This window comes from Cherax quadricarinatus, chromosome 29 (genome assembly GCF_038502225.1).
Source record: "Cherax quadricarinatus isolate ZL_2023a chromosome 29, ASM3850222v1, whole genome shotgun sequence".
Lineage (NCBI taxonomy): Eukaryota > Metazoa > Arthropoda > Malacostraca > Decapoda > Parastacidae > Cherax > Cherax quadricarinatus.
The window spans coordinates 28,680,984-28,753,072 of NC_091320.1; the positions used below are offsets into that span (position 1 = coordinate 28,680,984).

A 72,089-nucleotide genomic window follows, 5' to 3' on the forward strand; every position below is an offset into this window, starting at 1 on the left:
TTACTTAGCATTTAATGTTGATAATAAAAATTTATAATCTTATGATCCATGGCTTGTGATTCGCTTGATAGCGTCCTCAGCTCACACGCTGAAGGACCGTGAATGACTCTTCTGCTCGGGTGAAGCGTTGGGCTTGTTGCCTTACACCTGTTGCTCCTGTTCACCTGGCAGTACAAAGGGACAGTGCCTGGTTAATAGTCGACTGTTGTGGGTCGCATCCTGGAGAAGATTGACGGGCTCCAGTGGAAATAAGATAGAGAGTACACGATGACGCACTGACTGTATTAGGTTATCCTGAGATGCTAACCCTCCTGATTAAAAATCCTAGCAAAATCATTTTGTATATTGTCAAACAAAAACAAAAAAGTTAGAACTCTACTTTTGCAGCAGTGTACCCTAATCCATTTTCTATTTAAATCGCAAATATTTTGCAAAATAAGAAAACGACGTCAGTATGGGATACTAATTCAGACTGACTTAGAGGCGCGCATATAACATAAATCTTGTTTGGAAAGGAAGTCTATCGTTTTGCTTTTTCTCTAGCGAAATACGGCAACACGGTCACCCATTCAGCTATTGGTCAGACCCAGGAGTACGTAACCTAACCGAGTAACTGTCTTTATAGGCAGTCTCATTTTTTCCCTACCAATTTGCGAAAGACCCTTTGAAAGAATAAACCGTAATAATGGTAGAATTACCGGCAGTATGTTAGGTAAAAGGACACAAGTGCAACTAAGAAGAAAACTATAGTCGGATTATTAACGTAGAGGGTTATTAACCCAGGATAATACACTAGTCTACCTTGTAAATCTTCAATGGGGGTTCTTTGATCTTCATCAGGATGAGACCCATTACCGACTGCTAGCACTCAGATAAATAGATAAGTTTATTCAGGTACGATTACACAATCTTTGGGAAATTACATCTGTTTTACATAATAACCCATGCGTAAATTACCGAGGATAACCTAAAAGAAAGTTACTTGTTTCCACTACTGGGTCTTTGTAATGTCTAACTATTAAATATAGTAAAAAATCAGTCTGGTCAAAGACATCTAAAGCAAAATAAACTGAGTAAATCATTTAAAAGACAAAAATTCATGAGAATTAAAAAAAATGTTGAATTTAAAATTTTATGTACTGATAGCTGCCTCAGCTAACAGACCGAGGAACCGGATGAAACGATGTGCATGTTTCCTTACACCTGCTGCACCTGTTCATCTAGCAGTAAGTACTGTATGTACCTAGGTGTTAGCCGACTGTTCTGGGTCACATCCTGGGGGAGGAGAATATTAAAGGACCGCGATGGAAATAAACACAGTCTTCAATGACACACTGACACTTTTGGGTTATTCTGGGTGGCTAATCCTCAAGGTTAAAAATCCCAACAAAATCTTATCTTAAGAAATTCTGTAGCTTCATAGCTTTTGATACTTCACTGAAACTACGGAGAGGAGAGTGATTTCTTGTATAGGTTTAAGGAAATGTGCCTAACTTTTCCACTTGTGATGGGTTCATCTCCTAATAGGCAGCGATCTTCTTTTTTAAATGGAGGTTTAAAACTCTAGCTCAGGTAAGCCAGCGGATGTTTAACCAGTTACAGGTCATCATTTGACAAAGACTAGTGTCAGGAAACACTAGTGTTTCCTGACACTGATCATTCGTCAGGAAAACACTAGTGTTTCCTTGACGAATGAACCATCACTACCCCTTTGTGTTTACGGGAGTTGATTCATGCATCTCCTCACTCAGCCTCTTTACTCCTATCCACCGGTAGTACCTGTTACTGGCTTCTTGAGCTCGACTGTACCCTCTGAAGCGCTTCATTTTAGGGTATAGACTCCTAGTCTAATGGCAATTGCACTGCCCAGCGTGGCATATACTAGCTTCACCCTCTGGTTAATGTGCATAAAAAGCCACTTTGCGCCCCCAAAGTTACAAACGCTTGTTTTATTTTTATTTAAACTTTCCTCACTACTAGTTGGATATGCTGAATGTTGAAGACAGAGTAAAACAACTGAAGCTAAATCATGTTTATAAAATTGCTCACGAACAGTGTCCAGAATATCTTGCTGTCAATTTTGTCAAGGTTGGGAACCAAAGCAATCATAGTACTAGGGGGAGAGAGCACAACTTTGTAGTACCCACAGTCAGTGGCCAGGCGTCAAACACCTTTTATTGTACAGCAATAAAGGAATGGAACAGACTACCCGCACATGCCAAAGCCAGTCATAGCATGAACCAGTTCAAGAAGACTGCCAAAAAGTGTCTGATGAATGAAGCTACAGAAAGGGAGGGGAATGATTTTCTATTTTTTAGCTAAAATACGTGTAAATTTTACCTTATCCCTAGTAATGACCCTCGTATTGTAGATAGTCTTAATGACCCTCGTGTAGTAGATAGTCTTTTTAGTATGATAATAAGATGTTATCTTCATTGTAGAATAATAAGAAAATATTATAACCTTTATATTATAATAATAAGGTAAAAGGACCCCAATGGAAATAAGTCACTCTGCCTGACTTTTTTGGGTTATCCTAGGTTCTCTACACATATGCTGCTATGTATGATAATTCTATATAACTGTATTTGTGTATACCTGAATAAATTTACTTACTTACTTACTTATTTACTAAGTGAACCAGAACCTGTTGCCAGTGTTACTCTTCATACCATAGCAATGACATGGTTATAGTGTTGTCGTAGTATTTCTATACCTACCATAAAACTAAGTGTTATCATCATATTATTCTACCTACCGTAACTGTTATCATAATATTACTCTACCTATCATAACTAACTGCTATCATAGTATTACTTTACCTATCATAAGTAATTGTTGTCATACTGTTACTCTACTTATTTGAATAACAAACTTGTCATAATATTACTCTATTTACCATGACTAACTGTTGTCATAGTATTACCATAACGCAATAACTAAGATAGTACTTCTCTGATGTGGTAGAAAATTATATAGTTACTTAGGTTATTAAATGGAATGTATTAGACTTAAGATGCAGAGCGAAATCATATTTGGGAAGTGACAGTCGTAGGAAAATGCGAGGCGAGGGTAGACGGGAGAGTCAGCCTGGCTGCAGAGTTAACACCCAGTAAAGCCCAGCCATTCCGAGCAAGCTAGAGTCCTGAATGTGTTGAGCGTTGGATTTGTTATAAAAGGCATGCCCTCTAGGAAAAAGTTAAAATGTATTTTCATGAGACAGTCTGTTGTGTTGAAACCTGCACTAGTGAACGGTGGTCAGCTTCATGGGATGCAAACCATAACACGGGCGGGGATAGAGAGTCTCAAAACTCCAGACCGTCGCGTTAGCCACTAGACCAGCTAGCCACAATAAGATTCGTCCAACTAGGTATATTTCTACACCATAGGAAGGTTAGCATAGGCACCACTGTGACCACAAATGCAAGTTTTTACATTATTATAATTATTATAATTATGGGGGAGAACTAAACCCGTAGGATTATACAGAGCATGTGGGGGGGGGGGATGGAAGGTATTCAGGCTCAATTCAGGGAACTGGAGCACAGATCCAATTCCCTAGATCAAGAGCCCCTCACCACCGTCAAGGAAACTCCCTTGAGGGGGAAAGTTTTTGCAGACGAATCTCCAGCTAGCGTGGCCGTGACGAACTCTAGCTCAAGTCCCCTCAAAGCCGTTAACATGACTCACGAAATCGTAATGACACGATTGCAAACAAACCATACAACGGGCGGGGATAGAACCCGCGATCAGAGAGTCTATGGTGTAGAAATATACCTGGTTGGACGTATCTTATTGTGGCTAGCTGGTCCAGTGGCTAACGCGACGGTCTGTAGTTTTGAGACTCTCTGATCGCGGGTTCTATTCCCGCCCGTGGTATGGTTTGTTTGCAATCGTGTCATTACGATTTCGTGGTTCATGGGATGCCTTTAGGCCCTTCATGAAATGAGGAATATTGTGTGTATTGTTGGTTATAATACTCTGTTTTTCTGGGTTGATATGATTTAATTAAATGTTGATTAGGACCTATCGGATATTAAAATTAACCTTAAATGCTTATGAATTATTTTGAATTCGGTTTCTCATTTATTTTAATTAAGAGTAAGATCATTTTTAAATCGTTTGTTTAAAATAATTTTTAAACCTTTTATATTTAATTCTTCAGTATTAACATTTATGCTTTGTGAAGGTAAAATCTGTTTACACACACACACACACACACACACACACACACACACACACACACACACACGCGCACACACACACACACACACACACACACACACACACACACACACACACACACACACACACACACACACACACACGCACACGCACACGCACACACAAACTACAAACAGCGGGCCAGATGTCTATCGACAAGTGACTATGACAACTGGTAACTAACACACACACTCACATTTTAGACTGGTTTAAACTACAGTCACATTGTACCGCCTTCATGGGAGGTGCCTTGATGTTGGTGTAGAATTTTTGATCGAAGGAAGTTATCTACCATTTCCTTGGATCAAGCCTATTGTCATCTGTTTCCAGGATGCAGTAGGACCACTAATAATGATAATAATAACATACATTAATTATATCGTTATTTTTAAAGGGGTGGACCGGTAAGCCAGCGGAAGGCCTCGGTCAGATGACCAAAGCTCCAAAGGCGGGTTATCATCTGACTTAGACCCGCGTCAGGAAACATTTGTCCTGTTTCCTGACGAACCTTTCCTAGTCTAACCTAACATACATTGTAGAGCAGAGGAACATACTTATGCATGTATAAATTTGAATGATTCCCTAATATTTACTTTGTGAAATTCACTTTCATTACACGACCATACCTTGCATATTACTACCTTACCTGCCAAGAAATACACATCTGGAGAATGTGGATAACATTTTCGCGGTGCCCATAAATTCAAACACCTAAATTGTTGGGAATGGCTGAACCCGAACAAAATTTACTCCCTGGAATGAAGGCTAGAAAGATGTACGATAATTTACACCTGAAAGACACTGAAAGGACTAATTCCAAATCTGCACACTGGAATAATCTTTTGTAAGAGCGGCAAGTACGACAGTAAAAAATATCCTATTGAAATACAATGGTGCAGTAAGTATTACAGAGAAGCCTAAGTAATCCTGAAGTGTAGTAGTACTAGCAAAGAAGTTATCCCTTGGTTATATTAAAATAATATGGTAGTCTTTGCACTCTGGCGATGAGAACTGTTTATGTACCTGAAGTGTTTGTGGATGATTCACAACAGTTACAGAGAAATATGAACAAGCAGCGTTTAATGTACATTTTATTTTATAAGACTTATACAAAAATTCACACTTCACAGCGATTACACGAGTGGAGGTGGGAGACTGTGGAGAGACTACCTGCAAAGGTCTCTCACCACCTCCATTCCCACAACCACTTGCCTTCTTGTCATTCTTTCTGCACTCAGTTTCGACAGTTAGGATTTGACGACACCGTAGGTGATAGCGGGAGCAGCACCGTAAGCCACAGCAGTGTGGGCGAAAGCAGGTGCAGTAGCTATGTGATGCACGGGGTGAGCAATAGGTAGGGCATAGGGCTGGGGAACAACGTAGGGATGAGGCACAGCATAGGGCTCAGCCACGTACTTGTGGTGGATCGGAGTAATTTCCTGGGTTTTGTAGACAGCCTTGGGCACGGGGACGTCGAAGGACTTGTCAGTGATCTTGAGTTGGGGACGAACCTCAGTAATCTGGGGAGTGAAAGAGAAGACTGGACGACCGATCGCTTGAACAGGGATGTGCTGAACCACTTGATCAGAGGCAGGTGCTTCGCCAGCCGGCACGGGTGATGGGATGTTGAGGTTAAGGTTGGAGTAGAGCACAGGTGAGGGGACGTGATGCAGCGTGACTGCCCCCATGACGGTGGCTACCATGAATGGTAACAGGATCTAGGGTAGAGAGAACAATAACAAACATTAATATGTGGAGAGAGAGAGCTTGCTCGGGCCTCAGACTAGTGACCTTACAGGTTTGAAGCGTACATACTGAAACTCATACAATTCTTTCTTAGTGTTACCCTAATAATAATGTGAAGTTACAGTTTACGCTAGTAGCAAAATTATATAACAAGAGTTTCGCTGAAAAAATCAGTTGACAACTAGCACAGAAGTTGTAAAAAAAATATGGACAACATTTTGGTTCATCCTGGACCATTGACAAGTCGTGGCTGGATAATGGTCCTGGACGAACTAAAAGTCGTTCAATTTTCGCTTGTAATTTGTACGTTTGTCGTAATTGTTTCAGTCATAATATCGTGACTTAATCTGTAGATATTACGTCACTAATGAAAATTTCTCCAAGAATGCACAAAGTGGGAAGTGTACGTACTGTGGACTGCATGGTGGCGGGCGTGCGAGTGTGTTCTACGAGGGTGAGCCCCTTTCTTATATACCCATGGACCTTGAACCACGCCCACGTCCTTCTCAACAACACCAAATAGGACAACACCCTTGCTCCACGCCCCCATAGTTTTACTTCCTATCTTTTTCAGTGTCGTTAGTTTTGTTTCTGACGAAAGTGTATCTCAGTGTGTAACATAAATTATCGCTTATCCTTTGTCTGCTAGAATCCAAAGCTAGTATGGAACTTGTGTTGCAACTCGTGGAGCGCGCTCAGTCCTTTACCTGTAGGACACTCAAGTCTTCCAGGACTTACAAAAAAAAAAAAAAGTTTTTTCCTCCTACTACTAAATTTAGCACCACAACTTCGGTAAATATATTCTCATTGGATATTCGTTTGATTTACTTTGTTGGCCTCATTGGCTGTGAAGTACAAACTGTAGGGAAGTGAAGCAGGAGGCATCCTCATTATTACTGTAACACTTTTAGCTTAAAAAAAAAAATTGCCATTCAGTTCCCGGACCTGTTGTGCACCTCTAGTCTTTCGACTGCAACCCACAGAATGAATTTTTTTTAGCAATATTTGCAGCATCAGCAACACACTATTACATTTTATACAATAGTTCCAAAGCTAAATATGTTTCGCTGTCATATTCCATCACAAAGAATGGGTTACATTCATAATATTAAGTGTATCCTGATTTGGTAGGCTACAGACGGGCAGTGAGGTATTGTCAAGCATTCCATGAAACAAAGGTTCATCAGTTACGGCAGCTTAATGTCATTTAAGGATACATACAGTTACAATTACTTAGATGGATGGCTTATCCCATACACAAGAAAAATGGAATTTTAAGATTTTTCTTTTGTCATCGAACATGTGGGACAAACTGGAAAGTCATTGGAGGTGAGAATGTCCAAGCACCGTTATTCGATACGTATAGCACAGGAGTCGAACGCGATTTTCAACCATATTAGAGCCTGTAATAACCCTGCAAATTAGCTGGAAACAAGTCATCTTTCCTTGTTCCTCCTGGCTTGAAAGGAATATTGTAGAATCGGCAATTATTAAGCATGATAGGCAGTCATTATACAATATCAGTGATGGGCTGTTCAAATTAGATGCGTTTTTAGTTGAGGCAATAGTACACAGTTTAAAATTGGGCTCTTATACGTATACATCAGACTGTCTTAAATGTGCCACACCGAGGAATTAAGGCGTTTTTTCCTGCAGTTTCTAAAGGTTGAACCAGAGTTTGCCTCAGGATTATGTGGGATGAATATCGGTGGCCATCTTGTCATTGCAGATGCCTCCCCTCCCTTTAAACGAGTTTATGTTAATGTGCCCTGTTTCCTTTACATAACTTTTAGAAGTCTCCCCTCTATACGTTAGGGTTTTCTCTCGTCATTTAAAGGACACCTTGTCCTATGGAGGATAAATAATTGCCAGTGACCCCTATGTCGCAGACAGTATTTATATACGTATTTAAAGTTATTGTTGTCATAGCGGAATATGACTGAATTTATTGTTATTGCTACGTTAATTTCGTTTAGTTATTATTGCTACGTTAATTTCGTTTAGTTATTATTGTTACGTTAATTTCGTTTAGGTTACAATATCAATGCTTGTGGGATTTTTTTAATGCTATAATATTCATCCTTCTGGCTGTTGTGCCCGTGGGCACTTCTGGTTCCTTCTCCTCTTCCCCTCTCTCACTCCAGTGAACGCGGTCCCCTGGGAACATATTCGCGTGGAAACCCTCCTATTTTCTGCAATTTTGCAAGCTCCTGATGATGTGTTGATTGCAACACGAAAGGCCTAGAGCTATCATTCTACTCCCCCCGTGGTTGTTTTGCATATATTAGTATATCAGTGCAGAGTCATTATATGGTTGAGAATACATATTGACGCTAGCCTCACTACATCCAGCCTGAACATTATAGCAAACTTCTTGTACTACAACTCACCCACCAAGTGTAAGCAGGCCCAACATTAGTTGGGCAGGGCTAACCTGCATTATATTACGTTAATTTACTAGAGGCCACATATGCACACGTATATACACAATATTACAGATGTACGTGTACAGGCGCGCACACACACGCACACGCACACACACACACACACACACACACACACACACACACACACACACACACACACACACACACACACACACACAGGGGCCAGAAGCTTTAAGAAGAGGTATGATAAAGCTCATGGAGCAGGGAGAGAGAGTGAACCTAGTAGCGACCAGTGAAGAGGCGGGGCCAGGAGCTATGAATCGACCCCTGCAACTACAGTCAGGTGAGTATACGTGCACGCACACACAAATATATACACTGCATAGCCACTTTATTAGGCACACTTGTACACCTGCTTGTTAATGCAAATATCTAGTCAACCAATCACGTGGCAGCACTTCATTGCCTAAAAGCATGCAGATATGGTTAGGAGGCTCATTTGTTGTTCAGACCAAACATTGACCGTGGAATGATCGTAGGTGCCAGACGGGGTAGTTTGTGAATCGCAGAAATTACTGATCTAGAATTTTTAAACACAACAGTCTCTGGAGTTTACATAGAATGATATGAAAAATTCAAAAGAGCATCTCTGAGCGTACAACACGTCGAGCATATAAGTGGATGGGTAACCGTACCATAATACCATACTGGGTTCCAGTCATGTCAGCTAAAAACAGGAAACTGATGCTATACTGAGCACAGGTTCACCTAAACTGTAGAACTGAAGATTGGAAAAACGTCGCTTTGCCCGAAGAATCGCGATTTCTGCTGCAACATGCAGATAGTAGGGCCAGAATTTGGCGTAATTTTTTTGGTTGTGGTAGATAGAATGGGGGACTCACAGCATGAATGTGTAGCTGACTAATCTGCAATAACTGCATGATGCTATCATAGACCAGAATCCAGGCCACGAAGAATTCAGTCTGTTTTGGAGGTAAAACTTCATTAGGTACATCCTTCTAGTATGGAGCCCTTCCCAGTACTAGAAGGGTGTACGAGTATATATATAAAACAACACTGCGTTAGCGCAGTGTATATATACATGTATATATACATACACATACATACATTTGTACATTTGTTCCGTCCCTTTACCCCAGTTCTTAAAAGATGGTGCCCTCTAAGGACGGTGCCATTAGGGAATGCTGCCACTAAATTCCAAAGTCTCTCCAAGACAGAATATTCATCTTGATATTTGTAGACATTCGGGTAAATTCATTGTCACATTAGAATAAATTACTAAGTCCTGCTCAAGTATTTTGTCACTGATGTTTCTTGGGCACTAAGTTCACATTCATTGCATAGTTGCCTTTGAAAGCTTCATAACTTAGGCAGTAGCTAGCGTTAAGTAAGCGTTCAGCAGGTATCCAACTTTTGTGTGACAACGATAAGTGTGACAATTTCTGCTGTTGTATATTGTGTTGTCTTGTGTAATTTTATTGTAAGATGTTTATTCTGAAATTTACGAACTGGTTAGCTATTTTTTTTACGTGCATTCATTAATAAGGTTAATATATTTTTATTCTTGGTTGGGAGTAGAGCTCGTGGTCGTCTACCTGGCCCTGCCACAAGTCTTGTGGGCGGACAACACCAGTCTGTGCTGTCAGGGGGCAACTTTTTATCCCTTGCTCCCTCCCTCTCTTGGACTCCTGCGTCAGCCTTCCTCGAGTGCAGACGCCTTGCTCGGCCCCTGCCTTGGCATCAGCCAAGAATTTCCCTTGTTTTCTTGCCGGGACGCTCGTCATCACAGGTTTGGGAAAGCCTGTTGTTATTGACTCTTGGAGTGGTCTGAGTCTGCTGGAGTTTTAAAAACTCGTTCCACCTGACCTAACTGGGAACAATTTGTTTCCAATTCGGTCAGGTGGAACAATTTGTTCCCAGTTAGGTGAAGCTTCTTTCCTTTCCATTGCCCGCCCAGATTTTGGAAAATTCTTCACTAGAATTCTGGGAGCAGAGTTCAGATAGCATATACCTTCGTAGCCCTTAAAAAGAAACAACCTTACCTCCCTCTCTCCATTTCTCCATCCCTCCCTCCCTCATTTTCTTCCTCTCTCCATCGTCCTCCTCCCCTCCGTAGTTGAACACAACTTGTGTTCAAGCTTTATCCACACCTACACATCTTTCTGGTTTTTTTTTCCTTCACATCTGAACTATTATTCATTCTGCTCACTTGTACACTTCTCTCCAGTCTTCATCAACATTTTTACCACAGTCTTCTTAATTTCATATTCATCGACAATGAGTATTTTTCTTTTAATGTTCCCTACCCTAATAAGAAGGACACTCCACATTCACCATTCTCGCGCGCAGGCACACACACACACGCGCACACGATCATTGAAATAGGTAGATTCATTTCAGAGGTCTAGAGCTTGCCGTAATGACTCCGCTCTGAGGGTGAACTCCGCTGCAAAATAACTCTAGCATATTATATGAAATTGACAAACAAGTTAAAAAATCTAGTTAGGGTTTAACATCAGATGCTCGATTTCAAATCTGAAGCCTTTGATGTATATCTTCAGTTTCTGCTGTATTTGTTGAGCTGAAGTATTCATTGCTTGATGTATTTGTTCTCTTACTAATGTTTGTTCAGTTCCTGTTGCACATGTTCATTTTATAATGTAATTGCTCAGTTTACGATTTGTGTGCAGTTTCTGATGTATATGTAAATTATCGGGTGTATTTTATCAGTTCCTGAGATATATATATATATATATATATATATATATATATATATATATATATATATATATATATATATATATATATATATATATATATATATATATGTATATTATATATATATATATATATATATATATATATATATATATATATATATATATGGAGAGATATGTTGTGTATTTTTATACATATATACTTCTAAACTGTTGTATTCTGGGCACTTCTGCAAAAACAGTGATTATGTGTGAGTGAGGTGAAAGTGTTGAATGATGAAAATATTTTCTTTTTGGGGATTTTCTCTCTTTTTTGGGTCACCCTGCCTCGGTGGGAGACGGCCGACTTGTTGAAAAAATATATAGATATATATATTACTGTAAAAAATACTTAAGGAAATAGACGCATGTGCAACGCCTTTGTATCTTTATATGAAGAAGATTCACCAAGCAGTCCCTCAGCATTCCAGAACTCTCCACAGAAGATAGTGGAAGATGATGTAATCAGGGAACAAGAGCATCAGAAGTGATGTGGAATTTTATGGCAAGACACGTGTGCAACACCTGGGCATCTTTATGTAAGACAAGTTTCGCCCAACAAGGGCCTTGTAACTAATGAAGAGACATGAGAAAGGAAATTTATATACAAACCAGAGGCATAGTGGTGAGAGGGGATAGTAGTAGCAGCAGCGGCGACAGTAGTAATAGTAGTAGCAGTAGTATTAATAGTAGTAGTCGTGGTGGTGGTGGCGCCACATAAGCGTGGGCAGGGCTTACTAGTGGAGATGTAATTTAAATAACGATATCTTGTCGATATATGTCATTGAAATAGCAGAATTTCATCTGCTGCTTCTACTAAAGATTCTTACCTGCTTAGTCTGTCATAAATGTTGGGTCTTTCACTGCAGCTGTACGAGGACCTAGGAGAGGTTATCCTATGGTGGAGTGTTTAAGGCACACACTGCATCAACTCGTGACATGCACACTCATTTTATAGTCTGTCATGTCTAAAGTAACTTTTTTCTTTTGTTAGTTCTTCTTCTCATGTTCGTTATCTTGTTCGTTATCTGTGTCTTTAACTTCTAGCTGTGCCCCTGAGTTACCGTTTCCCGCCTCTCAAACATCCTGTCCCCCATCTGCCCTATCAATTCATCTTAAGTATTTTGTATGCTGTTATCGTGTCTCCCCTGATCCTTCTATCTTTCAGTATCTTTCGATTCAGTTGCGTTAACCTGTCTTTGTAGTTCATATCCCTTAGCTCTGGAACTAGTCTCGTTGAATACTTATTCACTTTCTCCATTTAATAAGCATGCTTCCTTAGGTGTGGGTACCATACTGGTGCTGGGTCCTCCAAGATGGGCCAGAATGGCCCATCTTGGAGGACCCAGATTTGGAGGACTCAGATTTGCCAGGCAAGTAGTGGCTGCAGAAGTTATTCGGTTGGTGTGAGACTCTGACCATATAGTAGACACAATCCTTACTCCTGTGTCTTTCTCTTTCGATGAGGTCAGCAACCTTTGTCCCTCGAGTTTTACTCCGTGTACAGTCTTCAAAACCTTGTATTAGCTAGGGTTGAATTCAAACAACCACTTATCTGACCATCTCTTCAGTTTATCCGGATTAATTTGCTATCTTTCCCCGCCCTCATCTGTTTGTACTCTCCCCCTAGTAGTTTTACATCAGAGAACAGTGATATATCTGGCTCAGTCCCATCTGGAACGTCGTACATAATTCCCCTAAGGTACTCTTTGACCCACTGGAGTACGTTCCCTTTTATTCCTTCCTGCTCCTCAAGTTTATACCGCTCTCTCATGTGGGGGTACGGTATCAGTCTACCTATCCCTCTCTCCTGTCTCATTTCGTCATAGAATTCTAAATTATTGGTAAGACGAGAGCTATCGTCTCTAAACCCGTGTTGGTTATTTTTCCTTTTTTACGAAACAGCTTCTCTCCAAGTATTTTACCACTCTCCTGACTATCTTCATTACCTTGAATGGTGTATGTGTATGTGTGTGTGTGTGTGTGTGTGTGTGTGTGGGTTTGTGGTTTGTGTGTGCATGCTATTGCCCTGCGTGTGGAAGTTCAAGGTCCAGGTGCAGGATTCTCTGAGACTTAACAAACCGATCACTAGATCATGTTTGATGTTCAGATTTTACTTAGAGGGGCGAGTTTATTGAATAGCGAGTGAACCAAGAAATCAAGATAGGTTAATAGTTACACAGACAGATAGGTAGGTGGACAGGCAGGCAAGGAAGCAAGCAAACAAGAAAGTTTTCCTTATTCACAGAACATACACTACATGATACACTACCTCCCGCCTCGGTCACCAAACACGGGTCTCGTTTCTTCTCGTCACCAGTCAAACAGCGCCAGAAAGGAGAAACTCCCGAAAGTGCCTGAGCAAATATCAAACCAACGTGAATTGTGTGTCAAATATATTCCACTTGAGTCGATGTGAAGCTCCATGCGGTGGGAGGGACCTTGTTCCCCGAGCCTGGCTGGGCAGCAGTGGGAGTTTCTTTGAGGGGACGAATTGAACCTCAGTTTTACATAAGCGGGTTACTTTGCCTTTTCAGTTTGTCTGCGATATATATTACTTAGCAGATATTAACAGTGAAATTCATTTGCCGCTCTTAGTTCATTTTACTAAATTCTGTGAGATAGTTTGCGATGTTTTATACTCTTGCGGTTTTATGACCTGGCTTCCTAGTTTGTTATTTGCAAATTTTGATATTGTAAACCCTAACCCATCTGTTTTTAAGATTATTAGTTAAAAAAAACATTCTAGTTAAGAAGTGCCTACTTCAAGTGATCTAAATAATAATATAGTTTCACTGTTTTATTTTTTATTTATTTTAATAGTTTTGGATGAAGTTCGTCAGAGTTGGCTAGTGTGTCTTTGTGTACATTTTGGCTCTGTACATATTGATCACCGTTATTAAAGTATTAACATAGACAAGTACCTTTTCTGGCAAAAGAATAAAATTTGTTGTCTACAATAAATTCACAAGCGCATATAATGCAAATATTAAACCAAAAACACTGAGAACATTGTTGTATAAAATTCTCTTGAATAAGCTTCACCGTTTTTGGGAACATGATTCTTCAGCCTGTGTGTCTTCGGGCTCTCCATGAAGTCTGGGGGTGAGCCTTGACTACACATGCCAGTAAAACTAGTGACATATTATTGCTTTTATTTTTTAACTGCTCACCGATTTATCTAAACGTTCCTTTATCATATAACGTACTGGTAAAAAGTTGGCCCTCCTCCTACATGGCATACCTCTGCCCAGCTAGGTTCCAGTGAAACTACTCGGCTGAAGTTTGCTTATTCACTGACTGAGAAGGGTCAGCAGACCAGTTGTAGAGTGGACTACATCTCTCTCTCTCTCTCTCTCTCTCTCTCTCTCTCTCTCTCTCTCTCTCTCTCTCTCTCTCTCTCTCTCTCTCTCTCTCTCTCTCTCTCTCTCTCTCTCGCCCACTATTCTTTACCTGACTTCTTGCCTGTCTGTGAAGCCTGTCAGTGACTCATGTTGGGGCATGGAGTGCGGGCGTACCTGTCTAGTTATATACCTGTTACCAATTTTAAAAGTCTTTCTATCCTTGCAGCCTGGCCATGGAGCCTAGGCAATTTTTGTAGATTGCTTGTTCATCCAGTTTGTTGCTGTTGATATGCTACTTGGCAGAGGTATTGATTTTTTTATCAAGTGTTTTTTGTAAGTTAAGAGTTCCTACCTTTATTTACAAGCTAAGAGCTGTTACATACCTTGGTTCATTTGAAAACCTTACATTGCATTATCTTTATTAAATTTTTGTATATATGAAATGTACAAATAGGGAAAATGAAGTTGCAGCAAGCTGTTGGCCAGAGATTTCATTTAGTAAATTGACTTTATTTCATTAACGTTGTTATGCACTACGAATATGTTCCAAACCCGAGTTATTTTAGGGGGGGGAGGGAAACGATTTCAGATCAAGTGATGTTCTTATGAAGGGTACAGCTCATTTTGTGCTGCCCGTCTTGCGATATACAAGTTGTCTTCTCGCTGTCCACAAATTGGCGCCATGTGTTGTGCCTTAACAATATTGACCTTGTATATAACAGTAAGGCCATTCCCATATCTCCTGTGTTGAAATCTCTGCTGAAATGACAGATCCAGCCAGGCTGGATCCAGGCGAAAAAGAAGTCATGCACGGTTTTCTTTTCTGTCCAGAAGTCCTAGATAAGATAGGGACCAGGCAGTCAAAAAAAAAAAAAAAAGTCGTGAATACACAAGGTGTGAGCCCGCTTTACAGAGTTCTTCAGCCTTTCCTGTCGAGCAGGAGCAAATACACCAAGGATATCCACTTCATCCCAAGCTTCTAACCTTTCCATTCATTCTTACCAGTGTTTTCTCAGAAGCAAATGCAACCTGCTATCATTTTCTCCTGGTTGATATAACTCTAGGCCTGTGGTAGATTTGCTTGTCTAGTTACCACATGAAACTTTTACAGTTCTTCTGGGATTGTTTCTGATGACTGCTGGTAGCAGGTTAGTCTTACTCTACGGATGTTGACACCGTGTTCTCTGATTGTGCCCATAGTACTGCTGCCATTCAGTAGGTCTGTTATACTCTTCCTCTAATATCTCTGTTAGTATATCATGGTAGTGTATAGATTTGGAACTAGCTCTCAAACGTTTTCCATGTATATATTAATTATTAGTTGTCTCTCTCCATTTTGCTCCAGAGACAACATTCCAAATGCTTGAAGGCATTCCCAGCAATTAAAATGTGTATTGCCTCTATGCAGACTCAAAAGGAACCATCATTGAATGATATTTAAATGAGAGCACAAGTAATTTGAATAGTATCACCATTAGCATTATTTCTCTTGTTTGACAGATTCCATTATTCACATTCATTTTTTTCTGGCCTTCATGGCATTTTCCCTGTTGTGTTTTCTAAATATTACTTCATCCGATTCCACCCAAGTATTTCACATGTTCCTTTCGTTTTATGAGAGGGGGGCTCTGTGTTTTCTGCCCAGTTCTTTCGAGTTCTTCATTGTCTTCTAGCACTTTTCATGCTTACAGTATTTTGGTACCTTTCCGAAAGGACGATACTTAGCTGTGGCTGGTGTTTTCGTCCTTGTCTTTTATGAGGAAAAGAAACAGTAATGGCACTAGGACTGTGCCTGGGAGGTAATGAGCATTTTTACTAAAGCTAAAGTTTGAAATGTTTGCTACTACTCCTCTGTTCTATTCTAAAGAAAATTTAATTTCCACACATCATTCAGTGTTTTCTAGGTTTATTTCTCTTCTTTATTTATTCGTATTAGTTAAGCACCTTGTTTATTCTGTTTCGAAATTAAAAATGTATCATTAATTTATCATAAAACAGTAATGTTGAAAAATCTTATTTTAATATTCTATTGAATTAGATTTTTTTTTTGAAAGCCTGGTGTGTTAGTGTCAGAAGGATTTACCTAATATAGGCCAGTAGGCCTTCCTCAGTGCTATATATTCTCATATTCATATGAGAATATAATCTAATTATACTCCATCCTCTGGTGAATATCTTTCTTAAATCTGATAAACCATTTAAAGACACGAGCAGCTAAGAGTAAGCTTGCGGGTTCTGTAAACTGATCATCTGCTCTTTATTGGTCAGTAGGTGTGTTGCAGTGTTTTTTTTTTTTTACCTGTGTATCTGTCTTGTCTACGTATACGAGATCAACACAGGTAAGCAAACACCCCGCCATAGAATGAATGAGTCGTCTCGAGTGACTAACCGCTGTCAGGTGATTTTTTCCCTGATGAAAATAATAACGGGCACTTTAAAACTTGACATTGTGATTGATAATGCTGACAAGTTATACAAATATGCCACACTCATACATGAATTAAAGGAATTAATATTTAAATTCCTTATAAAAGGTAAACGGTAATAGGGTAACAGAAGCCAAGGAGTGTGGCAACGTGCACTACATACATATAACAGAGCAGTGGTGTAATTTCACACGGGTTGAGCTGTGTGAAAGAGAAGTGCGAGAGGTGACGTATGTCGGAGAGTGAAAGAGAAAGGCTTTCGATTTGTGGCGTGAGGGGTGGAGTGTATTGTGCAGAATTGTTTGCGTAGTTGGGGGCTGTGGCAATGGGGCACAAAGTGAATACCTGAATTATATGACTCGCCTATTCTTTATTAGAATAAAAGCTGTTTCTTATTTCATCCCACAGGATGGATTACACACATGAAGTAATGATATCTTTCACCTGTGAGACGATGAGGATATCGTCTTTGAATTCAGTAACTAGAATCTTAAAAAGTTTCCTTCCAGCAGAATTACTGTTAGTTGAGCATTACCAACTAGCCCAAGACACGTGTGAAATATGAGAATATCATCACACACACACACAAACACACTGTGTATATATATATATATATATATATATATATATATATATATATATATATATATATATATATATATATATATATATATATATTATGTATATATATGCAATAAGATCACAGTAAACAGGTGATTTCAAAATATGCAAAAACAAACCACTCTGAAAGAATAGAGAAATTCCAAGCGCTTTCGTGACTACTTGATAATGTGAGTAGTCACGAAAGCGCTTGGAATTTCTCTATTCTTTCAGAGTGGTTGTTTTGCATATATATATATATATATATGTATATATATATATGTATATATATATATATATATATATATATATATATATATATATATATATATATATATATAAATTATATATATATATATATATATATATATATTACTATTATTAGCGTGCACTAACCAGAGGCAATACCATACCCTTGGGGAGTGATCCATACCACATCGTCTTCCTCTCACAGATCGGCCTCTTAAGTTCTAATTAGATCTTCAACATGTGTAATCACCTGTAGCTACAGGGGTTGAGTTATGCTGCTTACCCGTATTCTGTAATTATTTTTTATATATAATTGTTTGTTTCCAGTACACACTATCTCATGGGAGTGGGAACAATATTGTTGAAGAGGAATGTGGATAGGGTTATGATAACACCGGACAAATGGAGTTTTTGTGACGTTATCGCTATTATCAGAGAGTGGGGCATCATGAAGTATATATGAGAGAGAAATAGAGGAAAGGGGGAGGTTGAAATTTGGAGTTCATTATATAACTAAGTGTACAAACGTCATACAAAGATAATACAAATTTATTGTTGCAGTAGCATCTGGACACTTAAAAATGGCTAGATGCACTTCGGTCGCTGCAAGATTCGAGAAAGATATCCCCTTATTTCATCAGCCGAGCCTCCTCTACATTAGTGCATGCAAGACGAAGATTGGAGGGAGGCCATAAAATTCCTGTGCAACGAAACGTAAAAATGTGTATACGTGTGTGTGTGTTTGTGCGTATGAATTTTTGTGCGTACGTGCACTTTCATACATGTACAGTACATATGTGTATGTCTTGGTGTTCGCATGTATACATGTATTTGTGTACGTATATGCACAGCAACCACGAGGGGCTCGTTTGCGATTGTTTTTTTACATATGTAAGTTTTTTGTATGTATGGATGTACAGATGTATACTTATGCATGTATGTGTATAAGCATGTGTGTATATGTATATTTACATATACATGCATATATTTTTGAGGGATGTATGAATGTTCATATTTATGCATGCATGCATTTTTTTACACTTACGTATGCATGTGCATATGTATGTGTGTGTATTTCTTGTGTGTTTTATGCATGGGTCTTTTTATGGTTGTGTATATTTTTACATTCATTTGTGTATATATACATATGTATGTGTATTCTATGTATAAAAGCGTGAATGTATGCATGCAAAATTCATATACGCATACCTGGGCATTATATATGTACCTCACCACCATCATCACCACTGCCACCACCGCTACCACCATCACTTTCACCGCTACCACCACTGCTACCACCACCACCACTACTGCCACCACCACCACTACTGCCACCACCACCACTACTGCCACCACCGCTACCACCACCATCATCATCGTTGCCACCACAACTACCACCATCATCATCGTTGCCACCACCACTACCATCGTCATTACCACCACCAACACTACAACCCTCACCACCACCATCTCAGCCACTACGTCCAAACTACCATCATCATCACACCACAGTTATCACTGCTATCCTCAAAAATCATCACCTACCCTACGACCGTTATATGCATGTATATATATATATATATATATATATATATATATATATATATATATATATATATATATATATATATATATATATATATATATATATATATGAATTTATAACCTATAACAACAGTCAGTGTTTCAGCGAAATCAGAAATTGTGAAGTCGAAGTTCTATACAGCTATCTCGTGGAAATCAATTTCGTGAATGGTGTATATAAAATCGAGAAGAGAAGCATGTCAAGCGCTCTGTAAATCATCACCTAGTAATAATTGACTAGGGTTTAAAATGTGAAGCCTACTGGACATTTTGTATTGGTTTCACGGAAGTCAATTTTAATAATAAAATTAGCGTATCGTAACTTATACAATTTAAAAAATAAAAAGGCACAATACCATGACTGCAATAATACACAGATAACTCGAAAGGTTAGTTGTGTATTTTACAGCCTAACATCAAGAGATCGTTTACTTGGAGGAAAACACGTCAGCACTAAAAGTTTGAAGCTGACCAGAAGATGCATTTTCCAGTTATTGCACAGAATTCGACAAAATTTGTGTCTACACATCCTAAACTCATGAAACTTTTCATACATTTCATGCGATGCATCACCCATTGAAGATTGATGCCGTTCACATTTGTTATATTTTAGTTAGAGGAAGATGCTAAATCCGTAGGGATCGTGAAGCGCCTGTGGAGTGGGAAGCATCCAGATTCTATCTAATCAAGGGGGGAGAATCACGAGCCCCTCACCAGCATCATAACAAAATGGCACCTACACACCCAATTATATGTACCAACAATCAACTAAGTAGAATACATGTGTTGAAATTTTGAAGATCAGAGGAGCTTGTCTCCAGTTATCACACGGAAAACAAATGTGAGATTAGCCAATGTAACTGTGCATAGATCACCCAAGCATGCATATAGTCACATGAATCTTGTCCAAGTTGTTTAAGGTGATCGAATAAGCCGTTCTCGAGTAATAGTTTTTTTATTATTTTTTTTTATAGAAAGTAAGCTTTTTAAAAATGTTGCTGAAAATGTTTCGGAAAATAGGAAAGTCTCTCATCGTTAAATTTTAAAACGCGAATTTAGATTTTTTTCCAGTTTTTTTCTCATTTACATTTTATTTAAAATTATCTACAGTCCTTTGACAAAAATACTTGATTTTGATTGAAAAAAATCCAGTTTGATAAAACTGGCAAAAAATGACAAATTGACAGCCACACAGCCAACAATTAATACAAAAATACTTCCAGTTAAGATGTTCAACATTTACAATTTGAAGCCGATCGGAAGAATCATTCTTCAGTTGTTACATTGGAAACGGTTTACTTTTAAAAATTGGCATATTAAAATTTACAAAGTTCAGAGTGGCAAGCTTTGTTTTACTCAGTCTAAACTTATGGGTTATCATTCTTCTTGTAGAATGCATCATCAAAAATATTTTGAAGCCAATCAGAGAAAGCATTCTTTAGTTATTGAATAAAAAGAGGAATATCGCTACGTATTCAATAAAATTTGTAAGTAGGATTTACACCATCTAGTACAAGCGTTTACTTGTGTTCAGAAAAATCACACCAGTGGTGAAAATTTAAAGTCGATCAGATGAGTCATTGTTCAGTTATGGCACGGATTCCAAGTTTGTTACTAGTTTACTACAACAAATTTACTTGCACGCAAACGAAATTTAATAGTTATTACTACTGAAACCATTCAAAAGAGGTAAACTGAAATATACTTAACGCGATTTAACGGGAATAAAATTTCACACTATTTTACATAAAAAATGGCCAGATCCTCACCTATACATCTGAATTTCACACCTGACGTCAACTATTTTTTAGCACCTTCTTAGAATGTTTGAAGCTCCGCCACTGAGGATTTTGAAAGTTATCCGAGCCATTCCAGCATGCTGGGAATGTGTTAAACAAATTTGGTCGTGGGGCACGTGAACATGCCAGTTGTTCTAAGTATCTGGTCTTAGTTACCGTACACAAGCTTTGAAAATTTGAAACCGATTGGACGAGACTTTCTCGTGTTATGAGCGAAATAAAGTCGAAACGTTCATGGAAGAAAAAAAATTCAAGCAACCTCATATAGGTCCCTTTTCGGTGATACGCAATTACAATATATTCCTAAAAATACATACTTGTAGTATCCTTGTGACACCCAGCCGGAGGGTTTAAGGAAGGTATGGAGGAGGTGGTGGAAGGGTGGAGGCAGGTAGATGAAGGAGGTGGTGGGAGGGTGGAGGCAGGTAGATGGAGGAGGTGGTGGGAGGGTGGAGGCAGGTAGATGGAGGAGGTTGTGGGAGGGTGGAGGCAGGTAGATGGAGGAGGTGGTGGGAGGGTGGAGGCAGGTAGATGGAGGAGGTGGTGGGAGGGTGGAGGCAGGTAGATGGAGGAGGTGGTGGGAGGGTGGAGGCAGTTAGATGGAGGAGGTTGTGGGAGGGTGGAGGCAGGTAGATGGAGGAGGTGGTGGGAGGGTGGGAGGCAGGTAGATGGAGGAGGTGGTGGGAGGGTGGAGGCAGGTAGATGGAGGAGGTGGTGGAAGGGTGGAGGCAGGTAGATGGAGGAGGTGGTGGAAGGGTGGAGGCAGGTAGATGGAGGAGGTGGTGGAAGGGTGGAGGCAGGTAGATGGAGGAGGTGGTGGAAGGGTGGAGGCAGGTAGATGGAGGAGGTGGTGGGAGGGTGGAGGCAGGTAGATGGAGGAGGTGGTGGGAGGGTGGAGGCAGGTAGATGGAGCAGGTGGTGGGAGGGTGGAGGCAGGTAGATGGAGGAGGTGGTGGGAGGGTGGAGGCAGGTAGATGGAGGAGGTGGTGGGAGGGTGGAGGCAGGTAGATGGAGGAGGTGGTGGGAGGGTGGAGGCAGGTAGATGGAGGAGGTGGTGGGAGGGTGGAGGCAGTTAGATGGAGGAGGTGGTGGGGAGGGTGGAGGCAGGTAGATGGAGGAGGAGGGAGGATGGGGAGAAACACATTACTGTCGTGCATAACGAAGGTATGCGAGGCCTTGACAGGTATTCACCACTTGAATTAAAGATTATCTCAGTGAAGTAGTGTACTGGGTGACATGTACATCCCCAGTTGTTTGTTAACTTTGTTAGAAAAATTGCTAAGAAAAGCTGCTAACATGCACATTGATGAGTTAACACTGGTAGTTGTTATTTTGATATCTTGGTATTTTACTAATTTTACATTTTTTCCTCTGCTTTATTTTTATGTACTAACTCGTTTATGTCTTATTACCTCTTTAACTGTTTCATTATCAATGGAATTTTTCTGCATTTTCTTTATCCTTTATGGGGAGGTTCTCTGACGTCAGGTTAGAGAGAGGGAGAGAAAATGGGAAAAGAGGAAAGTGAAAAAATGCAAGAGGGAAAACTTAGATCTAGGTGAAATTCCATGGACCTTAAAAAAGTGTTTATATATCTTTTCGTCACAAAGGAGGCAGCAGTGCCAAAAAATTAGAGCAATAACACTAACCTCAAATGTAATAAGTCTTTGAGAAAGTAGTGAGATCCCAGATGTACCTCTGTACATGTACCGTCCACGGGATGGGTATGGGGTGCATTATAAAGAGGTAAAAGATCCCAAATTACTGATTTTATGGAAAAGAATGAGCTACACAACTCAGGTCAAGATGGATTTAGGAGCGGGAAGATCATACCTCTCGCACTTGCTAGATTATCATGACAAAACCACTGAGATTTTGGAAGATCACAAACATAAGTGGTCTACACCAATTTCATATAGGTATTTTGACAGATCCGACCATGGCGTGAGTGTCCATAAAATGAAGTCAAGAATTAATACAGGAAAATTAGGAAAACGGATATTCACTTTTCTAATAGCAGTAGTTCAAGGTTCATTAACCAGAGGTTTGGTAAGTTAAGGGAGGAAGAAGGATAGGTAAGGATGTAATGTGGAAAAAGGGTGGGTGGGGGTGATCACAGCAATAATAGTAGTAAATAAAACAAAAAATGTCGGTTTAGCAAAATGTAGAGACACGGTCCCGACACCTCGTTCGTTTCTCATCCTCATAACAGACATAGTTATAAACACTAGCCACAGCTTCCTGTCTTCCTTAAAGGAAACGTTTCGCCACTAGCGGCGAAACGTTTCCTTTAATAAATGTCCTGAACTGTACACAAGTGTCCTTTTCCACCGTTTGTCAGTATCATACTGTTTACAATCACACATACCAAAATAGTTCTGAAAGTCGCCTCGGTAGAAGAAATGGAAAACTAAAAGCCGATATTAACAAAATCTTCTAGTGAGCAATGGAAATGGTGATGAACTGCAGCTGTTTAGATATGGAAATAATGAAGAAATCAAAGCAAGCATAGGATACAAAACACAGGAGAAACGTTTTATAGAACGAAAGGAACAAGTATAAGATTTAAAAAAATAATGTTGAGATTGATGTTCTTTGCTCACAGCTCCGATCAAGACAAGAAAGATATCAGAGTTAGAAAATGTAGAGTATTCGTTTATTGCCCACGTGAAGTCAGTAATGCTTAAACTACTGGGAACACCTTAGAGTACTTGGAATATGCTCTCTAGAGTGGATAAGAGATACTTGATATACGTATGAAAGATAATAGAAGGCCGTTCCCTAACCTACATACTACCATAACAGCTTCCTGGAGTAAGAGATACGAAAGGAGATGTAAATAAACGCAGTGAGAAGCGGGGCACCTTAGGCACATTATATAAGCACTCTGTCAGTATAAGAGTGCTTAAATCGCCAATAAAAATATTACCAGAACACATGTAAAAACTTTTAAGAGGAACCCGAACCACTACTTCTGCAAGGTGCCAGATCAACGTGGCTATGTGGTCCAGCACGCGCGTTAACAGCAACAGTCTGGTTGAACAGGTAATCAGTAAAGAAGCTTAATTTCATACCTGCCTGCGAAGGCAGAAGACACGAAGAGAGATTGGGTTTGGAAGGGAGGAGGAGGAGGGAGGAAAGGAAGGATATGGAGGTAGTGGAGGCAAGGTAAAGGTGTGGTCCGAGGACACCCGGATCTTAGCGGCCCTGAAGATCCTTCTTTACACTCGTAGGATCCCCACGCCTGGAAGGGGAAGGTTGGGAGGGTATCCTTCCTTCCCCAGGCAGGTTGATGTACTCTCTTGACACGTATCATGGCTGCCACCTGGCTCAAGGCAGGGTTATCACACTCACCAGAGTATTTGTTTTTGCATTATTTATGTGTGTAAATTATACCAGGATGAAAAATACCCATGTGATGGTTATGCACATGAAGATATCTATAGGTGTGGTAAGATGGATGTTAAGATGTCTATAGATGTGGTAAGGTGGATGTTAAGATATCTGTAGGTGTGGTAAAATGGATGTTAAGATGTTTTCAGGTGTGGTAAGACAGATGTGAAGAAGTCAGTAGGTGTAGAATGAACATGAATATCTTTTTTAGGTGTGGAAGAATGAGAGAAAATACGTCTACATGAGATTAACGCGAAGACGTCTACAGGTTTAAGATGAGCATGAAGACGTCTATGGGTGTGGTAAGAGTGACGAGGCATGCAAGAACATGAGAGTGAGGTGTACAAGAAGTGGTCCACATTGACCATGATGCCCCACCTTCCCCACGCTACCTACTGCTTTCATATATCTTGTTTATTTTTACTTGAGGAAATCTTAAGTGAAAAATAATGCGTGTGTGTAACCAAAAGTATAATTTGTTGGTGTTTGGCCTTGTTTTCCCGTTGTTTTCTTTTATTTCCAGGTCAGTATTTCTGGTTAGTATTGTAAGAATATCTCAAGCAAATATCTTTTGTGCCAGGAAACTCGTCATTGGAGATACGTATCAGTGCCCACACATTCATGAAATGCATTATCATTTGTGGTGCTGTTCAGAGTAATAAATTGCACAGTGGTTGTATTACCTGATGATTTAAAAAGGTTTACCCAGCCTGAATAACAGAATACTCGAAATTATTTTCATAATAGGAATGGCGCTTATACGTGATGATCGAGATAAAGGTTTAGTCTAAAGAACTGTTGGAAAACATATCATGACACGAGTGAAGGATAACATGTCATGACACGAGTAAAGGATAACATATCATGGCACGAGTGAAGGTAAATATGTTATAACATGAGTGATGATGAATGGAATCAGATAACAGGCACACACAGCACCATTTTCCCCCCTTCCCTTCCTAACTTCCCCTTCCCCTCCCTCATCTTCAAAAGTTCCTAAATTTAATGTTGTTGAAAACATACACAGGGTTGAAAACATCGCACACAATACTGATATCTATCTCAACTCCAGGAGTAGGAGGGTGGTAAGTGCTGTCATTGCTCCATGGCACTTCAAAACAAAGAAATATTAGAATTAATTACTGGATATTTACGTAACAAACTGGACTGTTTTCCATGCTCATTGACCTCAAGCTTGTTCAAGGTAAAACTGTAGTTTCATTATCTGTGACTCCCTGACCTCATGACTTGATCTAAATAGCCTAAGATGTGACTGTAAGAACCTAGATTCTGAAGTCAGACATGCACCAATTGTTTATTATTATTATTATTATTATTTATGAATTATTATTATTATTATTATTATTATTATTATTATTATCATTCACGTTAAACGCTAAACCCATGTGGGTCATTCAGCGCAAAACGTAGTGGAGGCTTGATATTCCGTCTACCGAGCGCAAGACAGACGCGCTCTCTCTTTGTCTATTTGAAGTTTATGTCTTGGCTAAACTAACATAAAATAAAAAGTGTTGAATATTTTTGGGGAGCTGCCAAACCCAAATAATTTTTTAGATAAACTTGTAGAGTACAAACTGCTGTCACTGCAAGACGAAGATCAGGTTATAAGAGTCATTGACAATTCAGTTTGTATACAGATCTCACTCATATGAAATGTAAAATGAGGGGGCAGAGGTAATGCTGCATACTAGAATACCATTTTAGATTATCCAGAAAATGGGGAACCACATTGTTAATGACAAGGAATCTGATAACCTGGGATTGTTTTCACACTTTATATTAATTTAAAAAATAATCACTGTATGAAGATATTTTAATCTGTAAAAAGAATCGTTAATGATAAAGTATTTGGAATTTTGAGATTTTATCCATATCCTGCTTAATCTGATAGCAACAGTATGATGAGATGTGAAGCAATAAACGGATAGTTGTAATGTACGAAGATAAAAATATTCCTTTGAAGGGTGTGATGAAGATCATTGTGACCCCTGCAATCCTCATTTTTGTGCTTCTGTTTACAGGTTAAGCTGCGGGTACATAATAAACGAGTCGCTAAGGCGAAAGTTTAATTAAGCGATTTTCCTCAGAGTTTGCTAGTAATAAAAGAAATTAGCAGGAAGAAATTTAGATTTATTCCTAAAGAGATATAGCACGAGAATATTGTATTGATGTGTATATTTACATCGGGACTGCGGCGTCAATCTTCCAGTAAAACTGGTTCGTGGCAGCTAACGCCGCCTCCCGAAGGAGACTCAGGGCTTAGCGGCAACGTCACCTGTTTCAGCTGCTGTGACAGTACCATAGGCCACTACAGGGGCAGCAGCATTGTAGGCGAGGCTTGGTACACCAGCAGCGAATGGCACTGCGTATGGTTGAGGCACGGCATAGGGTTGGGGCACGGCATACGGTTGCGGCACAGCATAGGGCTGGGGCACAGCATAGGGCTCAGCTACGTACTTGTATTGTAGTGGAGTGACTTCTTTAGTTTCGTAGACAGGTTTGAATACTGGAACGTCGAAATTCGTCTCAGTGATCTTTAGTTCTGGACGGAACTCGGTGATCTGGGGAGTGTAGGAGACAACTGGGCGGCTGTATGCCTGAACAGGTATGTTTTGGACCACTTGTTCAGGGGGAGGGGCATCACCAGTTGGCGTAGGTGCTGGAATGTTGAGGTTTGCGTTGGAGTAGACCAAAGGTGTTGGTGCGACAGCCACAGGTGCTGGGACTTTGAGATCTGCGTTGTAGACTAAAGGTGCTGGTGCAACCGCCACAGGTGCGCTCACAGGCAGAGGTGCAGCAAGGGTGTTGAGAGTAACTTTAGGTTCCTCGAAGGTTTGTGTCAGTTGATGAACCGAGCCCTGTACAGCGTATCCTGGCACGGCGGCAGCCACAGCAGGAGCGACTGCTACTGCCTCGCCCAAGTTCTTCAGTGTCACCCCGGCAGGTACCTGCGCTGTCAACTGCGGTACGGCGACGGGGGCACCATAGATGCTAGGCCAAGGTAATGCCTGAATGGCCACAGTGTCGCCAGTGGGAGCCCCCAAACACCCAGCAACCAACAATGACAGCAACAGCTATGGAAAAAAAGTTACACACGTTCACAAATCTTGCATAAATGCTTTGCAGATATTACACAAGTGCTACACAAATGTTCAGAATTTACGAAAAAAAAGAATCGGCTTGACAGCAACGAGGCACATGGAGATAGGATGAGTTTTTACATCGCCAGTAATGAGCTTATATTTTTAATGAAAAGGATGTATATAACATACATTGTTGATTAGTCCTAACACTAGCCAGTAAATGTTATAAAATTATTATATACGTTAAAAGTCTATTTCAAAGTGCAAGTACATAGTCAAACGATCCAATTAATTCAATTTCGCCAGTATTTTTACATTAAAAGCCAAAGTGATGGAAAGGCAGGTAGGTGGTGATCCTTTGAGAAATAACATGCTGGTTCTAAAGAACTAATGTAGAAAGTAGTTAGACAGTTAGGAGAGCTAGGACTCACCACAGGAGTCATGTCGTCAGGAACGTAGGGTAGTTCTGGCCTGTTAGACAAATCCAGACCACGACTTATATACAAAGATTGTTGCCTCGTCCTTGTGTGGAGGTCCTAACCACGCCCAGATCCCTGCCCCAGGGCAGCCATGCCCACCCCCTGTCACCACTTCCCCAGAATCCTGCCACTGAGCATCCCTTCCCACGTCTGCCACGCCCAAATCTCTCTTTGTTGACTCTTTGTTATCCCTCATTGTGTGTGTCCTATCTCTTCTGTCACCTGTACGTATCCTCCTTTGGCTCCTCTTCTTTGTCTCTTTCCCCTTCTCCTTACATATTCATCTTCGCACTCTATCTGCCTCTTTTCCAACTCTTCTCACGGGAATTTCTCTTCTGGAATAAAGCAGACAAATACAGCTTTGAATTTGCCTGTTTAAACTGAACATAAAAAAAGGTCCGATTAAATTATTTCTATTAAACTTAGGAGGAATCAGGTGTCAAGATAAAAAAATAGGAATAAGAGCATAGGATGATGATCCAAGATAAAAACACTCGACAAGGGCGCAGGATAAGGTAATTACTTTTATCCAAAAGTGGTAATACAACTTGAAATATTTTTGACATTAGACATCAGCTTAGTCTACGAAATACATCTTCATTATACAGGCAGTTAAAGGGTGAAGCTTCACATTGCGAGCGTGAGTTTAGTATTGAGGAGACCGGAGTATTGTGTGCACTAACAGCCTCATTTAAGGCAGGTGAAACCGCAGACCTGGATTATTACAATTATGTGGAGAATCTGGAGCGCAGTGGGAGATGGTAGGATGTCGCTAATGTATTTGACTGTAATAATTATAATTATGTTGATAATAATAGTAATTGATTAGATTTTGCGATTTACACATAACTCTGCATTTGTTTTATGATTTTGTAATATACTTAGACGTTATTTAGGAGACATTGGATCAAGTCGTAGCTTAAGATAAAAACAATAATTATTTTAATATTAGTAATAATTTTCATAATAATAATAATAATGAACATCTAATATTGAGCAGTTATATATTAAGAGCAGTAAGAGAAACAGATAGTCTGTGAATTAAGAATAATTAACTTAGTTATCATATTATTAAGACTCGTGTCATGAAGACAAGCATTGCAGAAAATTTTATTGTAGAGGTTTATCAAGCTTGATAAAGCTCTATACAGACTGAAACGTTGTACAAATGAAAGCTTGTTTTGCATCCTGAACTTTTTCTTCACTATTGTTGACAGTACATCGTTTGGAGCCAAGACTTTTGTCAGCTGACTTCAACAAATTAGCCACAGATATGGTACGTTATAACACATCACTTTGAACGGGGCGTGGAGGCTACTTATACCTGGCAAACAACAGTTACACACCTGTGTGTCATCACTCATTAACTCTTTGATCAAGCCACCTGAGCTCAGGGATGTGGCGGCTCGGCTCACCAATTAATCCTAGTGAATACCTGTGTTCGTGTGTATGCACGTCTCTTTGTGCTCTCCTTGTTGTACTTTGCAACCAGGCGAGTACATCTCCTGGCTCCACATCTCCACTCTTGTCGACTGGCTTTACTGATTCATGGCCTTCAGGACCCAGTTACATCTGTATACAAATTGTGTGTGTGTGTGTGTGTGTGTGTGTGTGTGTGTGTGTGTGTGTGTGTGTGTGTGTGTGCTCGTGCGTGCTTGAGTTTAGTGTTTGTAAGTATGTGTTTGCGTTTGTGTGTGTCTGGGCGCGTCAACTTATATTAAACTTCATATATTTGTGTACTTATTAGTAGTTACTGGAGTAGTTATTCTTGTCGTGTCCCATCTTCAGCATTAGCATATGACCTTCCCTAAGGATGCAACCCACACTACACAAGCTACACCCAGTTTTTTATTTACTGTTAGGTGAGAAGGAGAAGCAGTTGTAGAGACTTACCCGGGAATCGAACGCAAGTTTATTTGATTATTTACCTACTGCTCTATATTCTTGCCTCAGTGCAGTAATGTTTTAAAATATATATTACATAATTCTGTATAACATCATCAGAATATACTCTACAAAAGACCTGTGAGACAGCACAGCTCCAACGTCACAAAAATATCATCACCCTTGTCGTGCAGCCACCTCACCTGCATAATAACAGATGGTAGCAGAGGGCGTGGCTGATGTGACCCGCGCTTCAGTTCCGTCTCTAGGTGTAGGTGTGTGTGCGTGCGTGTGTGTGTGTGTGTTTGTTTGTATGTGTATTTGTATGTGTATTGTTGCTGGAATGAAAGCTTTTCTAGCTAAAGAATCCATAATAGATTCATCTATAAAAACTTGAATTTATGGTCACAGTGGGGCTCGTGCTACCTCCTGTGGTGTATAAATATACCTAGTTGGATGAATTCTATAATAGAATGCTTGTTGATATCCTTATTGTTCTACAGAGTCTCGCAGTTCAGCCTGATATATGTTGTACTTGATATGAGAAACCCAGCCTGTGTGAAGGAATATGACAAGGTAAACATAGCTAACAAGTGTTCGTACAAAATAACTACTGTATCATATAGAGCAGGGTAACAGCATAAGGCTTATGTATCCAGTTTTGTTAAATGCAAAAGAAAAAGCGCATGCACTGTTACACACATGCATGCGCGATTTCACGAGTAATTATCCCAACTGAAACACATACTATCACCTGTGACATATTCCTCGCTAAGCAGATTTTCAAAATAATACCAGGAGGATCGTGCAGCAGTGTTTCATAGGATAGGATAAAAAAAAAAGGAGGGGGAGTGTTAAGTGCTTATGGCAACAGCGTTACAACTGAGGGATTATGGCTTAGTATACACTGGGTGGGGGAAACAGACAATTGCGTGCACGGGGAACATACAGTTTATTTCACAGTTAAAGTGAGAATACAACTACATTCAGAACTGCTCACAGGTCACTCACTCGTTTAACCGTCATGACCCAATGCTCTTTCATATTCACAAACAGCTTGACAAGGGGAGCCTCACAAATTGGCTCCCTTAAAAATAGTGATATACGGCTTTTTGTGAGACCCCAGCCTATTTTCCTCTTGCCCTTCTCTCTCCCCTGTCCTCTTTCTCTAATTGTCTCCTCTCCTCCCCTCTCTCTCATCTCTCTCCTCAACATTTCTTCATTCTCCTCGTCTTTTATCTTTCGTCTCTTACTCTTCTCTTCCCTCTCTTACCCTTTTCTTCCCTCTCTTACCCTTCTCTTTCCTCTCTTACCATTCCCTTCCCTCTCTTACCATTCTCTTCCCTCTCTTACCCTCCTCTTCCCTCTCTTACCCTCCTCTTCCCTCTCTTACCCTCCTCTTCCCTCTCTTACCCTGCTCTTCCCTCTCTTACCTTCCCCTTCACTCTCTTACCCTCCTCTTCCCTCTCTTACCCTCCTCTTCCCTCGCTTACCCTCCTCTTCCCTCTCTTACCCTCCACTTCCCTCTCTTACCCTCCTCTTCCCTCTCTTACCCCCCCTCTTCCCTCTTTTACCCTCCTCTTCCCTCTTTTACCTTCCTCTTCCGCTCTCATTCTTCTCTTTCCCTCTCTCTAAAGAGTGGAGCAGTCAGTATTCCAAATGGAGATGGGAACGCTGGTTTCCTCTCCATGTTTGCTGGGTGTGATCAAGTGTAGAGAAATGCGAGGTCGCTGGAGGCAGATCATCGTGTGATCCCTTGTTTTGTTTGTAATACTCTTCACTTGACACTACGTTGCCTAGTTAACTCTTTTATTTTTTTTTTTTTTTTACAATTTTACTCGTAAATATAAATGCATTTTTAATATAAAATAAGTAATAGTTTGAAATGTATTATTGATGTAACTTTTTGTGATGGGGATTTACGAGAAAATTTATGTTGTTGGCACACCGACGTAAAAGAAAAAAAAAAATACTACGGGTGGAGTTTGAATCCGCGGTCAGAGAGTCTCAAAACTCCAGACCGTCGTTTTAGCCACTGGGCCAACAAGCTGGCCCAGTGGCTAAAATGGCGGTCTGGAGTTTTGAGACTCTGACCAAGGGTTCAAATCCCACCCGTGGTATGGTTTGTTTGCAATCGTGTCATTACGATTTCGTGAAATGCCGACGTAAGGCAGTTTTGTTAAATACTTTAATTTTTTTAAATGTCTTTTAGAACACACTAGGCACTATACGGAATGTAAGAGCAGTTGTATGCTCATATAAGAGTAATTTGTCCCAGGCCAAATTACCAGGATCAAGCAAACAAATAATACTTAGGTGTTAATTGATGATGGCTACATCTTTACTAATTCATTGTTCACCTCGTTCGTCCGCCTATCAGTTTAGTCCTCTCTCTTCCCCTCAGTATTTTTTTAACATGTTTCACAATTTTCCTTAAAACTGAAATCATATTTTACACTTATTTTTTAAAAATGTGCTACTTCTATTTTTGATGCAAAATTTGTATTTAATGATAAGTTTTATACTCAGAAGTTTGGTATGGCAATGGGAAATCCTCTTTCACCTGTTCTTAGTAACCTATACATGGAATTTTTTGAAAGAAGACTGCTTAACACAATCCTCCCTAATAGAGCTAAATGGTTCAGATATGTTGATATTTTGTGTCTTATGCCTAAGAATGTAAATATAAACCATTTCCTTGTTAAATTAAATAGCTTAGCCCATTCTATAAACTTCACTGTTGAGTTTGAGGAAAATAGCTCATTGCCTTTTCTAGATGTTTTAATTATTAAAGGTAATAATGACTTCAAATTTAAAATTTACAGAAAACCTACAAATAACTGAAACACTTATGCAACATGTGGGAATCTTTATTAAGGAAACGTTTCACCATACAGTGGTTTCATCAGTCCAATACAAAGTAGAAATGGATTAGGAGAGGAGGAGTTTGAGGTAATCAGTTCCTCGGCCTGGAATCGATGTAGTTAGTCCAGTATTCTTGTAGAAAGTGCAGCATATGGCCGGAGAAGTAGCTTATATACTGTAGTCAGGTGAGTTGAAGCAGGATCAGGTGGGATCATAGTGGAACCATCCACTAATCTAAGTAGGTCTTCGTCCAAAAGTTGGACAAATATTGAAGAATTTCTTGTATCAAGGTCCCATGATGTTGCAGTGTCTGACAGATGTGATAAATGGTTTCGTAAACTTAGATTAGTGGATGGTTCCACTATGAGCCCTCTTCATTCTGCTTCGACTCACCTGACTACAGTATATATGCTACTTCTCCGGCCATATGCTGCACTTTCTACAAGAATAATGGACTGACCACATCGATTCCAGGCTGAGGGACTGATTACCTCACACTCCTTTCCTAACTCTTTTCTATTTTGTATTGGACTGATGAAACCATGGTGTGACGAAACGTTTCCTTAATAAAGATTCCCATATGTTGCATAAGTGTCTCAATCTTCAACTTGTAAGTTTTCAAAACCATATATCACACACTACAAATAAATGTTCCCATGTACACTATTATTCTTCATATCAAGATAGTTAAACTGTCGGTTTTCTCATCAATGTTTTTGAGAGCTTTACGTATTTGTGGTCCAGAGTTCATAGATGAAGAAATATTCAAAATTTATGAAATATCTAATGATCTGAAATACCCAAGAAACGTAATTGATAAATCTTTTAAAAATTGCTAGAAATACTTTTTGCAGTCTTAAAAGGGACAACCAGCCTTATTCAACTAAAAATATGTTGGTTCTCCCTTACCATGAAAACTTGGTTGATGTGCCGACTCTTCTTAAGACTTTTAATATCAAAGTTGTATTTAAAAATCTTGATACAGTAAAAAAAAAAAGTTTTTGAAAATGAATTCCCCCCAAAATGCTGACGGATGTGTCTATAAGATTCCTCGTAAAATTTGCGATAAAGTTTATTACGGTCAAATTGGTAAAAGTCTCGAACTAAGATTAAAACAACATAAATATAGCATTAGAACTGGACAAGATTCTAATGCTCTTTTATTCATGTGAGAGATTTTAACCATCCAATTGATTTTCAAAAGCCTGAGAAACTTGTATCAGCAAGTCCATGGTCGACAGGAATATAATTAAATCATGTTTCATAAAAAGCAGTTTTGAAAATAATATGAATATTTCCTTTGGTTTATATAAATTAGATTAAGTTATAATTAATAAAATTTAGGAAGAATTTAATACATTAAATAAATAATCTTAATTCTTGGGTAGAGTACTAGGGTTGGGCAAATATTTTGTTAGTGGGATGGACTGCGAAGGACCTGCTTAGTATGGGCCAATAGACCTGCTGCAATGTTCCTCCTTTCTTATGAGTCGGGTGTCATCACGCGTCAGGTGCTTCTTTGTTGTGGGATGTGATGGTGAAGTGTAGTCTTGACCCTTTATATGCCTGCCTTTGATGTATTGTTTTTATAGTTCATTGATGATGTGGTTATTTTGCGCGCGCGCGCGCACACACACACACATACATATATATACGTATATATATATACGTATATATATATATATATATATATATATATATATATATATATATATATATATATATATATATATATATATATATCGTGCCGAATAGGTAAAATTGGTCAGTTATCAACAACTCATTTAAAATTAAGACCTCTCTAAAATTTTCTCTTAAACGTTTAAAGATTTTTTTTATTTATGTTAGTGTAAAGTTAATAATTTTGTACCAAAAGAACCTTAGAAAACTTACCTAACCTTATTATAAGAAGCGCAATTTAATTTAGCCTAATCCAACTAATTATATTTTAGAGAAGTTTACGGTAATTTAATAATAAACAAACCCACCGAAATATATTTTTTTCGTTAGGTTGAAAATGATTTTTGCGAAATTATTGCATACACAAACTTTCGCTTGCCTTATTCGGCAAGAAGAGCATTACTATTTAAGCCAAAATCACAAGTTTTACCTATTCGACACGACATTATGTATAGGCATGCATATTCTGCCAAACACATCTGCTCTAAATGTCTCTTCGTATTTATATTAACATTTATATATTTTGGGGATTTACTTCGTAAAGAACTTTTTACTTTTACGCATGAACTAGCATAGGAACCTATTATTTCCTAGCTAAAATATCTCAGTAGTTCGGTTTAGCCTCTGTATAATCTAAAATTTAGTTAGTAACATTCATTACCAATATATAATAATATCGTGAGCTTCAGGCTTGTTTTACCGGTGTTATGGCATAAATGAATGAATATACACTCGGCTTGTTTGGCAAAGTGATCGTTGTTTTATAAGCCAAGTCGGCAAGTTTTGGCTAACAAGCAGGACATGTGATTGTATGGAATATTTTATCCTTTCACAAATAACCCAAAATTTCGAGAGTAACTTTAGACGACTTCGAGTGAAGTTTCTTCTTGAAAATGTGGGTTATTTGTGAATTATTGCAGCCACGGTATTGTGTGAATTGTTGCAGCCACGGTATTGTTTGAATTTTTGCAGCCACCGTATTATGTGAATTGTTGCAGCCACGGTATTGTTTGAATTTTTGCAGCCACCGTATTGTGAATTATTGAAGCAATAGTATTGTGTGAATTGTTGCAGCAATAGTATTGTGTGAATTGTTGCAGCCACGGTATTGTGTGAATTGTTGCAGCCACGGTATTGTGTGAATTGTTGCAGCAACAGTATTGTGTGAATTGTTGCAGCCACGCTGTTGTGTGAATTGTTACATCCACGGTATTGTGTAAATTGTTGCAGCCACAGTATTGTGTGAATTGTTACAGCCACGCTATTGTGTGAATTGTTGCAGCCACGGTATTGTGTGAATTGTTGCAACCACAGTATTGTGTGAATTGTTGCAGCCACGCTATTGTGTGAATTGTTACAGCCACGGTATTGTGTGAATTGTTGCAGCCACAGTATTGTAAATATGGGTTATTTGTAAATTGTTTCAGCCACGGTATTGTAGCTTTTTTTTTCTTCATAATTTTATCTTTTCGTTTTGAGTATTTGCGGGGAGACGTGCATAATTAATACACGAATTAATATAAATGAGGAGCGTAGCCTAGGAAAAGATATTGCCAGAGCGAGGGAAACTTGCTTTCATGTCATCTTTTGCGCGGGAGGCCAGGCAGGGAAAATGAAATTCCCGGGAATTCGTCCATGATATTAAGATGAGCTCGGGACATACACATACGCTCACCACACTTACACACCACACATATACACCACATACACACCACACACACCACACACACACACCACACACACCACACACACCACACACACACACAAACACACACACACACACAAACACACACACACACACACACACACACACACACACACACACACACACCACACACACACACCACACACACACCACACACACACACACACACACACACACACACACACACACACACACACACACACACACACACACACACACACACACACACCACACTTATACATCAGACATACACACAACACATGCGCATCACACGTACACCATACATACACAATATACATTCACACCACATATAAACACCATATATACACGCCACATATACACATTACACATGCATACCATATATGCACACCACACATCAGAACATACTTCTCGTATGTTTTAATGTGATTGCTTGTACCTAACACCCATTAGCAAGACCGTTATTCACAGTGTGAGTGCTTGTACTCAGCGCCCATCAGCAGGACCGGATTACTGGCACAGTGACTTATTCGAATTCATAACCTATCAGCTGGACCAGTGTAATGGTACAATGACTTATTTGTACATGCAGTATCCAAAATTCTTCACCTATGTGCATCAGAAGCCTCGAAAACTTAATATAACTCCAAGCCTCTGTGGTGGAAGTTGTCTAAATATTCTGCTTCTACAACTCCAGCTTTTATACATAATTATATATAGTTTTCTTCAACAAAAATCATCCTTCAAGAATGTGCATATTTAAGTATGCATATTAAAGTCTTTAGAATAGTATCTTTTCGTTGATTCTCCGTAATTAAAATATATATTTTTTTATTATTGTCATTCTAATAATAATAATAATAATAATAATAATAATAATAATAACAATAATAACATAAAGCTCTTTGTACATCCTGAGATTTCCCGGCCTAATAAGAGCCAGAGAGAGAGAACTCACTTTGATGCATTCGGAATGGTTCTCTCTTCTTAACTCAGGAGTGTAAGAGTGCTGACTTGCTCCGTGTGTCATGTTAATAACATTGTAATATATAATGTATGCTATGTCTGTATTCTTTGTTTCGTACCTCCAGGTTCAGTTGTTGTATTTCATAACAACAGGTTTAGTAGTGGTGTTTTATATCACCAAGTCTAGTGATTGGGCTTTGTACTACCGGGTTCAGTGGTTGTTTTATACCAGCGGGTCCAGTGATTGTGTTTCGTACCACCAGATCCAATGGTTGTGTTTCATAGCACCTGGTCAAGTGAGCGGATCATTTATAATTTGTGTATGTGGTGTTAAGATTAGTTTCTGCTCCTAAGGAAGAGCCACAAGTAACAAACTACAGCTCATCAGAAGTGCTTCTAAGTCTTTGTAAGCGCTCTAATTCAAATAACGTAAAAGAAAGTTTCACTTTATTTTTTTTTCTACATTTTTTCATGAATATGTAAAGTTTGTACCTATAAAGAATATCTTTGAGTTGAGGTGATTTGTTTTTCTAATTATTTATATATATTCTACATTTTTTCTTATAAAGGTAGAAAATATGTAAAGAGACATTGATGATAATTTTTTTTTCTGTAGAAGTACTGCATAGCCCTTGTGGCTTAGCGCTTCTTTTTGATTATAATAATAATCTGTAGAAGTAAATAAAGCTGTAGAGATGAGCAAATGTAATGAGTGAAGCTTCTTTTTATATATACATTTTTTAATCTTTGCTTATTGTTATTTTTTTACTTTATAAAGTAATTTTAGGCAGAGTTATGTGAATATATATTTATACAGACTTAAAAAGTTGATGGAGATTCTATTTGATTGAACCACCGGGTTATTCTTTGTCAAATGTTGCAATTCCTTTCCCATCTGATTCCCGTCTTGCTTGAGGAGCGACTCCTCTTCTTTCCTTGGCTTTCTCTTCTCGTCCTGGCCTCCTTGTAAACATTTTTATTAGATTTGTATACATCCGCAGTGCGCTGCTACCCTGTTCTACATGATAGCTAACACTGGTAACAAACACTAGCTGTTTCCCTGTTATATTTTATCACGCGGGATAGCGTTCATACAAGGTGCCAACACGTGTCTCCTTCAGATGTTGTTGTGCATCCTCCTCCTCCCCATTCTCCTGGCTTCAATATTATTATTCTTTATATACTGTATTAACGAAATTCCTCTAGGCTGCTCCTCTCATCCATCTCACTCCTCAGAGCATCAGGAACGCTGCTTAAGATTCACACAACGAAGTAAATGATAACTGAGCGCTGCATCGCTCAGATGAAGGTGTGTAAGTCTCTCAGGGTAACAATTAAGACCTTGTTTGATAACGGCGACAGTAAGGTTTAGACTTTTTCAACGATACTAAAATAACAGAGTGATATTAAATCACAGGCAACAATATATAGATTACACACGACGATATATAGGTCACAGATTATGATATGCAGGCTACAGGCGACAATACATGCACCCGAGATGACGGTATATATATGCATACATCATGAAAAAATAAGTTTCTCATATTGAAAGCAATATAATGTACATTAGCCATAGGACACATGTAACGCTAAAAAGATGGCAAGTTATAGCTTAAACGAGGGAATGGAGAGCTTTAGTGTATGTAGCTTGAAGCTGCAATATGCTGATCCACAGACATTAAATGGTAGCACAATGTTTTGCTCTTGCAACATTTTGCTGGACTAGATGGCATATCAAGAGAGTGATCAAGATAGTCTCTGTATAAGTGTCAAACTATAAATAAAATACAAAATGAAGAAAAGTCTTTGAGAGTCTTTTGCAGGTAGACGGTAAGCATTTGTGAAAACATGCTGCTCTAACGTGACTCATTATTGTTAAGGATCGATAGAAGACCTGATCATGTGAGTCCCGGTTTGCTGAATGTAGGCACTTGGCACGCCTTCCTCCAGCTGCTTCTTACGTCATATTCACGAATCTTAAAGTTTCTGAAACATGAATAATACCTCTGGAGATATACAGGGATTTATTTTTTAACTGTTACGTGAAAGTGACCAGAGGGAGCCCTGTTGCAGTCACCATTGGTGGTACAACTGTGAGGTTGGAAGAGAGTTGCCAAGCGTATAGTGTACGAGGCTGGTGATGAACTAAGCCCTTCCCTCTCACTTTTGACCTGCCCACACCCAAGGCTTTTCCTGGGAGCTCCTCATCAAGTGTGCTCTCTTAATCCTGCAGCTACACACCAAATTTGTATTCCCAGAATTGTCGACGAAACTTGAGCTGAATATTTTATAGGAGTGTGTGTGTGTGTGTGTGTGTGTGTGTGTGAGAGAGAGAGAGAGAGAGAGAGAGAGAGAGAGAGAGAACAGAAAGGAGGCGGGAGAGAGGGAGAGATGCAGGCTTCCAGTTTTACTGGCTTCCTTTCCGCTTCCATAAAGAGCCCACGACAAGTTTTCTCTGTAACTATGGAAAGGTTCATGAAACTGTTGGCATGTGCAGCGTCCCTTTGGTCAGTGTTATTTAGAACATTCCCAATTTTGGTTATTGTGCCAATACTTGAGAAAGCCTCGTTTGATCGGCTTCAAACTTTCGACAATGATGTTTCTTACTTAGAAGATGGCTGGGATTGTGAAGGCGTGACAACAAACGACAAGTAATGATAAAAAGATTCAAGAAAACAGAAACTTTTATAAGTTACTCTTACATTTCGTTCACATGTAGTGAACTTTCTCAGGGTTGGGAGTGTTTATTAAAGTGTGTAGGTGCTAGTTGGCAAACTTCTTATTGAAAATGGTGTGGTATATTTTCCATGAAAAATCATGCCTCATCTGAACAGCTTCGACCTTTATTGGTTGATGCATCTTACGAGAAGGATGATGCTCAATAAGTTTAGGCTGTGTAGGTGCAAATTTGATAATATATTAACATATGATCGGCTTTAATTTATAACAAGACGCTGGGACCTTTATGACAGACTGGTGGGAACCTGGTTTTTACAAGCTGGAGGTACCTGGGTTTTACAAGCTGGAGGTACCTGGTTTTTACAAGCTGGAGGTACCTGGTTTTTACAAGCTGGAGGTACCTGGTTTTTACAAGCTGGAGGTACCTGGTTTTTACAAGCTGGAGGTACCTGGTTTTTACAAGCTGGAGGTACCTGGTTTTTACAAGCTGGAGGTACCTGGTTTTTACAAGCTGGAGGTACCTGGTTTTTACAAGCTGGAGCTACCTGGTTTTTACAAGCTGGAGCTACCTGGTTTTTACAAGCTGGTGGGAACTTAGTTTTACAAGCTGGAGCTACTTGTTTTTTACAAGATGGAGGTACCTGGTTTTCACAAGCTGGAGGTACCTGGCTTTTACAAGCTAGAGGTAACTAGTTTTACTAGCATGGGTACGACAAAAGACTTGTGTCGTCTTACTCTCTAGCGTCCAAGGTAAGCTCACACCTTGCCATTGGAATGACGAACACACACAAGTTGCTGTCTCTGTGTTTGAATTACAGTAATTACCCCTTCAGAGGGTAGTACGTGATACTGATAAAAGGATCTTGAGTCAAGGAATTAGAGCTACCGTGCTCTTCCTCTGGTCAAAAATAATTCTCCTCCAGGCGCTGTGTGGCACTTGCGGATTTAGCGCTTCCCAAGGAATATAAAAATATTATAATTGTTAAAGAGGCAGGTTAAACGAATTTTTACCCTACATGTTTGTACAGTGGAAATATTTAAAGCAAGGTATGTAAATGTATTTTTAAATCACCAGTTGTGTATAATTATTGGGGCTCTCGTCTTATACAAGAATTTCAGATAATTCAATTTCATTTAACAGGTTGAGATGTTTCTAATGAATCCTCTTGGCTGCTTACTTATTGCAGTCGTGCATCTCTCTTATTTTATTTTAAACCTTTCTTTTATCCACTATGATTCCTCTTTTCTCCATTTTGTCACGCAGGTCTTCCCTTCTTCCCTCCTCTACCCTGCATTCTATCTTCGACACATTTCTTCCCATTTGTTCATCACCCTCTTCCTATCCCTGTCGTCTCGTCTCTTCCTACTCGCCAATAACTAGAAAATAACACAGGCTTTCTGGAATGGATAATGACCAGTAAATATTTAGTAATCGCTCTGGTAGGCTCGTAAGGAGTCAATGATGGCCAGTTACTCTGTTTATAACCACTGGCCACTAGCTGAGGAGGGTGTGTAGCCAGCCACCTTGTGCTAGCATCTTTACTTAGTGACCACTAGCTGAGGAGGGTGGGTAGCCAGCAACCTTATATTAGCACCTTCACTCATTGACTACTAACTGAGGAGAGTGGATAGCCAGCAACCTTGTACTAGCACCTTCACTCATGACCACTGGCCTAGGGAAGGTGGGTAGCCGAAAACCTTGTACTAGCACCTTCACTCATGACCACTAGCTGAGGAGAGGTGGGTAACCAGCAACCTTGTACTAGCACCTTCACTCATGACCATTAGCTGAGGAAAGGTGGGTACCCAGCAACCTTGTGCTAGCACCTTCACTCATGACTACTAGCTGAGGAAAGGTGGGTAGCCACCAGCCTTGTACTAGCACCTTCACTCAGTGACCACAAGCTGTGGAGGGTGAGTAGTCAGGCACCTTGTACTAGCACCTTCACTCAGTGACTACAAACTCAGGAAAGGTGAATAGCCAGCAACCTTGTACTAGCACCTTCACTCAGTGACCACAAGCTGAGGAAAGGTGAGTAGCCAGCAACCTTGTATTAGCACCTTGACTCATGACCACTAGCTGAGGAAAGGTGGGTAGCCACCAGAAGTACTAGCACCTACACTTGGTGACCACAAGCTGAGGAGGGTGGGAAGTCAGCCACTTTGTCCTAGCACCTTCACTCATTGATCACTAGCTGAGGAGGGTGGGTAGCCAGCAACCTTGTACTAGCACCTTCACTCAATTCTCATGTCCTCAGGAGTAGAAATGTGGCTCTTATTTTATGTAACTAGTTTAGTCTTGTATGGCACTTCTAGGTTGTATAAGCTGTCACCAGTAACTTGCTTGGTCAGAGACCAGGCAGCAGTAAGCGGACTAAGGATCGAAACTCTACCATTCTTCGTTGAATGGCCCACACAGGTTTAGAGCTTCATATAATATAGTACACTAGAAGGTGAGCATGTGTGTAAACGAACTCAGAAAATGTGTGTGTGTGTGTGTGTGTGTGTTTATGTGTGTGAGGTCGCCTAATGTGTGGGTGTGTATGAATATTATTATAATCAAGGGGGAAGCGCTAAACCCGTAGGATTATACAGCGCCTGTGGGAGGATGTGGAACGTATTCACGCTTAATTCAGGGAACTGGGGCACAGATCCAATTCCCTAGACCTAGAGCCCCTCACCAGCATCAAGGAACCTTTCTTGAGGGGTGGGTGTGTGTATGAGTGTGAAATAGTTCGCCTATTGTGTGGGTGTGAGAGGTGGTTCACCTAGTGCGCGGTGAGAGAGTTCACCGAGTATGTGGGTGAATTCATCTTAGTGCGTTTTCAGATCATTCATGACTCATGGCACCGCCTCTTTTGACTTATTATGGACCAGAATTACTAATCCCTGCCTTTCAGGACCCTATCATACCTGTTCTTGAAGATGTGTGGTGGTTACCTCCACTCCTTCTTCACCTTCTTCCTATGTATTTCCCTGAGACCCAGAACTATTTACTACTGACCCTTCGCCTGACACTGGGTAATCTTACCGTGGTGGTGGTGGTGGTGGGTTTGACCTTCCCATGCACCTGGCTTCGAACCAGCAACCCATTTTCAGCCTAATTTGCCGGGAGATTTTCCCTTTCGTTCAAATTATCTTACGACTTACAACCAGTGACGTGGGACAAATTATGGATTTGATTTGGATTATGACTAATGGATTTAAATTCTTTTACTATACTGTGACTTTTATAGCCATAATAACAGCAAATTAGTCACGATACCATTTTTTTTCAAATATATTAAATCTGGTGGGAGGTGGAGGAGTGATGATTTTGATTGGAGGAACGTAGGAGAGGTGATGATGGTGATTGGAGGAGGGAGGAAGGCAGGAGGGGCGATGGTGATTGGAGGAGGTAGTGATAGTGATTGGTGGAAGAGGAGGATGGGTTACGTGAGAATGCTATGGTTTAGAGTGGGGGGGAAGGGAGTATATTTTTGGGTGTTTTCAAGAGTGGAAGGGTGATGGGTTGGGTGATGAAGGGTGGGTTTGTTGTTAGGGATGAGGGAGCAACACTAGAAGGAAAGACGAGAACAAATACGGAGGCAAAGCGTTCGGTGATGTTCTAATGAGCTGGCGGTTGGACGGGATCTGGCTGGGGGGGGGGATATTAGGGTTTGTTGAGTGAAGAAGTTTGATTAGTGAGAGAACATTATTATTAGTTGCTGAGAAAAAGTCAGGGAATAAGATAAATGTATACATGTGTCATGTTCAATAAAGTGTCGTTGTTGTATACCATTGATGATCTGGCACATGGTCAAGGAAGGCCTACCAGGGTAGAAGTGTGTAAGAGTTGTTAGGTAGTTGCTCTTCTGCTTGGCTCCCAAGTTGATCTCTCTCTCTCTCTCTCTCTCTCTCTCTCTCTCTCTCTCTCTCTCTCTCTTTTTTACACAGGGTTTGACAAGGTTAACGATTCCTAGCTTTATTGACAAGCTATTTACAGGTTAAGGATTCCTAACTTTATTGACAAGCTAAGAGCTGTTACCTACATCAGCTCATTTGAAAGCATTTTTATTGTTATGAGACATACAAGTATTTTTATTGTTATGAAACATACAAGTATTTTTATTGTTATGAAACATACAAGTATTTTTATTGTTATGAGACATACAAGTAAGGAACAGGATGAAGTTGGAGCCATCTGTGGGCCAGCATTTTCATCTGATCAACTGACTTTATCTCGTTGACATCATAATGCTGTACGAATGTGTTCCAAACTCGAGTCATCCTGGGGATAAGTGATCTCAGATGAAGTGATGTTCTGGAGAAGGGTACAGCCAGAGTGAAGTTGCTGCTTTCTGCCCGTCTTGTGGCATAAAAGCTTGTTTCACTCTGTCCTCGAAGTGGATCCAAGTGTGGTACTTTGACAATATTGGCCTTGTACATAACAGTAAGGCCACCCACATCCCTCCTGTGTTGAAGGCTCTGCTGAAATGACAGATCTATCCAAGATTGGTCCAGGCGAGAGATGAGACGTCTTTCTCTTTTCTTTACTCTGTCAAGCAGTCGCAGATGAGAAGGGGGGGAAGGCGAACCAAGAAAGTGGAGCATACTCAAGGTGTGAGCGTACTTGTGCCTCGTACAAAATCTTGCAACCCCTGCTGTCAAGCAGATGCGAGATACGGCGAAGTGCTGTAAGCTTCCTGGTTGCCTTGTTTGCAAGATTTACAACGTGGTTTTTCATGGTCAGTTTGGAGTCAAGTTTCACCCCAAGGATATCAACTTCTTCCCCAGGTGCCAACACCCTCCCATTCATCCTTACTACTGCACCGGCATTACCATCATGGTACCTAGAGATCATCATCATTTGTGTTTTCTCAGGTGCAAATGTTACTTGCCATCTATTTCCCCAAGCTGATGTAGCTCTCAGCTGGTGATTGATGTAGCTTAGAGCAGCTGGCATTTCTTGTCTTGGATAAGTGAATGTCAGTGTACAGTCGTCTGCATATGCATGGGATTCTGGGATGAGATGAAGAAGGTCATTGAAGAAGACATTCCATAACAATGGTCCCAGAACGCTTGCTTGTGGAACACTTGCCCCAATAGGATGTCTTGCTGATTCTGTTCCATTGAGAACTACCATTAGAGATCTACCATGAAGGTAATCGCTGAGGAGACATAGCGTAGATCCTGCAGTTTTGCTAAGAGGCCCTGGTGCCACACCCGGTCGAAAGCACTAGCAATGTCCAGTGCTTCCACAAAGCTGACTTTGGATTCATCCAGTGACTGGTGCCACTTAGTGGAGAGGTTTAACAACAGATCAGCAGAGTAACCTTTCCTGAAGCCATATTGACGGTCACAAAGTAGTGAGTGGTAGTCAAAAAACTGTCATTTGTCTTGAGATTATTGTCTCAAGGAGCTTGCTAGTGATTGACAGGAGTGACACTGGTCTGTAGGTGCTCATTTCTGCTCTGCTCTTCTTTTTGTGAACAAGGACTACATTTGCCTCTTTCCAAAGAGAAGGCCATTTACACTGTACTAGGCAGTGCTGAAAGATGCGAGTTAGAGGTGCTACTAGCTGGTCTGCACATCTCAGCAATCTTGGGCTCAACTTGTATGGGCCCACAGCTTTTTCTTGGTCCAGCGACTTATGATACACCTCCTCCTGTTTTGTTACTACTGACAGCTTTGACACGGTTCTTGCAGCTAGCAAAAGAGGGTCCCTTGCTGGATCAGGAACTTGCATTTTGGTAGCAAAGTGTTCGGCAAAGAGGTCCGCTTTCTCTTGACTACTAGTAGAGGTGGTTCTATCCTGTCGATTTAGAGGTGGAATGAGCTCATCAGACAAATAACCTTGTCTGTCCTTGACCAGGGACCACTAGGTTTTGGAGCCTACCCTACCTGATGCTAGCTTTCTTTTTGTGTCCAACTCCCATTTAGCGATGGCCCGCTTTTGAACTTCACCCATATGCCTGCAGGCTTGCCTGTGCAAGTTCCTGTTATAGGTGGTAGGATATCTCTTGTACCTTTGCCATTCCTTGTGCTTAGCAGTAGCATCCTCTCTACAATGAAAGCCAAGCCAAGGCTTATCTGTAGGCTTCATCACGTATTGCCGGTGAGGAATGTGTTCCTGTTGAAGATTAAGGATGTGTCCAGTGAAGGCTTTCACTTGGTTGTCAACATCCCCTTAGAGAAGAGCATTCCAATCGGTGGTGGCAAGCTCAGAGCAAAGGGCTGGCCAATTACCTCTTTCCCATAGCCAGGTTGTGCGTGTGGACTCCTCACCTCGTTCTGTTGGGATCTTAAGTGTCGTAAAAATAGCCTTGTGGTCAGATGATCCATCGTAGCCGAGGGGTTGACAAGTGACTATACCTTCTGCTAGATCACTCACTCCTGGGTCAAGGGAGGAGCCAGAGATGTGAGTAGGGAAATCAACAAAGTTTCTCATGTCAAATACTGCAAGAAGGTCATCAAAGTCCCTCTGTATAATGTTTTGGTTGAGATCACCAACAATTATGACATGTTGACAGTTGTGTTGTAGCAGAAGGGAGTCCACATTTTCCATTAGGAAATTGATGGGGTCTGCATGTTGCCACTGAGGTCTGTACATTGCACATGCTAGTACAGAGGTACTAGCGTTGTTTATGCATAGCTTGAAGAACATCATTTCAAGATGAGTTGGGATGGCAACATCAATGTGCTCTCTCTCTCTCTCTCTCTCTCTCTCTCTCTCTCTCTCTCTCTCTCTCTCTCTCTCTCTCTCTGTCTTCCATCCCATCTGCTCCCTCTCCCTCTAACCTCTCCTCCCAGGTGCCTCCGCTCTTGAGTTCAGTCTTTTTGGCGTGTCGGGTGGGGAAGAGGCGGAGGGTGTGCGTGCTCGTATGTACGTTCTTGCGTAAGTATACACACACACACACACACACACACACACACACACACACACACACACACACACACACACACACACACACACACACACACACACACACACACACAAAAGAGATTAGTGGAAAAGCTAGAGGACCAGCACGTATAACAGGAAGGGCACTGAAGTGGATCAGAAAATACCTGACAGAGAGGCAACAACGAGTCATGGTACGTGACGAGATGTCAGAGTGGGAGCCTGTGACGAGCGGGGGTTCCACAGGGGTCAGTCCTAGGACCAGTGCTATTTTTGGTATAAGTGAATGACATGACGGAAGGGATAGACAGATGTGTCCCTGTTTGCAGATGATGGAAAGTTAATGAGGAGAATTAAATCGGATGACGTTCAGGCAGGACTATAGAGAGACCAGGATAGGCTACAAGCCTAGTCCAGCAACTGGCTCCTCGAATTTAATCCCGTCAAATGCAAAGTCATGAAGATCGGGGAAGGGAAAAGAAGACCACAGACAGTGTAGGCTAGGTGGCCAAAGACTGCAATCCTCACTCAAGGAAAAGGATCTTGGGGTTAGTATAATACCCAGCACATCTCCTGAGGGGCACATCAACCAGATAACTGCTGCAGCATATGGGCTCTTGGCAAACCTGAGAATAGCGTTCCGATACCTCAGTAAGAAATCGTTCAAGACTCTGTACACCGTATATGTCAGGCCCATACTGAAGTATGCAGCGCCTGTTTGGAACCTACACCTGGTCAAGAAATTAGAGAAAGTGCAAAGGTTTGCAAAAAGACTAATTCCAGAGCTAAGGGAAATGTCCCACGAAGAAAGGTTAAGGGAAATATGCCTGACGACACTGTAGTACAGGAGGGTTAGGGGAGACATGATAACGACATACAAAATACTGCGAGGAATTGACAAGGTGGACAGAGACAGGATATTCCAGAGATGGGATACAGAAACAAGGGGTCACAGTTGGAAGCTGAAGACTCAGATGAGTCAAAGGGATGTTAGGAAATATTTCTTTAGTCATACAGTTGTCAGGAAGTGGAATAGTCTGGCAAGTGGCGTTGTGGAGGCAGGAACCATACATAATTTTAAGACGAGGTTTGATAAAGCACATGGAGCAGGGAGAGAGAGGCCCTAGTAGCGACCAGTGAAGTGACAGGACCAGGAGCTATGAATCGACCCCTGCAAACACAAATATGTAAGTACGTACACACACACATACACACACATGCAGATATCGTACACATTCAATGTTTTCAGCATCTACAGAAGTAACAAGATTTAATCCGCACATGAATTTATATATAAAGGAAAACTATGACAAACTGCAGAAGACAGGTGAGCGTAAGTGTGCGTGTGGTACACGGGAATAGCCACGGTAATTAACTAAGGTGACAACACACGGAAACGCTCCTGACATGTAGACGGTGCGGAAATTCAGGCAGGAAAAAACGACACACGCAAGGCACACACAACTCAGGTAAAATAAACATAGACATAACACAGACACACACACAACGAGAACATTACTAACATGCGGGCCACGGTGGTGAGAACACTGATATACAACTCTCCAATGAACACCAGGAGACTTAGAAGGGAGTTTAACAGCAGGATAACAAAGTAATTTAAATAGCAACATCCCCTTGGTGTACTAGTTCAGCGAGCAGTATTTTATATTGTTGTGACCACGAACGAGTGGTATTGATCAATAACAACACTGCACTAGCCAAGGACTCGAACCCATGCAGCTTTGGCCTGCCTCATGGTGGGCAAAAACGCATGAGTCCTTGGCTAGTGCAGTGTTGTTATTGATCAATACCACTCGTTCGTGGTCACAATAATATAAAATATTGCTCGTTGAACCAGTACACCAAACAGGGACTAGAATGAAATTAGCCTAGAGCCATCCACACCATCGTGTGTCCTTGGGTAGGGAGTACAACATCCAGTTCCGCTGGATGCCCTACTCTTTAAGGATCGTATGGTCCAATGGATTATGGCGTCATGCGTTTTCGCCCACCATGAGGCAGGCCAAAGCAGCATGGGTTCGAGTCCTTGGCTAGTGCAGTGTTGTTATTGATATATATATATATATATATATTGTGTGTGTGTGTATATAATGTGTGTATATATATATATGTGTGTATATATATAATGTGTGTATATATGTGTGTATATATGTGTGTATATATGTGTATATATATGTGTATATATATGTATATATATATATATATATGTGTTTATATATATATATATATATATATATACTTCCCTATATATATATATATATATATATATATATATATATATATATATTTGTGTATTATTTATATATATATATATATATATATATATATATATATATATAAACGAAACGGGTATAATGTAGGTGAAAGTGATTCTAGAATATCACTAGATGCAAGTGCACGAACATGCTGTGCATTGTATAGGCTTTTCAAATTATTACACTGTATTTTTAATGTTTTGAAAATTAAAAAAATATTGATTTTAAGAGTGGAAGAGACCAATTCCGGTGTTTGTAGATCAAAAGGCGAGGCCAGGAGCTGAGAGTCAATTCCTGCATGAAAGCTCTGTGAATATAACTTTGTAAGTATATAGAAACGCTCATAGACATACAGTCACACAGACGCATGCACAAAGCTCCCCACACACACTACCCAACACACAAAATATGGCTAACCCCATAACTATATTATCTGGGAAGAGCATGACCCATGTTTCTCTGGAAGCAAGATATACGGCATGAATATATCCCTCCCTCTTCTTTATACAGCCTTGCAGGATTTATATAATGCTCTGGCGTATCTTGTAGAGCAATGTTGCAGCCTCCCAAGATTTGTGCTTATAACCTTGTCAGCGGCTTGTATTACGGCCATGTAAATAACATCACATATGCAGTTTACGCTACGTCGAATATTTAGAAGTGACTCCCTGGAAGAATTTCTTCCGCAAACTGTCTCGTCTTATCATAAATTTCCCATGGAGAGAATATTCCTATGATTCCTCCATCTTGCCCATCACTTCCACACCTACACACACTATCTTCTTTTCTCTCCATCTCTACTCTACTCTCCCCCTCTCTTCCCCTCTCCTCGCCCTGTCTCCTCTCCATCTCCTCTTTCACTTACAACATTCCCCTCCCCTCCATTTCCCCTCCGCTTCTGTTTTTCCTCCTTTTCTATCTCCTTCCCCCCTTACCTCTCCATTCCCCTTCATCTCCTCTCCCCTTCCATTACCCCTCCATCACTTCGATCTCTCCCCTACTTAATCGATCTCCTCCTCCCCCTACTTAATCTATTCACCCTCCCTTACTTAATCCATCTCCCCCTATCCCTACCTCCTCCATTTTTCCCTTTCCCTGCCCCTCACTCTTGTTCCAACAATATAACTATCATTTACTGTAAGGTAAGGCAGTAGTACACGGCTTTATGATCCCATCTATATTTAATAAAAATTCTTTTTCTTCAAAATATCTATTATTCTCTCTCTCTCTCTCTCTCTCTCTCTCTGCTTATTTATCTCCTTTCCCCTAGTCTTCCGTGTCCCACTCCCTCATGTTTTCTCTTCATTCCCTCTATAATTTCTTGCACTTGCCCTCTCCATTCTCCACAACCCTTTTTCCTCTCACTCTTTTCTCCCCATACTTCAAGTTCCTCTTGCTTTCTTATCCATCTCCGACAGTTCCTTTCTCCCCTCTTTCCCTCCCCGACCCCACTTTCTTTCTCTTCTCTCTATCTCCACAATTCTGACATGCATCATCTCCGACACACATGTCTAGGACACATCGTCTCTGACATACACTGACACAGCATCTCTGACGCACATCATCCCTGACACTCACCATCTTTGGCACAGCATCTTGACTCATACACTGACACACAGCATCTCTCACACAAAATCTCTGACACACACCATCTTTGACATAGCATGTTGACTTAGACACATCATCTCTAAAACATATCTGACACACAGCATCTTGACTCGTTTCAGACACACCATCTCTGATACACACCATCTCTGACCCACATTATTTTTGACGCACAGCATCTTTGACTCATCTCTGGAACTCAGAGAAAGTAGGTCTTAGTTATTACTCCCTTTAGTAGGTAAGACACATATGCAACAGTTAGGCAACTTTATTTCGAAACGTTTCGCCTACACAGTAGGCTTCTTCAGTTGCATACAGAAAGAAGGCAGGAACAGTAGAGATGTAAAGACGATGTAATCAGTCCATCACCCTTGAAGTCGTAGAATTTGAGGTTGTCAGTCCCTCAGCCTGGAGAAGTTCAGTTCCATAGTCAGGAACTATCTGAAGATCAAGCGACAGTGCAGACAAGGGGTCACAACTGGAAGCTGAAGACTCAGACGAGTCACAGGGACGTTAGGAAGTATTTCTTCAGTCATAGAGTTGTCAGCAAGTGGAATAGCCTAGCAAGTGAAGTAGTGGAGGCAGGAACCATACATAGTTTTAAGAAGAGGTATGACAAAGCTCAGGAAGCAGAGAGAGAGAGGATCCAGTAGCGATCAGTGAAGAGGCGGGGCCAGGAGCTGAGTCTCGACCCCTGCAACCACAATTAGGTGAGTACACATACACACACAAACCTAACCTAACACATTAACTCATAAATCTCCCACCACACACACATTTTTACAATAAGCTGAAGCAGCTAGAACATCCCAACAGGATAAAACCAAAATGGGATCTCAAAAGAGAGGATATAAAGACAAGGGAACCAATGATGACTGGTCGGAAAATGAAGAATGGGTAGAACGGCTCAAGAACAAAATGGAACAACAATGGGAGAAAAGGTTAAACGAGCTTTGCAATAACATGTTAGAGCAAATATCTACAGAGAGCAAGAAGTGAGAATCACGAGCTGTAGTAGCTGAGGCAAAGATACAGAGACTGGAGGAAGAAATGGATGTGCTGAAGCAAGATCTAAAGATGAGGTCCAAAAGGAGTAAAATGACTGAAAGAGGAACAGCAGGCAGCGAGGGGACTGAGGGAGGGGATGGAGCTATGCAGTCTTTTGCAGCAGTAATATCAGGCCATCATGGTGTCTGGGAAATGATTAGGGAAACAGCAAAGGAGATGCTTAAATCAGATCCAGAGATACAGAGGGAAAAGAAATTGGAAGATGAGAGGGAGAGGTCAATAATTTTCATGAGCTTCAGGTGGCTGAAGGGCAGACCTATGATGAAAGAAAGCATTGGGAGAAAACAGAGATTAAGAACATCACTGCAATAACAGGAGAGAGGGACATGTCTCAGGTAGAAAATTTTCACCGACTTGGGGGGTATTCGAGGGAAAAAATCGACCAATCAGATTGACATTCAAGACAGATGTGGTACGGAACAGGATACTACAACAGAAACGACTGTTAAAGGACTCTCCAGATATTCAAAAAGTGTTCCTCAATCGAGACAGAACATGAAAGGAAAGGGAACAACTGAAAGTGAGAGTAAGACAAAGCCAGTGGAAGGAAAGAGAGACAGGACAGGCAACGACAGACAGGAAAGCTCAGCCTTTGGGGGAACATCAAACACAAATGCTTGCAGAAACCTCTCAACCCCTGTCACCACATACCAACCAAACACAGTAAACAGAAACAAACCTCTCTCCATAGCCACCCCTCCCCCAAGCACTAATTCCACAATCACAGAAGCCTCCCATAATATTGTGACCTGCCTCCCACCCTCCCAGCCTGCACCTTCCTCTTCCATCTCCCAAACTACAGTAATGGAAAGGAAGCTAAAGGTGTGGTACACCAATGCAGATGGAATAACAAATAAGAGTGAAGAGTTGCAAGAACGCATCATTGATGCATCACCTGACATCATAGCACTAACAGAGACAAAACTTTCACGGATGATAACAGATGCAATTTTTCCACCTGGATATCAGATTATGAGGAAAGACAGAGAGAACAGAGGAGGGGAAGGAGTAGCATTGCTCATAAAAAACCAGTGGAGTTTTGAGGAGATGAGAGGAATGGAAAGAAGGGAAACAGACGACTTCATTGTAGGAACACTTCAGACTGGAAATCCAAAGGTAATGATAGCAGTGATGTATAACCCATCACTTAACAGCAGGAAAACAAGAGAAGAGTATGATGTGCACAATAGGGCAATGGTGGATACACTAGCTGAAGTGGGCAGGAGGGCTCATATGGGTAGGACAAAATTGCTTATAATGGGGGATTTCAATCATAAAGAGATTGACTGGGAAAACCTAGAGCCAAATGGGGGACCAGAAACATGAAGGGCTAAGATGTTGGAGACTGTATTGGAGAACTTCTTGCACCAACATGTTAGGGATACAACCAGAGAGAGAAGAGGGGTTGTTGCAGCAAGGCTAGATCTCATATTCACCTTGAATAGTTCAGACATAGGGGATATCACCCACGAAAGACCCCTTGGCGCTAATGATCATGATGTCCTGAGTTTTGAATATCTTGTAGAGTTAGCAGGCCAAAGCCAAGTGTGCTAGAGCATGGAAAAGGTATAGGAGGCAAAGGACTCAAGAAAACAAGGAGCTGAGCAGAAGAACCAGAAACGAATATGCAAGGATAAGGAGAGAGCCCCAGAGGCAATACGAGAACGACATAGCATCAAAAGCCAAATCTGAACCAAAGTTGTTATACAGTCACATTAGGAGAAAAACAACAGTCAAGGACCAGGTAATCAGACTGAGGAAAGAAGGAGGGGAGCTGACGAAGAGTGACCAAGAAGTATGTGATGAACTAAACAAAAGATTTAGAGAAGTATTCACAATAGAGTCAGGAATGCTTCCAGCAAACTGTGGAGGTAGGGTGCACCAGCAGGTGCTGGACACAATACACATAACCAAGGTAGAGGTGAAGAAACTGCTAGACGAACTCGATACCTCAAAGGCGGTGGGCCCAGATAACATATCTCCATGGATACTGAGAGAGGGAGCAGAGGAACTGTTTGTGCCATTAGCAGCAATCTTCACTAAATCTATCGAAACAGGGCAGTTGTCTGAGGCGTGGAAGACAGCACATGTAGTTCTAATTCTTAAGAAATGGGACAGACAGGCAGCATTAAACTACAGACCAGTGTCACTGACTTATATAGTATGTAAAGTCATGGAAAAGATTATCAGGAGAAAAGTGGTGGAACACATTGAAAAGATTGGGCTCATACATGACAGTCAGCACGGCTTCAGAGATGGGAAATCCTGTGTCACAAATCTACTTGAGTTCTACGATAAGGTAACAGAAGTAAGACAGGAGAGAGAGGGATGGGTAGATTGCATCTTTTTAGAATGCAAGAAGGCTTTTGACACAACACCATACAAGAGACTGGTGCAAAAATTATTGGAACAGGCAGGAATAACGGGGAAAGTACTGCAATGCATCAGGGAATACCTGACAGGAAGGAAACAACGAGTGTTCGTACGTGCTGAAGTGTCAGAGTGGGCGAATGTGTCGAGTGGGGTTCCACAAGGTTCAGTCCTAGGCCCGGTGCTGTTTCTTGTATACGTGAATAACATGGTGGAAGGAATAGATTCAGAAGTGTCACTGTTCGCTGATGATGTGAAACTGATGAGGAGAATACAAGTGGGCGAGGATCAGTTAAGATTACAAGTGGATCTGGACAAACTACAAGTATGGTCCGACAAATGGCTCCTGGAGTTTAACCCCAGTAAGTGTGAGGTCATGAAGATTGGGGAAGGACACAGAAGACCGCAGACGGAGTACAGGTTAGGAAACCAACATCTGCAAATGTCAGTTAAAGAAAAGGATCTTGGGGTAAGAATTATAACGAACATGTCCCCTGAGGCACACATCAATCAAATAACTGCTGCAGCATATGGGAAATTGGCAAACCTGAGATTGGCGTTTAGACATCTGAGTAAGGAGTCATTCACAACATTGTACACAGTGTACGTAAGGCCTATACTGGAACATGCAGCGCCAGTATGGAACCCTCACTAAGTCAAACACGTCACGAAATTGGAGAAAGTGCAAAAATTTGCAACACGATTAGTCCCGGAACTGAGGGGTATGTCTTATGAGGAGAGGTTAAGGGAACTCAACCTGATGACACTAGAAGATAGGAGGGATAGAGAGGACATGATAACAACGTATAAAATACTAAGAGGCATTGACAAGGTGGACAAGAATCGAATGTTTCAGAGATGGGATACAGAAACAAGGGGACACAATTGGAAGCTGAAAACCCAGATGAGTCATAGGGATGTTAGGAAGTATTTCTTTAGTCTTAGAGTTGTCAGGAACTGGAATAATCTGGAGAGTGACGTAGTGGAAGCAAGTTCCATAAATAGCTTTAAGAAGAGGTATGACAAATATCATGAAGCAGGGAGAGAGTGAATTAGTATCGACCAGTTAAGAAGCGGGGCCAGGAGCTATGAATCGACCCCTAGAACCACATATAGGTGAGTACATATAGGTGAGTACACACACACACACACACACACACACGCACACATTAATAACTAGGTGAGTACACACACACACACACACACACACACATGGTGACAGCAGTAAGACAAGAGAGAGAGGGGTGGGTGGATTGCATATTCTTGGACTGCAAGAAGGCGTTTGACACAGTTCCACACAATAGATTGGTGCAAAAACTGGAGGACCAAGCAGGAATAACAGGGAAGGCACTACAATGGATCAGGGAATACTTGTCAGGAAGACAGCAGCGAGTCATGGTACGTGGCGAGGTGTCAGAGTGGGCACCTGCGACCAGCGGGGTCCCACAGGGGTCAGTCCTAGGACCAGTGCTGTTTCTGGTATTTGTGAACGACATGACGGAAGGAATAGACTCTGAGGTGTCCCTGTTTGCAGATGACGTGAAGTTGATGAGAAGAATTCACTCGATCGAAGACCAGGCAGAACTACAAAGGTATCTGGACAAGCTGCAGACCTGGTCCAGGAATTGGCTCCTGGAGTTCAATCCCACCAAGTGCAAAGTCATGAAGATTGGGGAAGGGCAAAGAAGACCGCAGACGGAGTACAGTCTAGGGGGCCAGAGACTACAAACCTCACTCAAGGAAAAAGATCTTGGGGTGAGTATAACACCAGGCACATCTCCTGAAGCGCACATCAACCAAATAACTGCTGCAGCATATGGGCGCCTAGCAAACCTCAGAACAGCATTCCGACATCTTAATAAGGAGTCATTCAGGACCCTGTACACCGTGTACGTTAGGCCCATATTGGAGTATGCGGCACCAGTTTGGAACCCACACCTAGCCAAGCACGTAAAGAAACTAGAGAAAGTGCAAAGGTTTGCAACAAGACTAGTCCCAGAGCTAAGAGGTATGTCCTACGAGGAGAGGTTAAGAGAAATCAACCTGACGACACTGGAGAACAGGAGCGATAGGTGGGACATTGTAACGACATATAAAATACTGAGAGGAATTGACAAGATGGACGAAGACAGGATGTTCCAAAGGACACAGCAACAAGGGGATACAGATGGAAGTTGAAGACACCGATGAATCACAGGGATGTTAGGAAGTATTTCTTCAGCCACAGAGTAGTCAGGAAGTGGAATAGTTTGTGGAAGCGATGTAGTGTAGGCAGGATCCATACATAGCTTTAAGCAGAGGTATATATATATGTATGTATGTGTATATATATATATATATATATATATATATATATATATATATATATATATATATATATATAATATATATATATATATATATATATATATATATATATATATATATATATATATATATATATATATATATATATATATATAATATATATATATATATATATATATATATATATATATATATATATATATATATATATATATATATATATATATATATATATATATATTGTGCCAAATAAGTAAAACTAGTAAATTAGCAAGAACTCATTTAAAATTAAGTCCTTTCTAAAATTTTCTCTTTTATATTTAAAGATATATATGTTTTTCATCTATGTTAATATAAAAATAAATTATTTTGTACCAAAAGAACCTTAGGAAACTTGCCTAACCTTATTATAATAAGCGCAAATTAATTTATCCTATTCCAGCTATATATATATTTTATATAAGTTTACAATAATTTAATAATAAACACAATGAAATATCCCTTTTTTCGTTATTTTTAAAATGATTTTTTGCGAAATTATTGCTTACACAAATTTTTCGTTGCCCTATTCGGCAAGAAGTGCGTTGCTATTTAAGCCAAATTCGCAAGTTTTACTTATATATATATATATATATATATATATATATATATATATATATATATATATATATATATATATATATATATATATATGTTGATGGTCTGTACCTCCGGGTCAAGAATACACTGTAAGGTGAATCAATAATTTTATTCATCTCGTTCAGATTCAGCCTGAGAATTCTTATTTAAGAGAACATTGAGGAGTAATTACATGTCTCCTCACAGCTACACTCTCATGCTTAGTTATAAATGCTGAACTATGATAATGAAAGGACATATAATGTTAATGACAGTCATGTTAATATTAATATAATCGTAATTTTAAATATGAATTATTTTTCTAGGAAATGTATTTTTTTTTTGTTGGTATAAGTGGTTGTGTACTTGTATATACAAGTAAAATAGAGTATCAGTTATAATCACAGAGCTAAAAAAATTATTATGATAACAATAATGTATAATGATAATGACTATTAACCAGATCTTTCAGTGGGACGCAGAAAACAATATGATGTTCAGTGAGGAAAACTTGCATTAACTTAGTTATGGAAATAAAATTGAGGACAAAAACTAGAACAGAGTATAAAGTAAATTCAAACTGCTCAGTAGAGCAGAAGATTAATGCGAGGAATTTAATGATAATGTCAGAAGATATCACATTCATGGATCACAGCAATATTATTTTCACAACGACAATGAAAATGATTAACACTGGATGAAAGTCACTTGTTCTCTCTAGACCGGAATGTTGGTACAGTATACTAACAGTCCCTTTTTAAGGCATGCGAAATTACTAATCTGGAGAATGTAGAGATCTCACTGCCCGTATAAATTCTGTTACGCACCGAAATTATTGGAAACGCTTGAAGTCCCACGAACTGTACTTCTTGGAACACAGGCGAGAAAGATACATAATTTATAACCTGGAAAATTCTTAAGGGATTGGTCCCAAATCTGCGCAGCGAAACCACTTCCTATGAAAACAAGAAACCCGACAGACTGTGCAAAATACCCTCAATGAATAGCAGTAAATATACTGATAAATCATATATCAAGGGAATTACCAACAGACCTCTAGCTATCTTGAAGAGGGAACTTGGTAAGTTCCTCCTAATTAGCCGGGCTATGATACATACGTTGGCCTTCATACAGCTGGCACCAACAGCCTGGTTAGTCAAGCTATAAACCAGGATTCTTGGTCTGGGTCCGGGCTGCAGGGAAGGGGGAGATTTGAGGGAGAGATAGGAGGGAGATGGCAGGGAGATTGTGGGACAGATGAGAGGAAGGACGAGATGGGAGGGGGGAGAGATTTGAAGATAGTGGGAGGGAAATGTGATGAATGGTTTTTGAAAACCGACAAGTTGAAGAATTGAGACACTTATGCAACGTATGGGAATCTTTACTGAAGAAACGTTTCGCCACACAGTGGCTTCATCAGTCCAATACAAAGTAGAAATGGGTAAGGAGAGGAGGAGTTTAATGTAATCAGTCCCTTAGCCTGGAATCGATGTGTTCAGTCCATCACTCTTGTAGGAAGTACAGCACAGGGCCAGAGAGGTGGCTTATATATTGCAGTCAGGTGAGTCGAAGCCGGAGGAGGCGGGTTCACAGTGGGACCTGCCACTGGGAAATGGTGGGAATCTGACCTCCCTCAAAATCGTCTTCATGTAATCTTTAGGTATGTAATATCAGTGAAAATGAAACCAATAGACACTTAATGATATAACAAGAATTGTATATAAATGTGATTTGACCTTGAAGACTGTGGACGTATACATGTAGCGTTGATAAATGAAGCGGTAGATCGAGCAGCACGTTAAGATGTATTACGTTTATTTAGAATTATATTATTTTAATATTTCTTGGAATTATTGAACTGGGGTCTTTAAGTGATTGACAGAAAACCAGAAGTATGGTGGTGGATGACCAGCTGTGCTTCGCTGAGATAGCATTCTAATCTGAATTAATGGTACAAGGAGAGAGAGCAGTCATGAGGCCAAGCAAGGTCATTAAGAGTACTGGAGACACACCCAGGCTCTCTCCAGTACTTACATTAACAACACATTTTGTCCTAGTCCCACTGCTAATTGTCTAAATGTATGGTGATCGAATGCCGAGTTCCACGACTTGCAATAGTAGTAATTTTGCTAAACTGTATATGACTTTCACTGTCTTGCAGTGATCCATAATAAATGAGGCTGAACAGAGTGGTGCATCTGGTGGTGTAACAAGCAGGAATAGAGAGATGTTCTTTCAAGTCGTGGAATGAGGAAATAAGACGAGCATGAGCACCGTCTTTCCAACTTCGACACTATGCCACCGTAAATAAAATTTAAATTTCCGTAGCAAAAAAGCTGTATCAATACATTACCTCCAAGGTGGAAATATGAGTATTAATATCTAAATTATTAGATGTTATTTTGCTGTCTACAGGGTGCACTTCGAGAGAATATTGAACGACTCGTATGGTGATAGGTTCAGACGTGTAGCAGCAGCAGAGCTCAAGGTTACTATTTAGGTCAGTAGTATCTGTCCCCCACCCTTCCTTAGGGCGGTGCTAAGTAGATCCTCCACAGGCAACCAGTAACACGTTCTCGCAAAAAAAAAAAAAAAAAAAGTTTGACAATTATTTTTACGCTGGGGGAAGAGGGGGGGGGTATATGAAGTAAGTTTTTTTTAACGTGTGTGTGATGCGTTGAATCAGAGGCTGAGCATATTTGTAATACATTAAAGAGCTCAGATGGTTGTTAAAGCTCTGCTGAGCCCTGAAAGTACAATTCATATATAAGTGTATGCAAAAAGAAGCAGAATTGAGAGTGCGGAAGAAATAGAGGCATCTCTCCCTCCCGTCCACAAGCTTTTATAGCACCACACTGCCTCCAGCATCCCTCCCTCCCAGCCTCAGCCTCCCACGAGATTAGCGAGGTACTTTCCTTGCCCCCTCTGAGACTCTCAGAGAAGATAAAGTTTCTTTGAGAGGAAACCTGGAGGTTAAGTTTGAGGCTGGGTCTCCAAGTGTTAGCCTGGTAACTACTTCGACCACGCCTGCCTCCCAACCTCCCGCACGCCAACCATTAACTTAATACTTCCTCCAGAATTAGTTACTACTCTTCTCTGCACTTAACATCAACATCTTTATACATATAACTTTGTTTAGTAAATCAGCAGCAGCTGTCAGTGATCGACACTAGTGGAAATGAAGAACATACTGGGATTAAGAGAAGAGGAAGAAAGGTGGAGCAAGGGATGAATGAGGTAGGTAGAGACAGGAGGCAAGGATTGGAAGTAGAGAGGAGGGAAGACACGTTTTGTGTGACGATGTTAGTGAATAAATGGCAAGAATTAGGTTAGGTATATCTGATACTTGTAAAATACACAAGGGATAATTACAGTGCTGATTCACTAGGTAAAAAATATACTCTTCTGGGAAAGCAAACATTATGTATTTGTTTAATTGCACAAGGGTAATAAAATTTTACTGGATTTAAAAACTCAGATGGGAAGTTACAAATATTGGCGTACCAGATCCACCAGATCCTCTGGTCGATGGACACGCCAGCTCCAGTTCCTGGGATGTAAATCAAGGGCCACACAGTGTTTACGCTTCACTCAGTAAATGTGTGTGTAGTGTGTACACTATCGGTTGCTTAATGAGCGAGTCATCATATGACCTAAGACACGCATATGAGACATTTTCTCAGACGAAGAAACTATCACTTCCACCTCTGCAGTCACTCTGCCCTTGACTGGGGAAGAATCTCTAGACACAATCAGTAAATTGCGATGTGATACTTATCTTGAAATCTATAAGCTTGCCTTTAAAAAAAAAGTCTTAGTGTGTATTGTCACTCATACTGCACCTTTATCCTCAGGTGACAGGTGTGGCACGATGTACCCGCCTTGGATCTCAGTGTAGTCTAGTACAGGGAGGTGCTTCTCTTCTGAGTAGTATGTTCTTTCCGCTCTTTTTTCCTAAGCTCACTTTATTTCACTTGTTCGGAGACAACTCAAGTAACCGCTTCGATTAATCCTGTAATCTGTATTGTGGTAATTATCTAAATTCTTCTGTTCCATTCACTATATCCTGATTGTTTGCGTATTCTCCTATTTCTTCTACTGTTTGTATAGCTGCACTCGAATCCTTTGGATGCTATCATACCTTCTCGTAAAATCATAAATTAAATCTGCCTATAGTACTTAGTTCACTAAAGTGTATGGCTAACGAATTTAATATGGCAGGTATTAACATTACTTGTATAAGTGTGCTGGTGATGAGTAAAGCAGGATATGCATACACACACATTCAAATATAATAGTATTTGTGATCAAACAGTAAACAGTATTAGTACTGAATGAACATAGTTTTTTCTTTCTTTTCGTTTGCATGCTTTTGACACTCCTTTTTGCCGTTTTAGTGACGCAAGTCTGTTTGATAAAGAATTTCTTACCGTTTGCTGGGTAATAAAAAATAGTGAGTTTTGACGTCACTGGCAGCTAGTAACGTCACGCGGCTGGACAAGACTTGAGAGTCGTCTCTGACCCTGTCTAGATACGCCCATACCCAAGTGCATTGGGCGTGGCTTATAGGCGTGGTTGCTGGGCGTGCATTTACATTCCTAAAAGTGCTGTACAGTCGCAAGTCCGCTGTGCAGCAGTACAATCACTGTACAGTCTCACAACAGTTGTACAATCATACAACTGCTGTATGGTCAAACAATTGTTGTTCAGTTGCTTGGCCAATATACAGGCGTACAACCGCTGTACCTTTACTTCATTTTAAGGCTGTATAGTCCTTGTGGCTTAGCGCTTCTTTTTGATTATAATAATAATAATAATAACTTCATTTTAAGTGTGGTCTTGGTGGAAATTCTGAGTTACACTCTGCGGTAGACGACCAACAAGTGCAAATAGTAGTTCTATTTTGTTGTAGCATTTTGCAGGGTCTTCAAATCAAGTATTCCTCCATGATCAGAATATGTGCACTGAGTATATACTCTCAGGGTTTATTTTAATCCCTATCTTAGGGATTAAAGTATTGTTGGCTGGTGGTGAACAAGTGACTGTCGTGTAGAGTGACTTTAAACTCATTAACCGACCAGCCAACCAAAATGTGTTCAGCAGCAACGGGAGCTTATGAGGTTTCTTTCCAGCAAAGCCAGAGTTATTATCAACCAAGAATTACCATGCCTCAGGATGGATTATCCTACACACTTGCGAAGTGGTATATTTATTTTATTTTAATCAAGGGGAAGCGCAAAATCCGCAGTGAAATAGGCAATCAGTTTCGATCTAGTTAAGGGAAGGCCAAGTCCAGTTCCATGGATCAAGAGCCTCTTCATGCACCTCGTTTGGTAGGTTAGAGGTATGGGTCGCTACATAGCAGAAGTGAGAGTGGATCAGGCTGGGCGTTGCTGCCGCCTCTAGCAAGGTCGCTTCTCTACGTGTTACTCCTTACCCCTACCTCTCCGTTTGTCTCCCTCTTATTTTTTCCCTAAACCTTCCTCCCTCCCCCCGTCTCTCTCTCTCTCTCTCTCTCTCTCTCTCTCTCTCTCTCTCTCTTTCTTTCTCTCTTTCTCTCTTTCTTTCTCTCTTTCTCTCTTTCTTTCTCTCTTTCTCTCTTTCTCTCTCTCTCTCTCTCTCTCTCTCTCTCTCTCTCTCTCTCTCTCTCTCTCTCTCTCTCTCTCTCTCTCTCTCTCTCTCTCTCTCTCTCTCTTCAACATATCCTTCTGTTACTTCGCCCTCGTCGTGTGTGCGTTTATTTTTATTTTAGCAAAATTGGATACATCAGCAGTGTGCTACTACCTTATTCTATATGACAGTTATATAGTGAGAACAAAAGCTAACTATGTTTATCTGTTATTTCGATAACACAGGATGGATTACATAGTGTTGAAATCTGTCAGCCTGAGCTGGGAGACTTCACTAAAGCAATGAGGATATCGTCATGTATTCCATTAAAAGATCATGAGCTACGTGAGATTCAAAGGTTCGTTCCAACATAGCTGGAGTTACTATTACTTGGAAATTACCATGTCTCAGGATTGTCTCTAAATACATTGGAACAAGATAACTCCATCATAGAATGGGACAACAAAATTATATTTAGGAAAGGAGTGAGAGGAGAGAATTTGGACTACATTATAAATCTAATACTTCATACACATACACACAGTGTAAATTCATCGTTAATGAGCCTCTTGACATTTTAAAACTGCATTATATATTAAAGAATTCATACTTACATAGTGTAAATTCGTGGTTGTACTAGGCTGGCGACACTCAAACTGAACATCATGAAAAACAAACACTGCTTCACTTGTACTAAGCAACGCCCACTAAATCTATCCTGACTCAAGATAAGTTGGCCCAGACTAAACTGCATTATATTACATAAGTTTATCAGGGCAGACGAGGTCGCTAGGCAAGTCTGGTTCAAAAAATAAAAACCCGTACACGATATTAATTCACAGAACTGCATACAAAGCACATTAGTCCCCCCTCCCCCCAGCACTACTCTGATGAGAGCGCGCAAGCTCCCCCCCGCCCCCGTACACACAGGAGTTGTAAATCTACCCCTGCACCACAAATAGGTGAGTGTACAGTACACACACACGCACACACACACAGATGAGTGTGTGTGCGCGCGCGCGCGTAAAGATATTAAACATGTATGTACAATAACTACTGTGAAAAATAGTGAAATTCCGAGCGCTTTCATGATTTCTCATCTGGTTCTTTTTATTACAAGAATAACGTAAGAAAGGAGGAACACTGCAGCAGACCTACTGGACCATACTTGACAAAACTCACCAAAACTCACCAAACTCACTCACAAAAGTATGCAATGCTACCCAAGGAATAAGCTGTGATAACCCTAGTAACTCATGTGTAAGTCCCACTCATATATCTAAACCCTCTTATGCATTTATCCTACCTATACTTGAAGCTACCCTAGGTTCCAACTTAAATGACCCATCTAGGCAGACTGTTCCAGTCATCCACTACTCTATTTCCAAACCAATACTTTCATATATCCTTTCCAAATCTCAACTTATATAATTTGAATCCATTATTACGAATTCTTTCACGAATGGATTTCCTCAGAACCTTATTTATATCTCCCTTAATTATGCTCATCTTCCACTTACTTCGATGATGTCTCCCCTCATTCTATGTCTTACAAGAAATTGTAGGTTAAGGGGATTTCAGTGTTTCTTCGTATGGAAGATTTCTTACGCATTGGATATCAACCACTTTTACATTCCTCTTTGTTTCCCCTATTCTGAATCTTTCTTGAGTTTTAGATTTATTCATACTTCTATTTTATTAACGTTACTTCATCAACCTTTCTACTTAGCCTTCGCATTTCTAACTTGTTTCCGCAAATTTCCCTTTATCTGTGGCTGTCGCCATTCGTCCCCTCCGAGATTGCTGTTAAGACTAGCGCTCTCACGTTTGACATTCCAATTTGTACGTAAATTCCCTATCCTACAGACAAAGGTATTCACACTTGGCGACCCTCCTTTATAGTCATGTCTGCGGACTAAAGTCGTCTGGTTTAGTCGCCTCACCCTGGTGGTATGATTCTTTATCCACCAGAGCAGGTTATTGTGCACCCCATGCTTATCCTGTGAGTGGTAGCGTGCAAAAAAATAAAAGATTATAGGGGGTCACAAGGGGTCTTGATACCAGATGGAGTTAGGTCACGAGCTATTCCCTGACCTGGGTTACAGAAGTTAATGGCAAATAACATGAGATTGAGGCAATTCAGAATCATCGGGTAAATTAAACAGGTTGAATTGAACAGGGCTCTTATAATTGCTTCTCCATGATCCCTGCTTGGTGATTACAGGTGCATCTTTAGCTTCTTTTCAAGCGCTCAAGTTTTCTGGAAATCTTCATATCCTTTTGTGAGTGTTTTTATTTCTTTTCTTAAGGAGGAGGCGTGTGCTGAATGGAATGATGATTTTTTATGATTAAAGGTGAGTTATAATGTTATCTTTCCTTCTCGTATATATTTTAAAGGCCTTTACATTTGAATTAGATAAGTACAATGCTATTAATTGTTTATTTTATCAGATTAGAAAGTTGTGAAACATTTTTAATCTGCTCTTGTATTTTTTTATATCGAGATTGAATGTTTCTCTTAAGGGTAATAAGTAAATTTACACAAACCACATGTCTTTGGGGTAGACACCGCCACAGCCAACACTTTCACCATTGCCGCAACAATTACAAATCCTGTACCACCACCACCACCATCACCACGACCACTTCTGAAACTACGACAGTTATCATTGCAGCTACAGCAACCACCACCAACGCCAGTATCACTACCTCTCCAAGAACTATTATTTTTACCCACTCACTGTAGATGGCATATATCAGGGGTCTGTCATCTAAATGTTTTCTCAGCTCGACGTGAATTCTTTAATCCTGAAACATGGTGAGACTTGTGGTCGCCAGGTTATCATAGCAGCACTTTTCCCTGTCCCTCTTAGTCCGAGAAGTTATTAAATTTGATACACATTGGATGTTGATATAGTGGTGATATTGGAAGTGTGTTCTTTAATGTGTGTATCAGTGTAGTTATAATAGTGTTGGTGCGAGTGTGATATCGACGAAGTGGCTTTAGCATACATTTCTTTTTTCCTAATGTGATAATAGTGGGAGTGTGTTCTTTCATAATGTGTCTAGTGGTATTGGTGTAGTATTGATTTGCGTATGCGTTCATACTATGATTATGCTGTGCTTGCATGCCATCATAATGTGCGCAGTAATGTTATTGTAGGGATATTGGGAATATATTCACTCATCATGTATGGAATATCTTATTACAGCTTACGAAATTTTGATTTGAATCCTTATCGTCATATATACATAAATTTCTGATTTCATTTGTTTATTTATATATTTAGTTGTGTTGGAGGGTTACTGACTGCGTAACGGCAGATGGAAGAAGGGAACCGGTGTTATACTAATCAGGAAACAGGAAAGTGATTCCTGACACAGGTCTGTGTCAGAGGTTGGCCCCGCTTAGTGATCAAACAACCTCTGGAATACCGGAGTTCAGTACTTATGATTGCACAGCTGCTAGATTACCACTACTTTAGACCCCTCATGGTTACGCATAAGCTACTCCAAATATTAACTGATGACTTATGCATCAAACTCATTCGCAAATTTATCTTAAGAGTTTATTGATTAACATCCTACCAGCTAATAAATAATAAAATACAGTGACACTTAGCAATACAAGCTTAAGTAATTACTAGTTGTCAAAAGCACTTGTCGATAGGCACTTGACCCTGTTTTGTGTGTATGTACTCACTTATTTGTGGTTGCAGGGTCAAGTCACAGCTCCTGACGGAGAAAAAAAAAAGAAAACAAAACAATCAAGAGAGAGCTAGCTAGTGGTGGTTAGTGGTCAGTTGAGAGGGCCACAAACACAGGCTGTGGGCCGTCCATCTTAGTGTTAGCACCTCCCCTCCCTCCCTCCCCATTACCCCCCCCCCCATTAATTTCCTTCCAACTTTGGCCAATTTTCCGGTCTTCCTCTGAGAGCTTCCTTCAACAGCCTCCTTCGTGGCACCTCTTCGCTCCTCTCTCCCTGTCTCTCTCTTTCCTCTCTTAAATTAACTCCTCACTACGTCCCTGTTCAGGTTTCTTCTTCACTTCTCCCTTCGTGCTTCACTCCTTCATTACAATTCCCTCCCTTGTTGTTCTGCTTCCTTCCTCTTCTCATCACATCTATCGTCATTACCCCTTCCCTTCCCCCTCCCCGCATTCTTCTCTCTCTCTCTTCACTCTTTGTTCCCATGCATCGTTTTTCTTCGTTTGCATCTCCCTGCTTCCATGTCTCCCTGCCTGCGTCTTATCTTCTGTATCTCCCTACCTCCCTTTGTCCCTCTACCTGCGTCTTCCGTATCTCCCTGCTTCCCTCTTGTTTCCATGCTTGCATCTTAACTTTTTTCTCCACGAAACTTTTCAGCTAATACCTCCTTCATGTGCTGTGTTAATATTTTTGTATTTCTTTAAGCCAGGTTTATTTTTAACTAAGCACTGAGGGGTTGTACAAGTTCTGTCATCTTGAAATGTTTGAATATTTGTTATTACAGTTTTTACGCTTGAAAGTGGTAAATCTTTCATCGCTCTCCACCGTCTCCAAATTACCTCCTCTTCCAGCTCCGCTTATTGCGTCTCCTGCTGCTTCTGCTGATGCTCCGGCTGCCATTCCTCCTGCTTCTCCTGTTTTGTTTTTTTTCTGTTTGTACTCCTACTATTCGTCCAACTCGTAGTTATCCTGGTCTTGCTGCTCTTTCTTGTTTGCCTGCCTCTGCTATTCCTTTTGTTGTTTCTCATTCTCCTACGTCATACTGCTTTTTCTGCTCCTCCTCCTCTTCTGTCTAAAGTTTTCTCACTTATTTTTTTTTCTTACCACACACATGGCTTCTCGCCTGCTTAACTCCTCCCGTGAAGACTTGAATAACAACACTTTGATACTTTTTTCCTCGCCACTTTTTTCCCCAGCCACTTTTTGTGATACTTTTTTCCTCGCCACTTTTTTCCCCCAGCCACTTTTTGCCTCATCATTCTCTCTAGTCTTGAGTTTACAGCTTTGAAAATCACCCTGGCTTTCCAGAGTGTCACCTCGGCTGCTTAGCATGTATAAAGCTCTCTTCTGACGCAGGAGTGCTTGTGTGTTGAATGGTAAGTTAGTCAGTGTCCAGGTTGACTAGCAGTTGTTGATGGCAGTATTGTATATAACTGCAGACAAGGGGATTGATGAAAGAAAGACAAAAAACAGGTGGGGATATAGTTTTGGAATTGATAGTGCTTTTATTTAATAAATGTATGGAAAAGGGGAAGGTACCTAAGAATTGGCAGAGAGCATGCACGCTTCCTTTGTATAAAGGCAAAGGGGACAAAAGAGAGTGTAAAAATTATAGGGGAATGTGCCTGTTGCGTGTATCTGGTAAAGTGTTTGGTAGAGTTATTACGACGAGAGAACAGGATCGCAGATGAACAAGGCGGCTTTAGGAAGGTTAGGGGGTGTGTAGGCCAAGTGTTTACAGTGAAGCATATAAGTGAACAGTATTTAGATAAGGGTAAAAAGGTATTTGTGGCATTTATGGATTTGGAAAAGGCATATATGATAGGGTGGGTAGGCGAGCAATGTGGTAGATGTTGCATATGTATGAAATAGGTGGTAGGTTTTCGAAAGCAGTGAAGAGTTTTTACGAGGATAGTGAGGCTCAAGTTAGACTATGTAGGAGAGGGGAAGATTATTTCTCAGTAAAAATAGGACTTAGTCAGGGATGCGTGATGTCACCATGGTTGTTAAGTATATTTATAGAAGGGGTTATAAGAGAAGCGAATGCTCGGGTGTTGGCAAGAGGTGTGAGATTAAAAGATAAAGAATCTTACACAAAGTTGGAGTTGTCACAGTTGCTTTTTGCTGATTACACTGCGCTTTTGGGAGATTCTGAAGAGAATTGCAGAGGTTGGTGGACGAGTTTGTAGGGCATGTAAAATAAGGAAATTAAAAGTGAACACAGGAAAGAATAAGGTGATGATAAAAAAATAAGTAATGCAAGACTGGATATCAGATTGGAGGGAGGGGGTATGGAGGAAGTGAACGTATTCAGTTATTTGGGAGTGGACTTGTCAGCAGATGGGTCTGTGAAAGATGAATTGAATCTTAGAACTGATGAGGAAAAAAAGGTGAGTGGTGCACTCAAGAGTCTGTGGAGACAACGTTATCCATAGAAGCAAAAAGGGGAATGTATGAGAGTATAGTTATACCAACGCAATTATATGGGTGTGAAACATGGGTGGTGAATGTTGCAACAAGAAGGCTGAAGGCAGTGAAGATGTCGTGTCTGAGAGGAATGTGTGGTGTGAATATAATGTATAATGCAGAGAATCCGCATTTTGGAAATTAGGAGGTGTGAGATTACTAGAAGTATTATCCAGAGGGCTGAGGCGGTTCAGACATTTAGGAAGGATGGAACGAAATAGAACGACTAGGAGAGCGTATATATACACACACACACACACACACACACACACACACACACACACACACACACACACACACACACATGTATATATATTTATTCAACAAGTCGGCCGTCTCCCACCGAGGCAGGGTGACCCAAAAAGAAAATACTTTCATCATCATTCAACACTTTCACCTCTCTCATACATAATCACTGTTTTTGGCAGAGGCTCCAAGATACAACAGTTTAGAAGCATATATAAAGATTTATAACATATCCCTCCAAACTTCCACTATCCCAAACCCCTCCTTTAAAGTACATGCATTGTACTTACCATTTCCAGTACTGAATTCCGGCTATATAAAAATAACCGGTTTCCCTGAATCCCTTCACCGATTACCCTGCTCACACTCCAACAGCTCGCCAGGTCCCAAAAACCATTCGTCTCCATTCACTTCTATCTAACACGCTCACGCACGCTTGCTGGAAGTCTAAGCCCTTTGCCCACAAAACCTCCTTTACCCCCTCCCTCCAACCTTTTCAAGAACGACCCCTACCCCGCCTTCCTTCCCCTACAGATTTATACGCTCTCCATGTCATTCTACTTTGATCCATTCTCTCTAAATGACCAAACCACCTCAACAACCCCTCTTCAGCCTTCTGACTAATACTTTTATTAACTCCATACCTTCTCCCAATTTTCACACTCCGAATTTTCTGCATAATATTTACCATACACTGCCCTTAGACAGGACATCTCCACTGCCTCCAACCGCCTCCTCGCTGCAGCATTTATAACCCAAGCTTCACACCCATATAAGAGTGTTGGTACCACTATACTTTCATACATTCCCTTCTTTGCTTCCATAGATAACGTTTTCTGTCTCCACATATACCTCAACGCACCACTCACCTTTTTTCCTTCATCAGTTCTAGGGTTAACCTCATCCTTTATGAAGCCATCCGCCGACACGTCAACTCCCAAATATCTAAAAACATTATTCACTTCTTCCATAATCCCTCACTCCAATGTGATATCCAATTTTTCTTTATGTAAATCATTTGATACCCTGATCACCTTACTTTTATCTATGTTCACTTTCAACTTTCTACCTTTACACACCCTCCCAAACTCGTCTACTAACCTTTGCAACTTTTCTTTAGAATCTCCCATAAGCACCGTATCATCAGCAAAAAGTAACTGTGTCAACTCCCATTTTGTATTTGATTTCCCATAATTTAATCCCACCCCTCTCCCGAACACCCTAGCATTTACCTCTTTTACAACCCCATATATAAATATATTAAACAACCATGGTAACATTACACATCCCTGTCTAAGACCTACTTTTACCGGGAAGTAATCTCCCTCTCTTCTACACACCCTAACCTGAGCCTCACTATCCTCCTAAAAACTCTTTACAGCATTTATTAACTTACTACCTATTCCATATACTTTCAACATCTGCCACATTGCTCCCCTATCCACTCTATCATATGCCTTTTCTAAATCCATAATTACAATGAAAACTCCCCACCTTTATCTAAATACTGTTCACATATATGCTTCAATGTAAACACTTGATCTACACATTCCCTACCCACTCTAAAGCCTCCTTGCTCATCCGTAATCCTACTCTTTGTCTTACCTCTAATTTTTTCAATAATAACCCTACCGTACACTTTTCCTGGTATACTCAGTAAACTTATTCCCCTATAATTTTTACAATCTCTTTTGTCCATTTCCCTTTATATGAAGGAACTAAACATGCTCTCTGCCAATCCCTAGGCATCTTCCCCTCTTTCATACATTTATTAAACAAAAATACCAAACACTCCAACAGTATATATTCCCATGCTTTTTAACATTTCTGTCATGATCCTGTCACTTCCAGATGCTTTACCCCCCTTTCATTCTACGTAACGCCTCACGCACCTCCCCCACACTCACATCCTGCTCTTCTTCACTCCTAAAAGATGTTATGCCTCCCTGGTCAGTGCATGATATTACCTCCTCCCTTTCTTCATCAACATTTAAAGGTTCCTCAAAATATTCCCGTCATCTACCCAATACCTCCAGCTCCCCATCTACTAACTCCCCTACTCTGTTTTTAACTGACAAATCCATTCGTTCCCTAGGCTTTCTTAACTTGTTAATCTCACTCCAAAATTTTTTCTTATTTTTATAAAAATTTCTTGACAGTGCCTCTCCCATTCTATCATCTGTTCTCCTTTTGCACTCTCTCATCACTCTCTTCACCTTTCTTTTACTCTCCATATACTCTGCTCTTCTTATAACACTTCTGCTTTGTAAAAACCTCTCATAAGCTACCTTTTTCTCTTTTATCACATCTTTTACTTCATCATTCCACCAATCACTCCTCTTTCCTCCTGCCCCCACCCTCCTATAACCACAAACTTCTGCCCCACATTCTAATACTGCATTTTTAAAACTATTCCAACCCTCTTCAACCTCTCCCCCCCCACTACTCATACTTGCACTAGCCCACCTTTCTGTCAATAGTTGCTTATATATCACCCTAACTTCCTCCTCCCTTAGTTTATACACTTTCACCTCTCTCTTACTTGTTGTTGTCATTTTCCTTTTGTCCCATCTTCCTCTTACTCTAACTGTAGCTACAACTAAATAATGATCCGATATATCAGTTGCCACTCTATAAACATGTACATCCTGAAGCCTACCCATCAACCTTTTATCCATTAATACATAATCTAACAGACTACTTTCATTATATGCTATATCATACCTTGTATACTTATTTATCTCTTTTTCATAAATATGCATTACTTATTACCAAACCTCTTTCTACACATAGTTCAATTAAAGGCTCCCCATTTTCATTTACCCCTGGCACCCTAAATTTACCTACTACTCCCTCCACAACATTTTTACCCTCTTTAGCATTGAAATCCCCAACCACAAGTACTCTCACACTTGGTTCAAAACTCCCAACGCACTCACTTAACATTTCCCAACATCTGTTTTTCTCCTCTATACTTTTCTCTTCTCCAGGTGCATAAACGCTTACTATAACCCACTTCACATCCAGCCCTTATTTTACTCCACATAATCCTTAAATTAGT

General features: G+C 40.4%; 1 protein-coding gene across 1 annotated transcript; it reads right to left on the reverse strand.

Moving 5' to 3' along the window:
* Positions 1–26,601: 26,601 nt before the first annotated feature.
* LOC128690411 (calphotin-like) lies at positions 26,602–28,164 on the reverse strand. The gene is made up of 2 exons (XM_053779089.2): positions 28,065–28,164; positions 26,602–27,624 (listed from the first exon to the last, which is right to left on the reverse strand). The coding sequence occupies exons 1-2, from the start codon at positions 28,074–28,076 to the stop codon at positions 26,803–26,805; spliced, it is 834 nt and encodes a 277-aa protein (XP_053635064.1). The 5' UTR covers positions 28,077–28,164; the 3' UTR covers positions 26,602–26,802.
* Positions 28,165–72,089: the final 43,925 nt, after the last annotated feature.